The 70470-nt window shown below is 51.5% G+C and overlaps 3 protein-coding genes across 3 annotated transcripts; 2 read left to right on the top strand and 1 right to left on the bottom strand.

The window, feature by feature from the left end:
- The first annotated feature begins 13806 nt into the window (after nucleotides 1-13806).
- On the top strand, nucleotides 13807-14777 carry LOC120764634 (olfactory receptor 14A16-like). The gene has a single exon (XM_040088634.2). The coding sequence runs from the start codon at nucleotides 13807-13809 to the stop codon at nucleotides 14737-14739; it is 933 nt and encodes a 310-aa protein (XP_039944568.1). The 3' UTR covers nucleotides 14740-14777.
- Nucleotides 14778-42544: 27767 nt separating this feature from the next.
- Nucleotides 42545-44801, top strand: LOC120764633 (olfactory receptor 14J1-like). The gene is made up of 2 exons (XM_040088633.2): nucleotides 42545-42719; nucleotides 43846-44801. The coding sequence occupies exon 2, from the start codon at nucleotides 43869-43871 to the stop codon at nucleotides 44799-44801; it is 933 nt and encodes a 310-aa protein (XP_039944567.1). The 5' UTR covers nucleotides 42545-42719; nucleotides 43846-43868.
- An 18787-nt stretch (nucleotides 44802-63588) lies between these two features.
- LOC120764632 (olfactory receptor 14I1-like) lies at nucleotides 63589-66568 on the bottom strand. Its single transcript, XM_040088632.1, has 2 exons — nucleotides 66478-66568; nucleotides 63589-64544 (listed from the first exon to the last, which is right to left on the bottom strand). The coding sequence occupies exon 2, from the start codon at nucleotides 64519-64521 to the stop codon at nucleotides 63589-63591; it is 933 nt and encodes a 310-aa protein (XP_039944566.1). The 5' UTR covers nucleotides 64522-64544; nucleotides 66478-66568.
- Between the last annotated feature and the right edge of the window lie 3902 nt (nucleotides 66569-70470).

Below are 70470 nucleotides of genomic sequence, written 5' to 3'. Positions count from 1 at the left end.
GCCGTGAAGGGTCTGGATTTTCAGATCTATTCAGACTGCACTAGGAGGTGCTGGGGATCAATATCAACTGGGGATTGCTGATGTCAATCTATAAACAGGAAAAGAAACCTAAACAGAACAAAACAACTATTTCTTCATTGTTTTTAATATAGTATATTCACTTTGAATACACATCTGAAAACTACAGAAAACTTCTAATTAACCACAGAAGAATTGAAGACTTGAATGAATCCCGGGGGCTTTTCAAGTTTTGGTGTTTTCAACAAATGTTAATGAGCCTTTGTCAACAAATTTCTCAACTGCAGACCTAAGGAAGAGGCCTTTGGAAAAGTAAAATTTATAACAACTACCAGGTTGCTGATGACCTATCCTCATCATGTCAGGAATAACAGAAATGGGCACAGCTTTCTGGCTGCCCCAGCTTTGGGATGGGCCCTGGGCCTGGAGCAGGAACAGCTCCTGAGGGCCACAAGGCCAGGGCTGTTGTGCTGGCCTGGGCAGATGGGATGGCAGCAGGGGCTGCAGAGCTCTCAGGATGTCCTGGAGAGGAGAGCAGGGCACCCAGGGAGCCTCCTTTTCCCTTGGCCAGGCACCTTCCCCCATGGCTGGGGCTGAGCCCTCTCTGAGCTGCAGCTGCTGCTGTGCCCTTCCGAGGGGCTGAGGCCGTGGGGCCCCTGCCCAGAGCAGCCTGCCCTGAGCAGAGCTGTGGGGCCAGAGCCGGCTGGGCTGTGCTGGGGAGAGGCCCTTGGTGCTGCAGAGAGCTCAGGGCAGCTGGCAGAGCTTGGAGGGAGCTGGGCTGGGCTGAGAGAGCCTGGCACAGAAACCATCAGTGTCCATCTCAGCCTGTGTGAGCGTGCAGGGGCAGGACTCAGCCCAGGCCTTGTGAGGGCAGGGGCCAGCACCTGTGGAAGGCATTGAAAACAGGCAAGTGGCCCAGAGAGGAGACTGCTCTGTGCCCTTGGTGGCATGGACAGAGCAGGGAGGGGGCCCAGGACATTTGTCACTCCCCGCCTCTGTCCCCAGCCATTGCCAGCCCTGGCTGCTCAGCCCAGGTTTGCGGGGCAGTTTGGCTGTGCCCCAGCTCCATCCTCCTGCGGGGCTCAGGGCCTGTTCCCGGCCATGGCCAGCCCTGCCCGGCCTCTCTGCTGGCCCAGAGCCCGGCAGAGCCCGGGGCAGGGCTGTCTGTGCAGCCCCACAGGTGCCAGGGGCTGTGCAGGAGCTGGCAGAGGCTGCCCAGCAGAGAGGCCATGGGGCACAGAGCCCCAAGGCTGCTGTGGGCACCACGGCACAGGGGCCAGTTCCCACCCGCAATGCTCCTGTCCTGCCCTGGGCCTGCACAGGGGCTGTGGCACCATGGCTGGGCCAGCGCGGCACAAAGGGGCCACGCAGCCGCTGCCGGGGCTGACAGCAAGGCCAGGCACAGACAAGGAATTGCTGGGCATTGCCTGGGCTGGGCAGGGCTGACTGTGGGAAGGGCAGAGCTCAGCTGCCCTTGGGGGCTGTAGGAAAAGTCCAGAGCCCAAAGAACCTCCATGGCTGTGCTGGAGACTAAGGCTGGAGGAGGGAAAGGCAGGGCTGCTGCAGGATGGGGAGGGAGATTGAATTCCAGCAGACACTGATGTGAGGCCTAGAAAGGCTTGGAGGAAAGAGAAGCTTCACATGCCTGACAGAGGGGGATGTTGACAAATGTAAAACCATCTCCACCTGGTGAGCACACACAATGCTTGTTTTTCAAAACCCACTGGCCCATGGAACTGCACAATGCCCATTGTGTAAGAAGGAGAATTGGAAAATGACCAGCTCCAGTTGTGCCAACTTTTAGGAGTCCACCAGGCTGTCAGGTGTGACTCTAGCATCACCAACCACCAGGGACCACCAAAGAGGCCCCCTGGATGGAAGAACACCTCTGTGAAGGGGAGAGAAAATTTCTTAATGATTTCAGGGAAATTACTATCTATGTATGCTTATTCTGTTACAATCACTGAATATGTTTTTAAAATACAGTCTGTAAGCAGGAACTTTCCTGAACTCAGCATGCGCACCTTTGGGAGGAGCAATTCCTCCTTGTGTATCTGGCTGAATAAGGAATGCTGCTTCTTCCTGCTCCCTTGGCGTTAAGCAGTTTATATTTTTTTTCTTTTATATTTTGGTAGCAGCATCACCGTGGCCCTTTGGTTCCATGAGACCCTGTAGTGTCATAATGATCTCCTTGGCTCTGCAGTGTCACAGTCGGACTCCTGGTTACATGAGACCCCAAAGTGTCACAATGGATCCTTGTTTCCATAAGGTCTCACTGTGTCACCATATTCTCATCAGGTCAATCAGGCTCCACAGTGTCCCAATGGCTGACTTGGCTCTGCAGTTTTAAAATGGCCCTTGGTTCCAGGAGGCCCTGCAGTGCCACATTGGCCCTTGGTTATACAAGTCTGGCACCCAAGGGGACAGCGTGTGTCTTGATTTGAAAAGACAGGTATCTGCTAGGGAGAGGCAGGCCTCTTTAGGAATGGGGAATTCAAATCCTTCCCTCTGTGTTATTATAATTTGGAAGATTAAAAAAAAAACTTTTCAGTCAGAGCTATGGGGAAAGGAATAACAGTCCTTTACTAGTAACTATAACAGGACAGACAGACAAACAACAACAGCAATTATAATAATAGTAAAACAGAACCAAGAACCCCGAGGAGCAAACGGTGGAAACTCCGGTGCTGATGGCTGGAAATGGTGGGTTGTCCCCAGCACGCAGGGGTGTGTCCTGGCAGGCGAAGAGAGCAGTGCCGGAGAACCCGCAGCGGCTGGACGCAGGCTGACCCAAAATCCAGCAGGGCAGGCGAAAAGACTCTGAATTCCTGGGTACTCTAACAGATGATAGAAATTCTCAGGGCTGAATCCCTCTGTTAACTGTGGAATCCAATGCAGCCACCAGTTGCTCGAGCGTCCTCCTCCAGGAAAACCGAGAGCCGAAAAAAACCCCAAACCCCCTACCCTCAGCTCCTGGGAGCCTTTTCTTCCCCCTAAACTCAGTGATCACCTCCCTTTTTTCTGTGTCAAGCACCCTTTAACTATCAATATTTAGTCTCCTATCAACTTATGGGGGGAAAAATTCCACAGGAAAACTTAACCCCCAACAGCGTGGCACCCATAGGGACAGCCTGGCCTTGCTGGGAAGGCCCAGCAGCCACAGGACCACCTGACAGCCACATGGACATTCTGACACGTATAGAGACAGTCTGGCATCTGACAGGAGAACCTGACACCCATGGGGGTATTCTGACATCCCTGGGGTCAGCCCAACATCCCTGAGGACAGTCCGCCACCCACCCCTGCCTCCCATCCCTGGTGGGTCTGAGGTGCTGCCAGTGTTTGTGGCAGGGGACCCACAGCATGGGGACGAGGGTGGCAGTGGTGTCACCCCAGCAGTGTCCCCACAGAAGCTCCAGCACTTGTGTGACATCCCCAACATTGCCGATATCAGCACCGAGCAGGAGGTGAGCAAGGAGGGCAGCCCTGTGGAGAACCAGCTTTTTGCTGTCCCCAGGGTGGACAACCAGGTGCTGTTGGGGGGGTTTGGGGAGGCCCCAGGGACTCAGGGGGCTGTGGGGCTGCCGCCCCACCTGGTGCAGGAGAGGGAGTTCCCCAGGCTGTGGGAGGCTCGTTCTTTTGTGCCACTCCTCCATGGCCCCTCCCGGCTGAGGGCAGGTGCCCAGCGCTCCTTCTGCAGGGAGGTGGCCCCTGCCCGGCTCCTGGGGGACGTGGCAAACCAGTGCCACGGGCCCCTCGGGGGGTGCCAGGATCCCCTGAGCAGCCCCGAGCCAGCGGTGATGGGGGAAGGGAGGTGACAGAATCCTTCTGGGAGGGGCGGGTCCCCATCCCACACCCTGTGCACCTTGGGACCTGCGGGGCTTGGGGACACCGTGGTGAGGGGTGGGCAAAGGGGTGGGCACAGGGGGTCCTGGGGTGTCCCTGGGGGGACCACGGCCATCCCTGCCCTTGGCAGTGCCGTGTTGGCTGTGAGTGAGCTGGAGGCAGCCAGGGGTGCCCCAGGGCTGTCCCTGCTGTGCCGCAGCCCCCAGGCCTTGGACAGTTCCCTGCTGAGTGTCTGCATCCAGGTGAGACCCCCACAGCAATCCCGGGTTTTGGGGGTCTGGGACCGTGCAGGGCCCCATCCCTGGGAGGGAAATACAGCCCTGGCACCTGCAGGGATGGTGACACGGGAACGGGCACAGCCCTGGGGCTGCAGCAGGAACCCGTGGGACAGGAGGGGTTTGGGGGGCTCCCAGGGGTCCCCACCCCACTGAGCCCGGCGGTCGCTCCAAAGCCGCGCTCCGGCCGGGATTCCAAGCGGTGCCAAGTCCGCCGGGACGAGGACGGACACTTGTGTCTGCCAGGGGTGGCGCAGAGGTTCTGCAGCCTGTGGGAGCTGCTGGGCACCTCTGGCACTGGGGGCTACAGGCACAGGGCCCAAATGCTTCTGGCCCAATGCTGCCTGTTCCCCTTGCCCCAAAGGTGACACTGAGGAACATTCAAGAGAGGGGGCTGTGAGGTCACAGAGTGTCAGTGATGTAACCGGGGATCTGTGCAATGTCCCAGAGGGGGCTGCGTCATAGAGGCACCTCTGTGGCTGTGTGTGATAGAGGCAAAGAGCAGCTGTGAAGTCAGAAGGGGACTGTGAAACATCACAGAATGGGATTAGTGAGGCCATAGAGTGGGCTATGACATCACAGAGTGGGTTATGTGAGGTCATTGATCAGCTATGGCATAATAGAGAGGACTGTGTGCCATCAGAGAGTGGCTGTGTGACATTGGAGAGCAGGCTTTGACATCACAGGGCAGCTGTGTGACATCATACAGCAGTCTGTGACATCCCAGATAGGCTGTGTGAGGTCACTGTGTGGGTCACTCTGCCTGGCCCCCACTCACATTTCCCTCCCAGAGAAGTCTCCCCTTCTGCTCGTGCCCAGCAGGGTCCCCTGTCCCTCTGGGTCCCCCCTGCCCCCAGCACTGCAGCCTCCACCAAGGATGTTCCACAAATCAACCCCAGAGCCTGACACGGGGACAAGGGGCTGGGCTGTGTGACCAGGACATCAAGGATGTGCATGATCCAGGTCACTGTGGCCTGGGTTGGGTTCCTCAGGGCAGGAAAGATGTCTGACAGCTGCAGCAGGGTTAGGGAAGGGCTCCAAGGTGGGGCTGGAGACCTTTGGCTGTGAGCAGAGGCTGAGGGAGCTGGGCTTGTCCAGCCCGGAGCAGGGAAGGCTGAGGGGCTCCTCATGCCAGCCTGGCAGTGCCACCGAGGAGGTGATGGAGAGCACAGAGCCAGGCTCTTCACTGGGGGGCCTGGTGGGAGACAAAAGACAATGGGTGGAAGGGGAAAGAGGGGAGCTTCAGCCAGGACAGGAGGAGATGAAATTAGTCAGGCTGGTTTCAGCATTTCCTCAGCAACAAAAGCAGCCTGAACCCCTTCTCCATCCACCACTGACAGCTTTGCAAATCAGGAATTGTTCAGGCTGTTTTATCCCCACTTCATGCAGAGCATCCTGATTCAAAAACTGAACTGTGTTTCTATGTATCACAGAATCACCTTTGTCTAAAATTGGTTTTGTACAGAAATCCCTTGTGAATGGTGGACATGTCAGATATTGCTGGGATGTCCCACATTGCTGAGGGAAGAGTTTCAATGTTTCTTAAATTGTATCATGTTTACATTTTTCATTTTTTATGTTGTTGGGGGTTATGTTTTCCTGTGCAATTTTTCCGCCCTATAAGTTGCTAGGAGACTAAATATTGATAGTTGAAGGATGCTTGACACAGACAAAAGAGAGTTGATCACTTAGTTTAGGGGGAAGAAAAGGCTCCCAGGAGCTGGGGGTGGAGCGTTGTTTTTTCGGCTCTCGGTTTTCCAGGAGGAGGACGCTCGAGCAACTGACTGGTAGCTGCGTGGATTCCATGGTTAACGGAGGGGTTCGGTCCTGAGAATTCTATCATCTGTTGGAGTGCCCAGGAATTCGGAGTCTTTTCGCCTGCCCTGCTGGATTTTGGGTCAGCCTGGGTCCAGCCGCTGCGGGTTCTCCGGCACTGCTCTCTTCGCCTGCCAGGACACCCCACTGCCTGCTGGGGACAACCCGCCGTTTCCAGCCATCAGCACTGGAGTTTCCACCGTTTGCCCCTCGGGGTTCTTGGTTCTGTTTTACTATTATTATAATTGCTGTTGTAGTTTGTCTGTCTGTCCTGTTATATTTACTAGTAAAGGACTGTTATTCCTTTCCCCATAGCTCTGACTAAAAGGGTTTTTTAAATAATCTTCCAAATTATAGTAATTTGGATGGAAGGATTTGAATTCCCCATTCCTAGAGAGGCCTGCCTCTCCCTAGCAGATACCTGTTTTTTTTCAAACCAAGACATATGTTGACAATGAAGAGACATTTTCTGTGCCTCAGAGTCCCACCAGTTCCTGACCACCAAAGGACACAAACCTGATGAATTCTGGTTCCCACTTGCACCTCCCTCCATACCCAGAGCAGAGCTCCCTTGTCCCAGAAAGTCCCTGGCAATGCAGGGATGAAGGGAACAGCACAGGCTGTGGGGATCAGGAGCAGGGCACAGCCAGGGATTTGGGGTGGTTGTGAGCCCAGGGCAGGAGCCGGCCCTTGGCCTTGGTGAACCTCATCCAATTGTCCTGGGCCCATGGCTCCAGCCTGTCCAGATCCCTCTGCAGAGCTTCCTGCCCTCCAGCACAGCCACACTCCCACCCAGCCTGGGCTCACTGGGAACTGACTGAGGGTGCCCTCAATGCCCTCGTCCAGATCATCCATCAAGAGATTTAACTGTCCCTGGGCCCCAGTCCTGAGCCCTGGGGACACCCCTGGATGTGACTCCATTCCTCAGCTGCTCTGAGTCCCAGGGACTGGATGAGGGAAATGGTGGGGTGGGGGTAGGGACAAAGTGTGATTGATTGTCAGCCATGAAGGGTCTGGATTTTCAGATCTATTCAGACTGCACTAGGAGGTGCTGGGGATCAATATCAACTGGGGATCGCTGATATCAACCTATAAACAGGAAAAGAAACCTAAACAGAACAAAACAACTATTTCTTCATTGTTTTTAATATAGTATATTCACTTTGAATACACTTCTGAAAACTACAGAAAACTTCTAATTAACCACAGAAGAATTGAAGACTTGAATGAATCCCGGGGGCTTTTCAAGTTTTGGTGTTTTCAACAAATGTTAATGAGCCTTTGTCAACAAATTTCTCAACTGCAGACCTCAGGAAGAGGCCTTTGGAAAAGTAAAATTTATAACAACCACCAGGTTGCTGATGACCTATCCTCATCATGTCAGGAATAACAGAAATGGGCACAGCTTTCTGGCTGCCCCAGCTTTGGGATGGGCCCTGGGCCTGGAGCAGGAACAGCTCCTGAGGGCCACAAGGCCGGGGCTGTTGTGCTGGCCTGGGCAGATGGGATGGCAGCAGGGGCTGCAGAGCTCTCAGGATGTCCTGGAGAGGAGAGCAGGGCACCCAGGGAGCCTCCTTTTCCCTTGGCCAGGCACCTTCCCCCATGGCTGGGGCTGAGCCCTCTCTGAGCTGCAGCTGCTGCTGTGCCCTTCCGAGGGGCTGAGGCCGTGGGGCCCCTGCCCAGAGCAGCCTGCCCTGAGCAGAGCTGTGGGGCCAGAGCCGGCTGGGCTGTGCTGGGGAGAGGCCCTTGGTGCTGCAGAGAGCTCAGGGCAGCTGGCAGAGCTTGGAGGGAGCTGGGCTGGGCTGAGAGAGCCTGGCACAGAAACCATCAGTGTCCATCTCAGCCTGTGTGAGCGTGCAGGGGCCAAGAAAAGCACCCCAGGGTCCACAAGTTCTCTGTGTGGGAGCTGAGCTTGTGACCCCTGGAGCCCTCCCAAGTGCTGGGGCTGCACCTCCAGCTCCAGAGGAGATGGGACAGATGGGAGCAGAGACAAATCATTCCTGCTAGATTCTTTATTTGCTTATGCAGGTGACCTGGATCTGTATGTAGTGTTGTTTTGTGTCAGAGAACACTGTCAGAGTGATAAGAATATATTTCTTTTAATCCTAAAACAGTATTTCATGCATAATACAGAATGAGAAAAAAAAAGTCACATACGATCAGAAGAGCATCTGAGTTTTTCCGAGGATGAGAGACTCATTGATGTTCCAGCAGTCAAACCTATTCAAATCCTTTCCTCAGGGCTTCCTTGAGATGAGAGGTGACCACCAGAGGCCAAGGCCAGCCAGAGCTCTCTGTCCTGGCAGCTGTTTTTTCTGGGACAACCCTTGCATACAGGGAATTTTTCAGTGGGAGTGTCAAGTTTTGCTACAGGCACCAAGGAGGACAGATTATTCCTTTCCATAGGAAGGAAAGCACTAAGCCTCCCATAATGAGAGGCAGCCCTCAGGATTCCAAGATCAGCTGGACCTGTCAGGTGGCCCCTGGGAGCCCAAAGCAGCAAGATATGTTCCATCCCCCCTTGCTTCCATGAGGCCCAGCAGGGTCACAGTGGCCCTGTGGTTCTGTGGGGCCCTGCAGTGTCACCATGGTCTCCATGATTCCATGGGGCCTTGCAATGCCATAATGGGGTCTCCATGGATCCATGGTGCCCTGCAGGATCACAGTGGCCCTTTGGTTCCACCAGGCCCTGTGATTCAAGAGTGGCCTCTTGGTTCCACAAAGCCCTGCTGCTTCACACTGGCCCCTTGGGACCATGCGGCCCAACAATGCCACAATTTTCCCCTTGCTTCCATGAATTCCCACAGTATAACAATGGTCCCTCAGATCCATGAGGCCCTGAAGTGTCACCACAGTCTCCACAGGAAAGAAAGCACAGAGCCCCAGTGTTTCAGGGGCTGATAAATGGCAGCCAGGAGAGGCCAAGGCAAACCAGAGCTCTGTGTCCCGGCAGCTTTCATCTGGGAGCAATGGAATAAATACCTTGGATTCTATATCTCATATATATGGAATTTTGAGGGCAGAATCCCAATTTCAGCCATGAACACCTGCATGAGAAGGCCAGTTCCTTCCCATAGGAAGGAAAACACCGATCCCCAGTATTTCAAGGGCAGATTAGAGGCGACCAGCAGAGGCCAAGGCAAGCCAGGCTGATGGGTCGTGGCAGCTTTTGTCTGGGAGAAACCCTGGCTTACAGTGAATTTTGGAGAAGTACCAATTTTGGCCATGGGTGCCTGGGCAGGAGGGATGGTTCTTTTCCACAGAAAAGAAAACCTAGAGCCCCAGTGTTTCAGGGGTGCAGGAGAAGGGACCCCCAACATGCTAGGGTCAGCTGAGTCAGTCAGGCCAAGCTATCCAGACCTGTTCCCTGTTCCCTTGGATCCACAGGGCCCCACAGTGTCACAATGGTGGTGTCATATTGGATCCTTGGTTCCATCAGGCCCCACTGTGTGACACTGGCCCCGTGTTTCCATGGGGCCCCACAGTGTCACAGTGGTCCCTTTGTTCTTTTGGGCTCCTCAGGATCACTATGGCCCCTTGGCTGCATGAGGCCCAGCTGTGTCACACCAGCCCCTTGCTTCCATTGGGCCCTGTTGCAATACAATTGTTCCCCCTTGCTTCCATGAGGCCTTGCAGTGCCACAGGGGTCTCCTTGGTACCGCAGTATCACAAAGGACTCTTGCTTCCAGAGGGAGTCACAATGTCAGAAGGGTCTCCTTGATTCCACAAGGTCCTGCAGAGCCTCTTGGTTCAACGAGGCCTCAAAGTTTCATAATAGTCTCCAGGATTCAATGAGGCCCTGCAATGACACACAATGGACCTTTTGTTCCTTGGGGTCCCGCACTGTTCCATGAATCCTTAGTTCCATGGGGCACTGCAGTGTCACAATGATCTCCTCGGTTCAATGGTGCAACACAGTACCACAATTGTCCCCTGGTTCCATTAAGCCCCACAGTGTCACTATGGCCCTTTGGCTCATCCACAAGGCTCTGATGTGCCACAATGGCCCTTTGGTTTCCCAGGGCCTCAAGGTGTACAAATGGCCTCCAGGGTTTCATGAGGCTCTGCTGTGTCACAATGGAGCTTGGGTTCCATGATGCCCCATGGTGTCACAATGGTATCCTTGGTTCCACGGTGTCAGAATGGACCCTTCATCCCATGGACACCAACAGTGTTCACTGCAGCCCCCTTGATTCCATGAGGCCCTGCCATGCTATAATGGCCCCTTGGTTCCAGTGGGTCCCAAAGTGTCAGAAGAGTCTCCATTGTTCCATGAGGCCCCACAATGTCACTGTGGTCCCCTTGGCTCCACAGGGCCCCACAGTGTAACAATGGACTCCTGGTTCCATGAAATCTTTCTCTTTCACACTGTACTTTTGATTAGATGAGGTTTCTCAGTGTCACAAGGGCCCCTGGGCTCCATGAGGTTCCAGAGTGTCACAATGGTCTCCCTGGATCTGCAGTATCACAACAAACCATTGGGTCCATGTGGCCTGCTGTGTCAAAAAGAATTTTGCTTCCATGAGGTTCCAAGGTATCACAGTAGAATCTTCGATTCAGTGAGGACCTGCTGTAACCAAATTTACCAAATATCAGAATAAGGGTCCTGATGACTAATTTGCAAGTAAGAGGGTATCACTTATTCAGGCTTGAGGTCCACTGTGTGGTATCCATGGACATATGATTCTAAAAGAGTGTTACTTATATAGACTTGCTACATGTGTGTTACAATTTAGCCATTACCATAAAACCCGCACATAGTTCCAGATTCACTCCTTGTTTTTTCTTGCACTCTTGAAATACATGTCTTCTACTTGTCTTCCAACTGTCCATGCAGGGAAAGCAGGCCCTGCATGCCTTGTTCCCATGCTAAAACTTCACAAGCATGGTAAAAATCAAATTAACCCTCCTGGTTTCATGCCCAAGGCTTTGTGTGCCCAGGCAGAGGCAGGCAGGACACAGAGCTGTCAGCAAAGGAAGGGGCCAGCGAGGTGGGGCAGCCGGGGGATGACGACAGCCTGCAGGGACAGAGGCGCAGGGCATGGACACCGTAGGACAGCCTGGGCTGGAGAGGGCACAGGGATGGGCAGCAGCTGAAAGGCCCTGACACAGCCAACTCCTGCAGCACTTGGGCCATGGCTGCTGGCCCTGGGCCTGAGCCATGAGCAGGAGACAAGTGACCCTGGCAGGCCTGGGGCCTCATTGCCTCCTTGTCCCTGCTCAGCAGCCTGGCAGGGGCCGCCCCATGGTGCTGCCCTTGGCATTGCACATCCCCACATCCCAGTGTCCCGGGAAGAGCCCTGAGCACTGAGGGAGGGACAGGATCTGCCTTGGCAGGGGCTGGGGCTCAGGCCTTGGCCCTTTGCATTCCTGAAACACATCCAGGTTTGCTCAGCATCAGAGACACCTTTGCCTTGTTTGTCCCCACCTGTCATCACTGCCTGCAGTGTTCTGCTCTAACTGGAACCTGGGGACACTTTCTCAGTTGCGTCCCTCAGTGGAATCCATTAAAACTTCAAGAAACTTTGGAGTTTCAAACTCTGAGTTCTTGATAAGTTTTTTCAACACTCTCAAGGACTGACACAACTGTAAACAACACCAAAGCCCTGAGAGGATCATTAAAATCCTTGTGCTGTTGCTGTGCTGCTGAGCTGGGCTGGGCTCCTGGCACAGAGGCAGCTCCTGACAATGAAGAAGAGCTTCAAAAAGACATTTTTTCTGAGGAGCAGCTTCTCTTCCAGCCCAACTGGGCTGAGGGCACTGCCTCCAGGTACCTGATAGAATATAAGCAGAGGCTTAAATCAACATGGAAGGACAATTCTGAGATTATTAACAGAGAAATCTTCACACCTTTTGAAAATTCTGAGCTTCTTCATGGAGAAATCATCACCACTCCTGACACAGTAAGTCTCTGGCTGCAGGGATCTCCTCAAGCTGGCCCAGGACAGGACTGACATGACTGTAAGGATGGCTCTGCTGCCCTTTCTGCTTTGGGGGAGGATGTGCTCCAGAGCGGGGCTGCCCTGGGCACCGTCAGAGGGACAGGGCAGGACGGCTCCTGCTGCCAGGGACGGCTGCAGGGGCTGAAGCTGGGGCTGCAGCCAGGGGTGCCCAGGGCTGTCGTGCAGAGCAGCTCCTGCAGCCCTGAGGGCTCTTGGCCAGGCCAGGGGATCTGCCACCTGCCAGGGGCAGCTCTCAGCCTGCCTGGGAGCTCCCCATGGATGGTGGAGGGGAGCTGTGGGTGCCAGGAGTGACTCCTGCCAGGGCAGGAGCTGCTGCTGTGGAGAAGGTGCTGTGTGGGCCAGGGCTGCTCAGAGCTTCAGATCATGCCCAGGTCATTTCTGAGGGGACTTTTCATGAGCTCATTCAGGGCACGAGTTTCCCTCTTGAGTCTCTGTGTTCCTGAATCTGTGCTCCCAGTTCCCCCTGGCTCATCAGTTCCTGGTGGGAATGGAAACAGCTGTGCAGGGTAGAGAAGGGGCTGAGGTTCTTAAACCATCAGGATGAGGATTCCTGGGAACCTCAGCAAGTGCCTCCAGCTCCCCAGCCTCCAGATCCATCCAGCATCCCCTTTCCATGGTGCCCAGGCCTGGGGGAGCTGTTCTTTAATCCCTGCAGCCCCGAGCAGCTGCAGGGCAGAGCTGGCCCAGGGGCTGGGCTGGGCTCTGGCAGCACTGGCAGGGAAGGAGCCCGGGGCCACAGGAACAGCTCGGGCTGGGACAGCTCCAGCAGCAGAGGCGTGGGCAGGGAGGGAGGGAGGCAGTGCTGAGGGAAGCCCTGCTGCAGGGGAGATGTGGCACCTGCCGGCCCTGCCCTGCAGGGCACACACTGCCCTGAGCAGCACAGCTCTTGTGTCCCCTCGCAGCCAGCACAGCCCTCAGCCCGGGGGCTCGGGGCCCTCAGTCCCCTCCTGGGCCGGCAGAGCAGCCCCAGAGATGAAGGGCATCTCTCCTGCCATGTGCCCATTCCCTGCTGACCAGGGCCTGAGGGCCACTGTCCTGCACTGCTGCTGCCTGGCAGGGGCTGTGCAGGGCTGGGCAGGGAAAGGCTTTTCCTCAGGGCCCAGCTCTCTCTCTCCTTGCCTTGCCCAGGTGCTCCTGGCATTGCTGACGGGCTCTCTGGGAATGGCAGTTCCAGCTGCAGGCTCAGGCCCAGCCCTTGTTCTCCTCCTGTGCAGGCTGAGCACAGCAATGGGGTGTCCCAGCTCCCTCTGCCCTGGGAAGCTCTGGGCAGGGCAGGCTGGGAATGAGCCAACTCTCCCTGACTTTGGGAAAGGCAGGAGCCACTTTGTGTGCCAGGGATCCCTCTGCTCTCAGCAGTGTCTCCTGGCTTTCCAGGATAACAAAGGAGTGGAGCTCAGAAAGGTGCAAGTCCAGGGCAGCTGGGAACAGGAGAGAGGGACAGAGCAGCTCCCCTCAGTCTGCACTAAGGCTCAGACAATCCTCCTGCCTCACTGTACCCCCTGTTCTCCCCAGGTGCAGCAGAATCTCTTGTTCTGCCTCCTGCAATCCCCATCCCTTCACCCTGGCAGCTCCTGTGCCTTAGGAGGAGATTCTTTGTCCAAGTTCAAACACCAGGACTGGTCCCTGCCCTCACTGTTCCCCTGCACTGACTGGGTGTCAGGGCTGACTCCCAGGTGTCCTGCTGCTTGAGGTCTGGCTCCTCAGTGAGCATTGGCCAGCAGCAATCTCCAGCAACCAAGATAAAAGAAGTTCTGCTAGACGTAGACAAAGGGGTGGTATTTAGTGGCAGGGAATGGTCTGTGAGAAAGGGCTTTGATGCTTCTATGAGAAATCTCCTGTCAAACTTCACTGTCTTTCCTCCTACAGGTTGAAACAGCCAGACACTGCAAATGTCCAACAGCAGCTCCATCAGCCACTTCCTCCTGCTGCCATTGGCAGACACGCGGCAGCTGCAGCTCCTGCACTTCTGCCTCTTCCTGGGCATCTCCCTGGCTGCCCTCCTGGCCAACGGCCTCATCATCAGCGCCGTAGCCTGCGGCCACCTCCTGCACACGCCCATGTTCTTCTTCCTGCTCAACCTGGCCCTCACCGACCTGGGCTCCATCCTCACCACTGTCCCCAAAGCCATGCACAATTCCCTCTGGGACACCAAGAACATCTCTTATGAAGGATGTGCTGCACAGCTGTTTCTCTTTGTGTTTTTCATATCAGCTGAATATTCCCTCCTGACTGTCATGTGCTATGACCGCTATAGGTCCATCTGCAAACCCCTGCACTACGGGACCCTCCTGGGCAGCAGAGCTTGTGCCCACATGGCAGCAGCTGCCTGGGCCAGTGCCTTTCTCAATGCTCTGCTTCACACAGCCAATACATTTTCTCTGCCCTTGTGTCAAGGCAATGTCCTGGGCCAGTTCTTCTGTGAAATCCCACACATCCTCAAGCTCTCCTGCTCACACTCCAAACTCAGGGAACTTGGGCTCATTGTCCTAAGTGCTTCTCTATATTTCAGCTGTTTTGTGTTCATTGTTTTCTCCTATGTGCAGATCTTCAGGGCCGTGCTGAGGATCCCCTCTGAGCAGGGGCGGCACAAAGCCTTTTCCACCTGCTTCCCTCACCTGGCTGTGCTCTCCCTATTCCTCAGCACTGGCTTTGTTACCTACCTGAAGCCCCCCTCCATCTCCTCCCCATCTCTGGATCTGGCAGTGTCAGTTCTGTACTCGGTGGTGCCTCCAGCCCTGAACCCCCTCATCTACAGCCTGAGGAACCAGGAGCTCAAGGCTGCAGTGTGTACACTGATCACTGGACAATTTCAGAAGCATTGAACTGCTGGCCAGTTTCTGCAAATCCTTTGTAATAAAAGTCATCTTTGATGCTTCCTTTTGGTTTGGTTGTGGAAGTTTTTTCATGTGTTTTAGTTTTTCAACATCATCCACAAAAAAGACCATTGTTTGTGCCTTTTGTAATTTTGATTCTTTCCACCTTTACTGTGGGCCTATGTCACCCTGGTTTTTCTGAGTTTTTTTAAAGCCTTCTGACTGTTCATAAGATGGAGTCAGTTTCTTTAGTTTCTGCACAATATTAGGAGCAGTGTTTCACTTTTCTCATGCATGGGAACATTAACAAATGTCGCGGTGCTGTTCCTCGCGCTGATGAGCGCGGCCACGGGCTAGCTCAGTCTCGTGCACCGCGGCAACGTATGAGGTCGGGGTGGCAAGCCGGGCGAGCCACCTCCTCCCTGTGGGGTCTTGGTTCCCCTCTCAGCGACGGTCAGCAGATGGCAAATGCAGCCCACGGCAGCTAATCAAAAGGCGGAGTCCTCTGGGCTCAGTTAAACAGGATTTTATTCAGGGGGAGAGGCAGCACGGGGCTCAGCACTCTCTGACCCACCACCCAGAAGAGACCCCGAGGCCAGGCGTGCGGCAGGTTTTAAGGGTGGGTGGAAACAGGGGTGGCAACAACCAGTCAGCCAGTCACAGGAATCGGGGGGTTAACCGGGGGTGGGAACCATGCAACTGGGGACCAACCACAAAATGAGGGGAGGGGGTCTCCCGGGCCCCAGCCTATCACTCGGCAACCTTTCCCGGAGGATTCTAGAAGCCAGGGAAGGGTCTCTGAGTGGCAGGCAGGCGACCACGAAGGGGGTGGGGGGGATTGACAGCGACAGGTGCAGGGAAGGGTTGAATGACAGAAAACGTCGGGTTTTACAATAGACAAAACAACCGATGCAGAAGGGAAAACCAATGCAGAACACAGGGGTATACAGTGAACTAAACCATTATAAAAATAACTTTAAAATCTTACAAAAATAACTTAATAACTTAATAAAAACAATTCTCACACCACCACAAACAAACCTTTTGTTTTCATTCCCTGTCCTTTGTTTCCATATTTCTAGATTTAAAATAGTCTGGCCATTGGGGTGATGAGGTGGTAACCCCAGAAACCAAACCACAACCAGATCCACAAATGTATAAAAATGAAAGAAATAAACAAGCTGCTCTCTCTGCTCTGGTTTTGGGGGAGCAACTCTGCACTTCAGACTTCTTGTCTCTGTGTTACTACTTTGCATGCCACTACCACAATTAGTGACCCATCTGTGTGACAAAACAGTCTGGTGATGTTTTCCTTCCCCTCTTTTTCTGTTGTGTGCCTGCTATGCAGGACACTCTGGTGTTGGAGCTTTGGGGGATCCTCTTGGAGCGGAAACATGCTCAGGTCTCTTGGGAGGGGCTTCAGCATCTGTTCGTGTGGGGCAGAGAGTGTGGATTCTTTCCCACGCCAGATGACGTGCTCTGTTGGAAGGTGTGGATCCTCCTGAGAGAATGTCTGTTGGAGGCACTCAAAACAGAATATGATGACGAGGTTGCACGATTGTTGGTGCAGTGGAAATCATTTGAGGGGGCTGTGTTAAGGTGAACCCCCCCAAGCTTGCAGACCTCATGGGCTGCCTCCCACATTTTGAAGCAGGATGGGGGGCTGGAGGAGGGCAGGGTCGTTATATCAGACCCAGAAGTATTGTCTGAGCCGGAACTTCAGCTCCCTTGTGAGATGGACTCTCCCCCTCCCTCCCCAGTCGCTGCGCCAGAGGGTCTTTCTCTCTGGGGCTCCGGAGCTGCTCTCTGAGAGGAAGAGTGCATCCCAAGCTGGTCGGCACTGCTCGGGCAGCGGCGGGTGCCCGGTGAGCCCGGGGCCGGTCCCGCCTGTCCCTGAGCCGTGGAGCCACCGGAGTGGGGCGGGGCCGCCTCCCCTCCATGCCTTCAGGTGTTGGTGGAGGAGGGCGTCCCGGGGGCACGGGCCCCACTGTTGTTTGACCGGGATTCGGTCACTGTGTGGTGTCTGTGCTGCGGCACGTCCATCACCTATCCGATGGAGTCAGGTGAAGTGGAACAACCCACCCTCCCACCTGGGCCGGGCCCGGAGGGGGCTGCATTGGCCGCTTCTATCCCCGCACGACCTGCTGAGGGAGTGCGGGGTGTGGACGCCACCGGAGGCAAGCTCCCGGTCGGTTCTTCGTTGGACCCCACCCCCACGGGTGGGCTGACAGCTCCGCTCCACTCGGGGGTGGCTGTGTCTGCAGGCCTCTGCCCCTCCTATGGGACTCTTCTCGGGGAGGTCCCGGACCCTCCGCTCCCCACGCCAGCCCCGTGGGCTGCAGCTGGGGGCGGTGCTCGTGGGGCGGGGAGAGACTCCGGCGCTGCCAGCTCTGATGGGCTGCCGGCCTGCGGGGGCCAAGGTGCTGTCTCCATCTCCGCCTGAATGCAGCCCGAGTTTCCCAGCTGCACTGGGATGTGTGCCTGCTGCGGAGCCTTTGGACCGGTCTCCAGCGGCCGGTGCTGCGGCGCTGCCGGCGGGCTCCAGCCCCTCTGTGGATGCGGTGGGCCCAGCAGCAGCGGCTGGCCCGGCTCCATCTCCGCTTCCCGCTGCGAGCGCTACGGCAGCTGCAGGCACCGGGGTGTTTAAGTTCAGTGCGAACAGGGACACGGCCGGAATGCGGCCGGTCTTTGACAAGAGCAAAGGGCCCCACGCTGTTGGCTCTTCCTCCACAGCCTGGTGGACACTCCCTGCCGTCAGGTGACTATATGCCCGAGAGACCGTGGGCGATTCTGGGGGGAGGTGAAAGCTAAGGCTGAAGAACTCAGCGATGGTGCTGATGCTGGTGCTGGACCTGCGGTGTCTGGTGTTCAGCCGGTCCCCAGCCGAGTGCCTGCCTCTGACCCTGTGGGGCCCACAGGGCAGGATATGGCAAGTGCTGCTGCTTCATCTGATGGTCGTCAGGCCTTCCCTGTCCTTCAGAGTGTTACTCATAACACCTATCAACCCTTGGCTTGGCAGGCCTTGGCAGAGCTGTGTGATGCAGTCAGAAAGTATGGTCTGGGCTCAGCCGAGGTGATGCAAGTCCTCAGTTATTTTAATGCCAATCTTTTGACGCCCTTTGACATTTGGAGCTTGGCTAGGATCCTTTTTTCCACCGGTCAAATATGACTTCTTTGAGTATAAATGGACTCAGTTGGCAGTCAGAGCGGTGGAACGGAATGTGACACTGGGTCCAGGTGATCCTAGGCGTATGATTAATACCGATATGCTACTGGGAACAGGCAATTATACCAGGGCCGAAGGGCAGGCTGGTTTTGAGCCCTCGGTCCAGGAGCAGTGCCAGCAGACAGGCATGGCAGCCCTGGTTCAGACCATACAGCTGGCTACTCCACAGGAGTCCTTTGTAACAATCGTCCAGGGAGTTGATGAGCCCTTCCTGAGCTTTGCAGGATGGCTGACTGCTGCGGTTGAGAAGCAGGTGAGTGATCCTGAGGCAAGGAAGCTCATGCTTCAGTCCCTTGCTCGAAGCAACTGCAATGCTGTTTGCAAGGGGATAATTGAGGCGCTTCCTGGGGATCCGCCCATGTCGCAGATGGTTGAGGCCTGTGCGAGGATAACCCCTTCCAGCCAACAGATGGTTGCCGTAGCTACAGCTGTACAGCCAGCCGTGGCTACGGTTGTCCAACCGACGGTGGCTACAGCAGTCCAACCAGCCGTGCCTACAGCTGCGCAGCGGCTGTGGCTGCTGCTGTGCAGCCCCCCTAGATCGTTCCCCAGGGTGTGCAATGGCAGCAATGGGGTGCTCGGGCCAGGAAGAAACAGGGCAGAAAGGCACAGAAGCCTACGGCTGTCTTGTTTCATTGTGCACGATGTGGAAGGCCGAATCATGCTGTGGACATGTGTAAGGCAACGGTGCACGTGAATGGTTGTTCCTTGGTCGGTTCGGGAAACGCGACATGGAGTGTGAAGGCGAGAAGCGTGCCAACACAAATGTCTCTGCCTCAGCCCCAACCAATGGAGATCTGCTCAGCAGGCTTGCAGCCAGCACCCGCGGTTCAGCAGGTGTTGATGTCTGCACAGCTGAGTCTGTCGTGATTGATTCGGACAAAATACACAAGGTTCCCCTGGATGCCTTTGGTCCCTTGGGTGATGGCATGAGTGCTTTCCTGATGGGGAGGTCCAGTGCCACCATTCAGGGTATCATGGTGCACCTGGGACTGATTGATGCGGATTTTTCAGGGCAGATTCATGCAATGGTGTAGTTTTTCCCTACGAGACTAGACGACCGCCCATGGCAAAAGTAAAAGAGTCTGCTCTCTGGCTTCGGGTGGGATTTTACAGCTTTTATTCTCAAGTCCTGCCCTGCTTTGCTGGACTGTCCCCGTGATTTGCTGGTACCAGACAGACCTCGCCCCTCACCTGTCAGGGCTTTTTCCCCAGGGGGCAGGGCCCAGAGACAGGGCCCAGAGGCACCATCCAATAAGGGAGAAGCAGGAGGAGAACAGGGCTTGGTTACGTTTCAGTGTGGGGAATGGGTACTGGGAGGCAAGGACAGATCATAGAACAGATACATAGAAAAAACATTACAAATCCGATGAAATATAAACCAAATTAATGCATTACAACATTTCCCCTTTTCTTATTAAATTAAGAAGGAGGAAGGCTCGGTTCGTCGGAGATGCTCAGAGTTCAGACCTTGAGTACCTTTAAAGTTGCTAAAGAAAAATGACCTTTAGTGCAAACAAAACTGTCTAGAAAAACACTGTTAAGGAATAATGATAAATAGAATGAGACGGTTCAGTGCTTTCTCCTCCTCCAGGCAGCACTGGCCACTTGTGGGCCCTCTGCAGGTGGTTTTGCAGTTTTGGGGATGAAAGGTTTCACCCACTCAGCTGGCACCCACTTGAGATCTGGGGGAGTGGACACATAGGCGTACCCACGACCCCAGGTGACCTGATCATGAGGACTTTTTGTTTCTCTGGTCACTGGATCCTTTACTATCATATCCAGTGACTTTTGCTGAAAGGCAGAACTGGTTAAAGCAGGATTATTTAGTTTAACATTTACATTTTCTATTTTCTTTGAAAAATTCCCTTCAGACCTTTGAGACCTCCCGCCCCCATTGTCCCGAAAGTCCAAAAATTGCTTCTTTAAAGGGCATTGAGATACCCAATGTCCAGCCTGATCGCACAGGAGACACGTTGTTCCTCTCTTGGGCGGTGGCCGTGGCACAGGTACAGGAGGCACGGTGTCTGCAGCAGCAGCTTTTTGTGGCGGCTTGACTCTGGAACTGTGCTTTTGATGAGCTTTTATGAAGGGAATCTTCCTGGCACACACCTGGAGTATGTCATGTAAAGTTGGAGCTGGTTCTGTGGACAGGCTGAGGATGGCTGCCTTGCACTGCTCATTTGCATTGGTCAGTGCCATCTCCTCCAGGACCTGTTCCTGGGCTCCTTCATTCTTAACCTGTAACTCGATAGCTCGGGTTAATCGCTCCACAAATGTTACTAAAGGTTCTGATGGAAGCTGCTTTATTTTACTGCAAGGTTGGAAAGACTTATCGGGCTGGGTTGCTAATTGAATTGGCAGATTCTTATTACCAACAGCCATTTCAGGATTTTGCCAAAGCTCCGGAAGTAAATCTTTTTTGGAGGTCAAAGGGAACTGTAGTATTTCTTGCTAAATTTGCTTTTAAACAGTTGCAGAAGTATTCTCTTTCATATTTGAATTTGGCCTGAGCTTTGCATAGACTCTGAATCGCTTGTTGGGGGAAGGGGTCCCAGTTACTGTGGGCAGCACCCTCTCTTTTTGATTGTTGATATGTGAAAGGGGTGGCAGAAAAGTCAGGATCACTTCCTGCTTCCGGGTTCCCGGCTTCCCCCCCCTCCCCTCCCCTCCGGGGCGTGGGAGCTGGGACTGTGGAGAGGGAACCCGTGGGAACCAGGGGCAGGGAGGGGCTGGAGGCTTGAGTCACACGGGGAGGAGTCGGAGGGCGGAGGTTTGAGGGTAGGGGGCAGAGTCAGAGGAGAGGGCAGTGCTGGGGGTGGCATCAAAGAGAAGGAGGTGTCTGGGGAGAAGAAGGAATTGCGGGAAGGGGGGACAGACAAAGGGAGAGACTCCTTGTGGCTCGGGAGCACATGGCTTCGGCCATTTTGGACAAAGGAATCCCCTCCATCTTGTGACCCCCCCCACCTGGGGATCACTGGGATGGGAGGTTTGGGCACTCGGACTGCCTGCAAAGGTACAAGATGGGGAAAATTCACCAAGAACTGGCCTTTTTTCCTTTTTCTTTGGCTTTTGCAATACAAACTTAATTTTTAAGCTATAGAAAGCAAAATTTGCATCTTCTTTATTGTTAGAGGAGCCACATCCAACTATTTTTTTTTTTTTGTTATAGCCTCCCAGAATTCTGGGGAGCTTATTTGCTCTAATGATAAGTGTGGAAAGTGAGAAAACAACCACAGAGTTAATTTTTTCAGCTGTTTCTTTGAATAATGGGTCTTGCCATTATTCAAGGTATATAAAATGTAATAATAGACTCTTTTGTGGGGAACAGACAATTTTGCACCCATTTTTGGCTCAGATTTTGACTTTCTGTGTCCTCCCTATTGTGACTGAGAAACTGAAAAGAAAAAAACTTGCTGGAGAGAAAAAAAACCAAAAGGAGTTCCACCCCCGCCAAGGCTGCCGAAAAGCACTTTGAAGGTTTCCTCTGAAAGCAAAACCTTCCCCGATAGAGAAAAAACCCTTTTCCCTTTGGAATTCCACGTCTGAAAGGGATTTTCCCTTAGAAAACCAAAAGTAATACTCACCAAAATTTCAGTGTTTCTTTCCTTTCTTTCCCAATCACTCCTTTTACCTAGAGACCCCTCTTTGGTGCATAAAGAGCTTCCAGTCTCTGATCCCAGGGTCATCTTTCTACAAGCATGTGGCCATCCCTAGGCAGCTTGCCGGTCGTGGGCTTCTTTGCAGCACTCCGATGGGATTTTTGAGTCCAAGGGAGAAAACTGCAACCCTGGCCTGTAGAATCCTGTGTTTCGGAGATTCCACAGTGAACGCCAAGCCTGACGGGTCTGTCTCTGCATGGGTGGGCTACGTTTCGTGACTCATGTACCTGCGTGAGATTCCTCGGCCACATGCTCCCCGAGTGGTTCTTCCAGCATTTTGGGAACCTTTTGTGGCTTCAAGCCCCAGTTCGGGCGCCAGTTGTATCCTTCCCCATGCGACTAGATGGCCGCCAAAGGTAAAAGGAGAGTCTTGACTCTCTGACTTCGGGTTGGATATTTCTGCTTTTAGTCTTATGTCCTGCTCAGCTTTGACACCCTTCCCAATGGAAAGCCGATGCCAGAGAGTGCTGGCCCCTCCCTTGCCGTGGCTTTTTCCCCCAGGGGGCAGGGCCCATAGGCAAGACCCAGAGGCATCACCCAATCAGTGTTCAGTGGGAAGAAACAGGATTAGGTTACATCCAAATGACGGGGATGGGCACTGCTGGGCAGGGACAGATAGAAAAGAACATTACAAATATAAACATAATTAATGCCTTAAAACAAATAATATAGATGTCAACTGTTTATTGGATAATTGGGACTTAAATAGCCTTGAATAGACACCATTTTAGCTCACTTTCTCCACTTGTTAGAGAGAGCTCACATCTCCTGTGTTTGTAATAGATAAGGATAATAAATTTCAGAGTGAGACTTCAAAAAGAATGTCTTCTGAGTTTTATTCACCCTGATCTTGGAGCAGGAAAGAGCCAGGCAATCCCACAGGGAAAGCCAATGGCCACCCTTTACTTCCAACACTGTGGACACTGTGTGAGACACTAGCACAGTCATTTTCTGGCCCAAGGTGAACTTGCGTGCTTCTTGGATGTTCAGCAGCACAGCTGCGACAGCTCTAAGGCAACCTGGCTGTCCTTTGGCTGCTGCACCCAGCTGCTTAGAAAAGTAAGCAACTGCCCTTCGATATGGGCCCAGGTCCTGTGCCAGTATTCCCAGGGCAATCCCCTGTTTCTCATGGGAAAAGAGAAAGAATGGTTGACTCATGTCTGGAAGTTCCAGAGCTGGAGCTGACATGAGAGCTTCCTTTAGTTGTTCAGAGGCCAGTGTGGCTTCCTTTGTCCACTGGAGGTCTTTGTTTCAGTTTGCAGTGAGCACATACAGAGGTTTCACAAATAGCCTGTAATTGTAGATCCATAATTTGCACTACCCCATCATTCCCAAAAAGGTTCCCCGTTCCTTTATTATCTGGGGTTTCAGGGTTTGGCATATTACATCTGTGCACTCTTTTTCCAAAGTCTGTTGTCCAGCACTGACCTCATAAACCAGCTAAATCACCTTCTGCTTTACCACTTGAGCCTTTTTCTTTGATACTCAGTACCCCTGAAGCCCCAGGAAATTTAAAAGGCTTACTGTCCAGGCCACACACCCCTCTTCTGTTGGAGCAGCTATTAGGATGTCATCTACATACTGCAACAATTTCCCTTCTCCTGGTTGTGTTTCCCAGGATTCTAAGTCTTTTGCAAGTTGTTCTCTGAATAAGGTGGGCAAATTTTTGAACCTGTGCTGAAGCACTGTCCATGTGAGCTGAGTTTTCACATTCAAATGCAAAAAATTTCTGTCTGGCTTCATGGTGAGAGAAGCAAAAGAAGGCATCCTTTAAATCTAGAATGGTAAACCAAGTTAACTCTGATGTTAAACACCTTAAAAAGGTGTATGGCTTTGCCACTACAGGGTAAAGATCCTCAGTTATCTTGCTGACAGCTCGTAAATCCTGTATGACTCGATATGACCCATCAAGTTTTGGAGAGTAAAAATCAATGTGACATGCTTTTGGCAACCCCAGCTGTAAGGAGTTTTCAATTATCAGGTTAATTCTTTCCCTATTCTCTTTTCCCAGGGGATACTCTTTGATTCTAACTAGTTGTTTCCCATCCTTAAGTTTGAATTGTACTAGGGGTTCATTTTTTCCTCTCCCTGGTGTATTGGAAGCCCATACTCTAGGCCACCTATTTTTGATCATTTACATCCAAAGTAATTTCCACAATTTTAAATAAATGGTTGATTTTAATTTTTCTTATAAATCTCTCCCTAGGAGTGACTCTGGGGAATTAGGCACATATAAAAACTTACGGATGTTCCATTGTTTTCCATATTTATATTTTAATGGCTTTCAAAAATGTGCTATTTTAGACTGGCCAGTTGCCCCCTTGTCCTAGGGTGACTTTACGATGCTTGTGTCCCCAGTTGTCTGTTCTGTCTGAGTTGGATGTTGTGTTCTGTGACTTTAAGCCTGGTTCTGAGAATGAAGCGGGGAGAGGGAGAAGGGCCGAGTTTGTTTACAGAAACTGCACTCACTCCTCTGCATTCCAGCTCCTGGATTGTGATCATCTGAGGCACGGACAGACAGCGGGACAGGGATCTCCTGTGCTTTTAGTTAGTTTTAGCTCGCTTTAGAGGCAGAGAAGTTCCCTGGACTGTTTTTTTTCCTTTTTCTTGGAACTGTTTAAACCTGCTCTGGGCTGAAAAACCCAGAAGAGCACCAGGAGCTCAGCACCTTCGCCCCTCCGGGGCCCAGGACAGCATTTTCCAGAGTCAGAGGGACTGCTAAGAGATAGAGTAAGCAGATCTACAACCCATGGCAAGGACTTTCATCAATTTTGCCTCTCTCTTCAGAGTGGTGAGAGGTTTTATTGTTTCATATTATTCATTTTTTATGCTTGTGGGCACTTTGTTAAATAAATAGATTTTTCCTCTTTTCTCTAAGGAGATTTTTTCCCTGACCAACTGGGGCTGGGGCTGTTTGGGTTTGCTTCCCAGAGGGACCCTCTTTGGAGGTTTCCTCCCAAATTTGCCCTAAACCAGGACACCCCTTCACTATACCATTGTCATTCCCCACTAGCAGCAAAGCTTTATTTAAAACTGAATATGTTGGTCCTGTATCCACCATGAGTTTCACCTTCTCCGCCTCTTTTCCCAGCTTCATTTTTATAACCAGTGGATCTGCAGGGGTGGAATCCCCCTGGTTTCAGGTACTAAGTGTGACTTTCCACACACAAACTTTAAGATCTCGGGTTCCAAATCCACTTGCCTAAGGTGTTGTTCTTGCTCACACCCAAGTACATACACTCTGTTGCCTTGCAAAAAAATAATACCAATGCCTTGTACAAATCTTACACTATATTAACACCCACACGGGACGCCACGCTCTCAACGAGCTAATTGTCCTGAAATTTCCACAGAAACAAGTTATCCAGTTCCTCTCTCTTGGAAGATCCAGATCCTCTACTACAGGTTGCTCCCAATCCAAGGCTACCAGCCTTCCTGCAGAGGTCTTATATACCCCTTCTAATATAACATGTTCATTTATTTTGGTTTTTACCCAGCAACATGCTCGATTCACATATTCCCACAAGTCAAGTCCAAACCACTGAGGGAGAAGAGTTCCCTCCACTCATCTAGCCACGTTTAAAACACCCAATAAAACACACAGTAATCACCACACACTCAGGCACAGCACGCTCAGACACTGCACACTCTCCTGTGCTCCCACTCTGTATTCCCACGCTTTGCCTGTCTCTGGCCGTTCCGGTCACCCAGGGAAGGAAACACAGATCGGGGCTCTGCACTCACTCTGTGTCTGCTGGCACGTCTCATTCACACAATCAAATGTTCAAACTTAGCCATCACAGTCACACAAATACAGGAACAGAAACTCAATTGCAGTTATAGTTGGTTGTCACAAGAGAGGAGTATTTCCACAAAAATGAATACAGATATTACAAAGGACTGCAATTATAGGTAGTTGTCACAAGAGAGAAGTGTGTTCACACTAATGAACACAGCTATTGCAAAAACTCCAAAATTCCTTTCAAAAGGCACTACATCAAAACCACATATCCCACACAGCATATATCACTGGCTTTTCATCCCACATAAATCACCTTACATAAATCATCTTACAGAAAGCCTTTTTCCCACCACTCATTAACAAAACCTTAAAACAAACACAATTTTACAGGATATTTATGGTATAGTAACCAAGTAATAAATAATACTGGTAATATCTTGGTTTCTGCTCAGATTACACCTACATCTGCCAGGGGCCACCCAGTGGGGTCACCAGAAATTCCCTTTTTCCATATTTCCAAAATTACTATACCAGATGTCTCTGACAGATACTTAACCTTGTGCAAACATTTCCAGCTCATTGGTTTAGCTTCAGTGCCCTCCCTTAAAAGTCAATAAAATATACCTTCTCTGCCATGTGGAAGGTCCTTGTTTATTCCCTGCAGGAGCAGCCAGGGAGCAGATTCCCCTCTGGAAAAGATCCAGGGTGCACCTTGGGGGGTCCAGCCTCCCAAGTGCTTCTGCAGCCAGCTGAAGTCCCATCGAGGTCACCAAATGAAGAGTAGAATAAGGACTTTACAATTAGAAAATTCTAAAGCGGGTATGTTTAATTTCCAGCTGGGACACAGAGGGGGACATTTCCTCCAAACTGTGTGTGCTCCGGTGACTTTCTCTTATTTATCTTTTGAAGTATTATGCATTTGAAGTATATGCATTCAATTTCACAATACACCTATACATTACCTAGGTCTGCCTAACCTCACTTTGTATTAAAATTAGCCAGAAGATATTTCTGCAGCTGCGGAGTCCCCTCTGGTGGTCGTGGGCCAGGGTATTCTAATGAAGTAAAATAGTCTTCCTCCAAATGTCCTCTTCTTGACTCCTTCTGGGCAGGCACAGTAAGGATTTGGCTAGTTCCCAGGTAAGTTTGCCCTGGCCAAAACAGGAGCCTGATTCTTGCTGACTCCCAAGCCACAAAGTTCTTCTTTATCAATTTTTGACAAATGCCTAGGTGCAGCTTTGCTAAGTTTCAACGTTATACATCTTACCTATATGTTAGTAGCTACCTAGTAACTACCTAGCAGCCAAGCTTAATAGCTAATCTTCTCTGTGTTCTCAGTACAAACTGGTTTTTTACTTCTACAAAATCACCAAAAGCTGCCGCTAAAATCTTGAATTTTCATATCCCATATCAGGTGCACCCATCGCTGGAGCACCCCAGAGAGGGCACTACCATGGGGCTCACTCAGAATTTGCTGCTGGGCTGGGCTGGGCTGAGCTGGACTGGGGTGAGGGCAGGTAAGGTGGGCAGAGCTGGGAAGAAGCTGGGCAAGACTGGGAAGTTCCCAGGAGATAAAACCCACCCATGTCAGCTGAGCTGTGTGACTCTGCAGGGCCAGGACACATTCCAGCAGGTTTGTGGGGCTGTGCCAGTCCCCTGGCAGGGATCTCACACAGGCAGGTGCAGCGCTGAGGAGGTTGGTCTGTGGCCTTGGTGGCATGGCCAGTCTGAGAAGGTGCCCCAGGGCTTTGACCATCCCTCCAGCCTCTTCCAGCAGCCTCTTTCAGACCTGGAAACTCACTCTAGTTTGTTGGTCTATTTGTTCTATGGTTATCTTCTTCCTCCTGATGATTTCAGCCACCCTGTCCCAGGCTCCCTCCTCACCCAGCCCTTGGCAGACCCTAGGGCAGGGCTCTCTGTGAACCCTGCCATGGGATGTGGGTGTTGGAACTCGACACTGAGGTCTGGTGTGGACACTCTGGTGGGGAACATTTGCCCACCCAAAACACACCCTGTGCTGTCCTGTGTCTGATGAGGGGAATGTGGGGCCTGTGCTGGACAGGGGGCCTGTGCTGCCTCAGGGATAAATGACAGGGATGAGCCACAATACAATGACCAGGAAGTGAAAATGAGGACAAGCTGAAGGGGAAGAATACAGAAATCTGATGGGAACGTGTATCCATGTGTTTAGGAAAGCCAAAGCTCAGCTGGAGCTGATGGAGGCTGCAGGCAACATCCAAAGCAAAGTTAATTCAGTTGTTGTGTTTGCTGTAAATGGCTGCAAAAGGAACATGTCAACCTGCTGGTCAATGAGGTAATGGAGGGGCAAATCTAGGATCATGGAATGGCCTGGGTTGGAATCCTAAAGATCATCCAGCTCCAGTCTCCTGTCATGGGCAGGGACACCTTCCACTGGACCAGATTGCTCCATGCAACCTGGCCTTGAACACCTCCAGAGGTGGGGAGTCTGCAGCCTCTCTGGGTAACCTGTGCCAAGGACTCACCACCCTAACTGGGAAGAATTTCTTCTCAATATCCCATCTAAACCTGCCCTTCTTCCCCTCATGACCATTCCCCCTTGTCCTGTCACTCCAGGCCTTTGTCCAAAGTCCCTTTCCAGCTCGCTCAAAGCCCCTTTAGGTGCTGGCATGGGCTCTAATGTCTCCCTGGAGCCTTCTTGTGCCCAGGCTGAACAGCTGCAGCTCTCTCAGCCTGGCTCCAGAGCAGAGGTGCTCCAGCCCTGCAAATGTCCATTGTGACACTGCAGGGCTTCCTGTAACCAAGGGTGCATTGTCACACTGTGGGACCAAGGAGACCCTTGTGACACTGGGGTGTCCCATGGAAGCAAGGGTCCATTGTGACACTTTGAGGCCTCAAGGAACCAAGGGGCCATTTTGGCACGTCAGGGCCCCGTGAAAGCAGGGGGATCCTTGTGACACTGTGGGGTCTTGTATAACCAAGGGCCAGTGTGGCACTGCAGGGCCTCCTGGAACCAAGGGCCATTCTAAAACTGCAGAGCCAAGTAGGCCATTGGGACACTGTGGAGCCTGATTGACCTGATGAGAATATGGTGACACAGTGAGACCTTATGGAAACAAGGATCCATTGTGACACTTTGGGGTCTCATGTAACCAGGAGTCCGACTGTGACACTGCAGAGCCAAGGAGATCATTATGACACTACAGGGTCTCATGGAACCAAGGGGCCATTGTGACACGATGGGCCTCATGGAAGCAAGGGCAGCTGAGCTCTGCCCTTCCCACAGTCAGCCCTGCCCAGCCCAGGCAATGCCCAGCAATTCCTTGTCTGTGCCTGGCCTTGCTGTCAGCCCCGGCAGCGGCTGCGTGGCCCCTTTGTGCCGCGCTGGCCCAGCCATGGTGCCACAGCCCCTGTGCAGGCCCAGGGCAGGACAGGAGCATTGCGGGTGGGAACGGCCCCTGTGCCGTGGTGCCCACAGCAGCCTTGGGGCTCTGTGCCCCATGGCCTCCCTGCTGGGCAGCCTCTGCCAGCTCCTGCACAGCCCGTGGCACCTGTGGGGCTGCACAGACAGCCCTGCCCCGGGCTCTGCCGGGCTCTGGGCCAGCAGAGAGGCCGGGCAGGGCTGGCCATGGCCGGGAACAGGCCCTGAGCCCCGCAGGAGGATGGAGCTGGGCCACAGCCAAACTGCCCCGCAAACCTGGGCTGAGCAGCCAGGGCTGGCAATGGCTGGGGACAGAGGCTGGGGGTGACAAATGTCCTGGGCCCCCTCCCTGCTCTGTCCATGCCACCAAGGGCACAGAGCAGCCTCCTCTCTGGGGCACTTGCCTGTTTTCAATGCCTTCCACAGGCGCTGGCCCTGCCCCACAAGGCCTGGGCTGAGTCCTGCCCCTGCACGCTCACACAGGCTGAGATGGACACTGATGGTTTCTGTGCCAGGCTCTCTCAGCCCAGCCCAGCTCCCTCCAAGCTCTGCCAGCTGCCCTGAGCTCTCTGCAGCACCAAGGGCCTCTCCCCAGCACAGCCCAGCCGGCTCTGGCCCCACAGCTCTGCTCAGGGCAGGCTGCTCTGGGCAGGGGCCCCACGGCCTCAGCCCCTCGGAAGGGCACAGCAGCAGCTGCAGCTCAGAGAGGGCTCAGCCCCAGCCATGGGGGAAGGTGCCTGGCCAAGGGAAAAGGAGGCTCCCTGTGTACCCTGCTCTCCTCTCCAGGACATCCTGAGAGCTCTGCAGCCCCTGCTGCCATCTCATCTGCCCAGGCCAGCACAACAGCCCCAGTCTTGTGGTCACAGAATCACAGAATCACAGCATTTTTAGGTTGGAAGAGACCTTCAAGATCATCGAGTCCAACCCATCTCTAATACCTGGTCCTCAGGAGCTGTTCCTGCTCCAGGCCCAGAGCCCATCCCAAAGCTGGAGCAGCCAGAAAGCTGTGCCCATTTCTCTTCATTGCTGCTCGAATGAGGATGCATCTTCAGCTACTTAGAAGCTGCTGGTGAATTTTGCTTTTCCAGAGGCCTCATCTTGTGTGAGTTCTTCAGTTGAGAAATTCATTGAAAAAAACTCATTAACATTTTTTGAAAACACCCAAACACGACAAGCCCCTGGGAATAACTGGGGTTTTCAATTCTTCTGTGGTTAATTAGACGCATTTCAGAAGTGAATTCAAACTGAATATACTATATTTAAAACAATGAAGAAATAATTGTTTTGTCCTCTTTAGTTTTCTTTTCTTGTTTACAGATTGATATCAGCAATCTCCAGTTGATACTGATCCCCAGCACCTCCTAATGCATTCCAAATAGATCTGAAAATCCAGACCCTTCATGGCTGACAATCAATCACACTTTGTCCCTACCCCCACCCCACCTTTTCCCTCATCCAATCCCTGGGACTCAGAGCAGCTGAGGAATGTTTCTCTTCATTGCCAGCTTACAAAAGGTGAACATAATGCTATTTCATACCCATCACAGTTCTTCCCTCAGCTTTCTGTGCAATGTCCCAGCTGCATGTCCATCCGCCATACCCCATCCCCCATCCACAAGGGATTTCTGTGCAACACCAGTTTTAAAACAAAGATGATGCTTAGATAGATATGAACAATCAAGGTGTTGTATCAGGATGCTCTGCCTGGACTGGAGGTCAAAACAGCTCCAACAGTGCCCTATTTGCAAAGGTGCCAGTCATGGATGGAGAAGGGGATCAGGCTGCTTTTGGTGTTGAGGAAAAAAGAAACCAGCCTGATTCATTTTATCTCTTCCTCTCCTGGCTGAAGCTCCTCTCTTGCCCCTTCCACCCACTGTCTTTTGCCTCCCACCAGGCCCCTGGTGAAGAGCCTGGCTCTGTGCTCTCCATCACCTCCTCGGTGGCACTGCCAGGCTGGCATGAGGAGCCCCTCAGCCTTCCCTGCTCTGGGCTGGACAAGCCCAGCTCCCTCAGCCTCTGCTCACAGCCAAAGGGCTCCAGCCCCACCTTGGGGCCCTTCCCTAACCCTGCTGCAGCTGCCAGACATCTTTCCTGCCCTGGGGAACCCAACTCAGGCCAGAGTGACCTGGATAATGCACATCCTTGGTGTCCTGGTCACACAGCCCAGCCCCTTGTCCCCGTGTCAGGCTCTGAGGATTGATTTGCAGAAGATCCTCTTCTCCATCCACTACGGAAGGTCCTTGCCATGCTATAATGGCCCCTTGGTTCCAGTGGGTCCCAAAGTGTCAGAAGAGTCTCCATTGTTCCATGAGGCCCCACAATGTCACTGTGGTCCCCTTGGTTCCACAGGGCTCCACAGTGTAACAATGATTCTTGGTCCCATGAGGTTCCTCAGTCACAATGGGCTCCTTGGATCCTCAGTGTCACAATGGCCCCTTGGTTCCATGTGGCCACACTGTGTCACAGTGGCTCATGGTTCCATGGGGCCACACACATTAATAATGCACCCTTGGTTCCATGAGGTTCTGTACTATACCATGGTCACCTTGGTTCTGTGAGGCTCCGCAGTGTCACAATGGACCCATGGTTCCACGAGGCCTTGCTGTGTCAGAAATGGCTCCTTGGTTCCAAGAGGTTTCTCATTGTCACAGTGGTCTCCTTGGAACTGCAGTATCACAGGGGACCATTGCTTCAATGTGGCCCCAAAGTGCCAAATGAATTTTAGTTCCATGAGGTTCCACTGTGTCCAAATGGACCCTTTGTTCCATGAGTCTGCACAGTGTCACAGGAGACTCCTTGGTTCTGTGAGGGCCTGTCATCACCAAATATCCGAAATATCAGAATAAGACTAAACACTAATTTGCTATTTAGGAGGGTATGCTTGATTCAGGTCTCAGGTCTAGGGAGGGGTAACGCCTAACCTTACATGAACATGTAATTCTACCAGGGTGTTGCTTACATACAGTCACTCAATGTGTATTTATAGTTACACATTTCCATAAAACCCACTTCAACTTCCCAGATTCACTCCTTGTTTTTTTCTATCACTACACTCGAGCCAGATGTCTTCTTTTTGTCTTCCAACCATCCTCACATGAAAAGCAGCCTGTTCATGTGACTTGTTTCTCAGCTAAAACTTCACAGGCAGGGTAGAAATGGAATTACCCTTTTGGTATCAAGCCCAAAGCTTTGCAGAGGCAGGCAGGAAGAGTGTCCCAGGAAGAGCCCTGAGCACGGGACAGGATCATCTTTGCCAAGGGTTGGGGGCTCAGGCCTGGCAACACTTTCTCCATCAGGTTCCTCTGTGTGACCCATTAAAACTTCAAGAAACTTTGGAGTTTCCATTTAACTTGGAGTTCTTGATAAGTTTTTTGAACACACACTCAGTGACTGAGTTGAAAGTAAACAACACCAAATCCACAGGAGGATCATTAAACTTCTGGTGCTGTTGCTGTGCTGCTGAGCTGGGACAGGCTCCTGGCACAGAGGCTGCTCATGGCAACCAAGAAAAGTTTCTAAAAGACAATTATCCTGAGGAGAAATCCTCCTTCCTGGGGTATTTGAAATGTAGACTCAGAGAAAGTTTTCAGTGGCATAACAACCTTTTCTGTTCCTTTCTCATTAATTGTTAACCCTCTCTTCTTTGTTTGCTTTGCTTTTAACAGTATAGAACATCAGTCACTTATATGAAATACTAGCTTTTGCACTTATGCCTATTGATATCTATGCCGATGAAATATTAATTTTTGAATAGAATATGTTTCACCAGCAAATAAAGACATTGAACTGAATAATAGAACTAATCTGTCTCTAGCTCCCGCTGATGAAATATTAATTTTTGAATAGAATATGTTTCACCAGCAAATAAAGACATTGAACTGAATAATAGAACTAATCTGTCTCTAGCTCCCACTGCTGCTTTAGGAAATTTTCTTCTTCGGCTAAAACTTCACAGGCAGGGTAGAAATGGAATTACCCTTTTGGTATCAAGTCCCAAGCTTTGCTGAGGCAGGCAGGAGACAGAGCTGTCAGCAAAGGAAGGGGCCAGCGAGGTGGGGCAGCCGGGGGATGACGACAGCCTGCAGGGACAGAGGCGCAGAGCATGGACACCGTAGGACAGCCTGGGCTGGAGAGGGCACAGGGATGGGCAGCAGCTGAAAGGCCCTGACACAGCCAACTCCTGCAGCACTTGGGCCATGGCTGCTGGCCCTGGGCCTGAGCCATGAGCAGGACACAAGTGACCCTGGCAGGCCTGGGGCCTCATTGCCTCCTTGTCCCTGCTCAGCAGCCTGGCAGGGGCCGCCCCATGGTGCTGCCCTTGGCATTGCACATCCCCACATCCCAGTGTCCCGGGAAGAGCCCTGAGCACTGAGGGAGGGACAGGATCTGCCTTGGCAGGGGCTGGGGCTCAGGCCTTGGCCCTTTGCATTCCTGAAACACATCCAGGTTTGCTCAGCATCAGGGACACCTTTGCCTTGTTTGTCCCCACCTGTCATCACTGCCTGCAGTGTTCTGCTCTAACTGGAACTTGGAGAAACTTTCCTCAGTTGGAGGAATCAGTTGCTCTGTGGGACCCATTAAAACTTTAGGAAACTTCAATGTTTCAATTTAACTTTGATTTCTTGAGAAAATTTTTGAACATACTCTCAGGGACAAAGTTGAATGTAAACAACACCAAATCCATGAGAGGCTCATTAAAGGTCTTGTGCTGTGACTGTGCTGCTGAGCTGGGCTGGGCTCCTGGCAACCAAGAAAAGTTTCAAAAGTACATTTCTCCTGAGGAGAAATTCTCATTCAGATGGGACAACTGTTTTATTTGAAATGTAGACTCAGAGTGAAAGTTTACAGTGGCAGAACTACCTTTTCTGTTCCTTTCTCAGTAATTGTTAACTCTCTCTTCTTTGTTTGATTTGGTTTAGTTTTGTTCTTAACAGTATAGAACATCATTCTCTTACATGGGATGTTAGCTTTTGTTCTTATGCCTACTGATATCTATGCCTATGGAACCTTAACTTTTGATTACAATAAATATGTTTCGCCAGCAAATAAACAAATTGAACTGAATAATAAAACTAATCTCTCTAGCTCCCAAAGCTGCTTTAGTAAATTCCCTTGCTCCTTTTTCAGTTTTTGTTGCTTTTGTCTTCTGCAATTTCAGTTCTTCTGTTGGCTGAAGCAACATCTCTGCTTGCTGTTACTCTCCTTCTTGTATAGTTCTTTTCAACACTTTCCCTCGTACAGTTCCCAACTCATTTTCATGATGTTTCTTCTCTTTGAGTTGGGTCACCTCCATTTTTTTTGCGTTAGTTGCTCACTCCAAGCTTTTCTTACATTCCTTTTGTGCTGCTCCGACTCCACCTTCTCAAAGCTCTGCTGCCACTTCTAGCTACGCATTTCTGCCATGAACACTTGCACGTGCCGACCCAGGATCCCACAAACTGTGGCCATCCCTTGGGGCCTGTGTCTCATAAGTTATTCAGACTCTTGGGCTTTCAGTTCTGCCTACATTGCTTTCAAGCTCTCAGGTCCACCTGGCTGCAATTCATCTGGATTTTTAGGCTCTCAGGTCTCCCTATTTTGCTCTCAGACTCTCTTCACCTGCTCTGATCTTCAGGCTCTTGATCCACCTGGATCAGTTCAGCTGTGTTCCACCACTGTCTCACTGGTCTGTAGTCATCTGCCAGGATCACACTGGGGTCACCATTCATTGTTGCCCTGTCCTCATAGGGGGCACCAGTTGATGGTGGAGCCGTAACTGACACAGGTGTCAGTCTCTTATTATCTAAAACCTCTTATACCTTTCTCTCTGTGGCCTACCCACAGGCAGCTCCACGCAGCCTTCTGGCTCCTTCTCTCTTCCTCCTGCAGGACTGGCTAAATCTTTTCTGTCCCTTGAATGAGCACCAGACCCACACGGCCCTTCACATAACTGCTTGACCCTTCTTCTCCCAACACAGCCTGCAGACTCCATCTGACTCTTGCCCAGCTCACCCAATGTGTTATAACACTCACTCTCATTGGACATAGCTGGGATCTATTAAGGGCAAGGCTGTGATCTATTAAGGGCAAGGCTGTTCCCACTCTTGGGAATTAGTACAGCTGCAATTTATCAGGGGCGAGATTGCCTTCAGCACTATCTCTAGTCTCTTTACAATCTGTCCTCCCACACCAAGGAGAATCTGTGTACAGTACAGAACCTCATGGAACCAAGGGATCATTGTGGCACAGCAAGGCCTTGTGGAACCAAAGAGACCATGGTGACGCTACGGAACCCCATGGAACTACAGGTCCATTGTGACACAGCAGGGCTGCAGAACCAAGGAGTCCATTGTGACACTGCAGAACCTCATGGGATCACGGTGTCCATGTTACACCACTGAACCTCATGGAACAAATGGTCCATGGTGACACTGTGGAACCTAGGAGACTGTTGTTAGCAGTACGAATGCTCATGGAACCAAAAGTCCATTGTGACATTGTGGGACCTCATGGAACCATGGAGACCATTAGGACACTTCAGGACCCACTGGAACCAAGGAGCCATTGTGACACTGCAGGGCCTTGGATAACCAAGGGGTCATTGTACCACAGCAGGGCCTCATGGAATCGAGGGGATCATAGTGACACTGTGGGGCTCCATGAGACCACAAGGACATTCTGACTCTGGAGCCAAGGATACCATTGTAATACGACAGTTCCTCATGGAACCAAGGAGGCCATTGTGATCCGGCAGGGGATTCCGCTGAGCCTATGATGACACTTCAAGGCCTTGTGACTCCAAAGGGCCCCTGTGGAACTGCAGGGCCTCATGGAACCAGTGAGACCATTGTGACATTGCACAGCCTCATGGCAGCAAGGGGCCATTGTGACACTCTGGGGCCTTGTAGAACTGAGGGGCCACTGTGACACTGTGTGTCACCATGGAACCAAGGAGACCATTGTGACACTACAGAGCTCCATGGAACTAAGAACTCATGTAACAGTGAGGGGCCCAATGGAATCAAGGGGCCATTCCATACATCAGGGCTTCATGAATCCAAGGTGCCACTGTGATACTGTGGAACCAAAAGAGACCATTGTAACACTGCAGGGCCTCATGGAATTGTGGAAACCATTATGACACTCTGAGGCTTGTTTTACATGGCCTGGTTTCTGGTAGCAGGAGAGGCCACCGAGGTGGCTTCTGTAAGAAGCTACTGGAATCTTCCACCATGCAGAGTAGAGCAAATCTCTGATTGCTCTGAAGATGGACATGCTGCTGGCCCAATTAGAGAAGCTGGTCACACCTCTGTGATGGCATATTTAAGGAAGAAAATCAAAACAGCATATGTGCAGTTGTTTCCAGGGGTTGCTTAGGGACAGCCCAGCATGGCCTGCAGCGACTCGCAGCCGCCACCATTTTGGTGCAGCCCACAATGAGCCTTGCCTGCCTGGCCGCCCCTAGCTAGCCATGCCACGGGCAGGAGGGCAGGGACAGCAATGGCAGCTCCTCCATCTCGGTGCCCCACATGAAGAAAGGCATTAAATAGCAGCACCACCGTAGCATCCACATGGCCGGTAGTGAATACTGAAGAGTGATTTTCCAGCATGGAAATTAGACAAAATCAACCACTTGGCACTACAAGATGCTGCAAGCATCTTTGAATTAGTGGAACTTGTTGGCAATGGTACCTACTGGCAGCAATTCTTCTTTTAGATAGAGAAGAGGAGGAAGTGGAGACATGTAAGAGAAAACAACAAGGCAGCACCACGGTCAGTGGAAAAGGAGAGGAAGGAGGCGCTCTAAGAGTTGGAGCCAAAATTTCTCTGCAAACCGTGGTGAGGACCATTGTGAAACAAACTGTCCCCCTGTAATCCGTGAAGTCCGTGGGGTATGCAGAGATCCACTCACAGCCTGTGGGAAAAGTGCTCATGCTGGAGCAGGTAGGTGCCAGAGGAAGCTGTGATCCAGTGAGAGACCTGAACAGAAAGAGAGGGCCCTTGCTCCTAGAGATAAAGAAAGAGGACCTTTCCTGCCAAACTAGAGCAGCCTATCCTTAAAAGACTGCACCACATGAAGAAGTGTCCCACACCACAACAGCATTGGAAAGACTGGCCGTGGCAGGGACTCACGACATAGCAGGAGAAAAACTCCTCTCCCTGAGCAAACAAAAATATCTCCGGTGAAAAAAACTCATAAAAACCCCACTCCCTGTCTCCCTGCATTACTGGTGGCAAAGAGGAGGGGTCTGAGGGACAAAAATGATATTTTAAAGGCTTCTTTTACTTCTTATTATCCTCCTCTGACTCTGTTAATGATAAATTTACTTTATACCTTTAAATTCAAAACTATTTTGCCCTTAGAATGTTTTTCTCACAGTCCTCATCACAACTCATGAATCCAAACCATAACAGAGTCCTTGTGAATCAAGGGGCTCTGAAGGGTCTTGTGGAACCAAAGAGCCATTGTGACACTGCAGGGCCGAATGGAAGCAACGAGACCATTCTTGGAGTCCCCATGGAACCAAGGGGCCATTGTGTCACAGTGCAGTCCCAGGGAACCAAGGAAACCACTGTGACACTGCAAGGCCTCATGGAAGCAAAGGGCCCAATGTGGCACTGTGGACCCAGAGCAGAGCTCCCTTGTCCCAGAAAGTCCCTGGCAATGCAGGGATGAAGGGAACAGCACAGGCTGTGGGGATCAGGAGCAGGGCACAGCCAGGGATTTGGGGTGGTTGTGAGCCCAGGGCAGGAGCCGGCCCTTGGCCTTGGTGAACCTCATCCAATTGTCCTGGGCCCATGGCTCCAGCCTGTCCAGATCCCTCTGCAGAGCTTCCTGCCCTCCAGCACAGCCACACTCCCACCCAGCCTGGGCTCACTGGGAACTGACTGAGGGTGCCCTCAATGCCCTCGTCCAGATCATCCATCAAGAGATTTAACTGACCTGGTCCCAGTCCTGAGCCCTGGGGACACCCCTGGATGTGACTCCATTCCTCAGCTGCTCTGAGTCCCAGGGATTGGATGAGGGAAATGGTGGGGTGGGGGTAGGGACAAAGTGTGATTGATTGTCAGCCATGAAGGGTCTGGATTTTCAGATCTATTCAGACTGCACTAGGAGGTGCTGGGGATCAATATCAACTGGGGATCGCTGATATCAATCTATAAACAGGAAAAGAAACCTAAACAGAACAAAACAACTATTTCTTCATTGTTTTTAATATAGTATATTCACTTTGAATACACTTCTGAAAACTGCAGAAACTTCTAATTAACCACAGAAGAATTGAAGACTTGAATGAATCCCATGGGCTTTTCAAGTTTTGGTGTTTTCAACAAATGTTAATGAGCTTTTGTCAACAAATTTCTCAACTGAAGATCTCAGGAAGAGGCCTTTGGAAAAGTAAAATTCATTACAACCACCAGGTTGCTGATGACCTATCCTCATCATGTCAGGAATGAACAGAAATGGGCACAGCTTTCTGGCTGCCCCAGCTTTGGGATGGGCCCTGGGCCTGGAGCAGGAACAGCTCCTGAGGGCCACAAGGCCGGGGCTGTTGTGCTGGCCTGGGCAGATGGGATGGCAGCAGGGGCTGCAGAGCTCTCAGGATGTCCTGGAGAGGAGAGCAGGGCACCCAGGGAGCCTCCTTTTCCCTTGGCCAGGCACCTTCCCCCATGGCTGGGGCTGAGCCCTCTCGGAGCTGCAGCTGCTGCTGTGCCCTTCCGAGGGGCTGAGGCCGTGGGGCCCCTGCCCAGAGCAGCCTGCCCTGAGCAGAGCTGTGGGGCCAGAGCCGGCTGGGCTGTGCTGGGGAGAGGCCCTTGGTGCTGCAGAGAGCTCAGGGCAGCTGGCAGAGCTTGGAGGGAGCTGGGCTGGGCTGAGAGAGCCTGGCACAGAAACCATCAGTGTCCATCTCAGCCTGTGTGAGCGTGCAGGGGCCAAGAAAAGCACCACAGGGTCCACAAGTTCTCTGTGTGGGAGCTGAGCTTGTGACCCCTGGAGCCTCCAAGTGCTGGGGCTGCACCTCCAGCTCCAGAGGAGATGGGACAGATGGGAGCAGAGACAAATCATTCCTGCTAGATTCTTTATTTGCTTATGCAGGTGACCTGGATCTGTATGTAGTGTTGTTTTGTGTCAGAGAACACTGACAGAGTGATAAGAATATATTTCTTTTAATCCTAAAACAGTATTTCATGCATAATACAGAATGAGAAAAAAAAAGAACAAATGATCAGAAGAGCATCTGAGTTTTTCAGAGGATGAGAGACTCATTGATGTTCCAGTAGTCAAACCTGTTCAAATCCTTTCCTCAGGGCTTCCTTGAGATGACAGGTGACCACCAGAGGCCAAGGCCAGCCAGAGCTCTCTGTCCTGGCAGCTTTTTTTTCTGGGAAAACCCTTGCATAGAGCATAGAGGGAATTTTTCAGTGGGAGTGTCAAGTTTTGCTACAGGCACCAGGGAAGACAGATTATTCCTTTCCATAGGAAGGGAAGCACTAAGCCCACCATGATGAGAGGCAGCCCTCAGCATTCCAAGATCAGCTGGACCTGTCAGGTGGCCCCTGGGAGCCCAAAGCAGCAAGATAAGTTCCATCCCCCCTTGCTTCCATGAGGCCCAGCAGGGTCACAGTGGCCCTTTGGTTCTGTGGGGCCCTGCAGTGTCACCATGGTCTCCATGATTCCATGGGGCCTTGCAATGCCATAATGGGGTCTTCATGGATCCATGGTGCCCTGCAGGATCACAGTGGCCCTTTGGTTCCACCAGGCCCTGTAATGCAGCAATGGCCTCGTGGTTCCACAAAGCCCTGCTGCTTCACACTGGCCCCTTGGGACCATGCAGCCCAACAGTGCCACAATGATCCCCGTGTTTCCATGAATTCCCACAGTATAACAATGGTCCCTCAGATCCATGAGGCCCTGAAGTGTCACCACAGTCTCCACAGGAAAGAAAGCACAGAGCCCCAGTGTTTCAGGGGCTGATAAATGGCAGCCAGGAGAGGCCAAGGCAAACCAGAGCTCTGTGTCCCAGCAGCTTTCATCTGGGAGCAATGGAATAAATACCTTGGATTCTATATCTCGGATATATGGAATTTTGAGGGCAGAATCCCAATTTCAGCCATGAACACCTGCATGAGCAGGCCAGTTCCTTCCCATAGGAAGGAAAACACCGATCCCCAGTATTTCAAGGGCAGATTAGAGGTGACCAGCAGAGGCCAAGGCAAGCCAGGCTGATGGGTCGTGGCAGCTTTTGTCTGGGAGAAACCCTGGCTTACAGTGAATTTTGGAGAAGTACCAATTTTGGCCATGGGTGCCTGGGCAGGAGGGATGGTTCTTTTCCACAGAAAAGAAAACCTAGAGCCCCAGTGTTTCAGGGGTGCAGGAGAAGGGACCCCCAACATGCTAGGGTCAGCTGAGTCAGTCAGGCCAAGCTATCCAGATCTGTTCCCTGTTCCCTTGGATCCACAGGGCCCCACAGTGTCACAATGGTGGTGTTATATTGGATCCTTGGTTCCATCAGGACCCACTGTGTGACACTGGCCCCATGTTTCCATGGGGCCCCACAGTGTCACAGTGGTCCCTTTGTTCTTCTGGGCTCCTCAGGATCACAATGGCCCCTTGGCTGCATGAGGCCCAGCTGTGTCACACCGGCCCCTTGCTTCCATTGGGCCCTGGTGCAACACAATTGTTCCCTTTGCTTCCATGAGGCCTTGCAGGGCCACAGGGGTCTCCTTGGTACCGCAGTATCACAAAGGACTCTTGCTTCCAGAGGGAGTCACAATGTCAGAAGGGTCTCCTTGATTCCACAAGGTCCCGCAGAGCCTCTTGGTTCAACGAGGCCTCAAAGTTTCATAATAGTCTCCAGGATTCAATGAGGCCCTGCAATGACACACAATGGACCTTTTGTTCCTTGGGGTCCCGCACTGTTCCATGAATCCTTAGTTCCATGGAGCACTGCAGTGTCACAATGATCTCCTCGGTTCAATGGTGCAACACAGTACCAAAATTTTCCCCTGGTTCCATTAAGCCCCACAGTGTCACTATGGCCCTTTGGCTCATCCACAAGGCTCTGATGTGCCACAATGGCCCTTTGGTTTCACAGGGCCTCAATGTGTACAAATGGCCTCCAGGGTTTCATGAGGCTCTGCTGTGTCACAATGGACCTTGGGTTCCATGATGCCCCATGGTGTCACAATGGTATCCTTGGTTCCACGGTGTCAGAATGGACCCTTCATCCCATGGACACTCACAGTGTTCACTGCAGCCCCCTTGATTCCATGAGGCCCTGCCATGCTATAATGGCCCCTTGGTTCCAGTGGGTCCCAAAGTGTCAGAAGAGTCTCCATTGTTCCATGAGGCCCCACAATGTCACTGTGGTCCCCTTGGCTCCACAGGGCCCCACAGTGTAACAATGGGCTCCTGGTTCCATGAAATCTTTCTCTTTCACACTGTACTTTTGATTAGATGAGGTTTCTCAGTGTCACAAGGGCCCCTGGGCTCCATGAGGTTCCAGAGTGTCACAATGGTCTCCTTGGATCTGCAGTATCACAACGAACCATTGGGTCTATGTGGCCTGCTGTGTCAAAAAGAATTTTGCTTCCATGAGGTTCCAAGGTATCACAGTAGAATCTTCGATTCAGTGAGGCCCTGCTGTAACCAAATTTACCAAATATCAGAATAAGGGTCCTGATGACTAATTTGCAAGTAAGAGGGTATCACTTACTCAGCCTTGAGGACCACTGTGTGGTATCCATGGACATATGATTCTAAAAGAGTGTTACTTATATAGACTTGCTACATGTGTGTTACAATTTAGCCATTACCATAAAACCCGCACATAGTTCCAGATTCACTCCTTCTGTTTTCTTGCACTCTTGAAATACATGTCTTCTACTTGTCTTCCAACTGTCCATGCAGGGAAAGCAGGCCCTGCCTGCCTTGTTCCCATGCTAAAACTTCACAAGCATGGTAAAAGTCGAATTAACCCTCCTGGTTTCATGCCCAAGGCTTTGTGTGCCCAGGCAGAGGCAGGCAGGACACAGAGCTGTCAGCAAAGGAAGGGGCCAGCGAGGTGGGGCAGCCGGGGGATGACGACAGCCTGCAGGGACAGAGGCGCAGGGCATGGACACCGTAGGACAGCCTGGGCTGGAGAGGGCACAGGGATGGGCAGCAGCTGAAAGGCCCTGACACAGCCAACTCCTGCAGCACTTGGGCCATGGCTGCTGGCCCTGGGCCTGAGCCATGAGCAGGAGACAAGTGACCCTGGCAGGCCTGGGGCCTCATTGCCTCCTTGTCCCTGCTCAGCAGCCTGGCAGGGGCCGCCCCATGGTGCTGCCCTTGGCATTGCACATCCCCACATCCCAGTGTCCCGGGAAGAGCCCTGAGCACTGAGGGAGGGACAGGATCTGCCTTGGCAGGGGCTGGGGCTCAGGCCTTGGCCCTTTGCATTCCTGAAACACATCCAGGTTTGCTCAGCATCAGAGACACCTTTGCCTTGTTTGTCCTCACCTGTCATCACTGCCTGCAGTGTTCTGCTCTAACTGGAACCTGGGGACACTTTCTCAGTTGTGTCCCTCAGTGAGTCCCATTAAAACTTCAAGAAACTTTGGAGTTTCAAACTCTGAGTTCTTGATAAGTTTTTTCAACACTCTCAAGGACTGACACAACTGTAAACAATACCAAAGCCCTGAGAGGATCATTAAAATCCTTGTGCTGTTGCTGTGCTGCTGGGCTGGGCTGGGCTCCTGGCACAGAGGCAGCTCCTTACAATGAAGAAGAGCTTCAAAAAGACATTTTTTTCGGAGGAGCAGCTTCTCTTCCAGCCCATCAGGGCTGAGGGCACTGCCTGCGAGTACCTGACAGAATATAAGCAGACAGAGGCTTAAATCAACAGGAAGGACAATTCTGAGATTATTAACAGAGAAATCTTCACACCTTTTGAAAATTCTGAGCTTCTTCATGGAGAAATCATCACCACTTCTGACACAGTAAGTCTCTGGCTGCAGGGATCTCCTCAAGCTGACCCAGGACAGGACTGACATGACTGTAAGGATGGCTCTGCTGCCCTTTCTGCTTTGGGGGAGGATGTGCTCCAGAGCGGGGCTGCCCTGGGCACCGTCAGAGGGACAGGGCAGGACGGCTCCTGCTGCCAGGGACGGCTGCAGGGGCTGAAGCTGGGGCTGCAGCCAGGGGTGCCCAGGGCTGTCGTGCAGAGCAGCTCCTGCAGCCCTGAGGGCTCTTGGCCAGGCCAGGGGATCTGCCACCTGCCAGGGGCAGCTCTAAACCTGTCTGGGAGCTCCCATGGGCTCTGGGGAGAAGGTGGAGGTGGAAGGAGCAACCCCCACCAGGGCAGATTCCTCCTGCTGTGGAGATGGTGCTGCATGGCCAGGGCTGCTCTCAGCTTTCTCATAAAGGAAAGGGAAAGGGACTGTCAGCGTTGTGTCTGTGTCACTGAGACTCCTGCACTGTCACCCTGAGCATCAGCAGATCTGCCTCAGAGCTCCCTCAGAAAGTGCCTCCTCACCCTCCTCTGCCTACAGACAGCACCAGCAGCACCTTGGCTTGCAGCATCTCTGTTTGTCTGAGCTGCCCTTAAGGCCCTGCTGCCAGAGAGCTGCCCCTGGGCAGTGCGCTGTGCTGGGAGGGGTGTGCAGGGCAGAGCTGAGCCCCCAGGGCTGGGCTGGGCTCTGGAAGCACTGGCAGGGACAAGGCTTGGATAGGGAGAAACAGCTCCCAGGAGGCACAACTTAGGCGGAAGAGAGCCAGACCAACAGTGGATAACTTCTACTATTCAGCAACACCCAAAAAAACAAAACAAAGCAAAACAAAACAAAGCAAAACAAAACAAAACAAAACAAAACAAAACAAAAAGATGGAGACTAGTTTAGGGAAATTTATTTTTATATTTGAGCTTTTAAAAAGGCAATTCAAAAATCAAAAGCAATGCTGAAGCTGAGCCAGTGACTCAGCAGCAGAAACCCAAAGACCAAAACAGGAAAGCTTAATGAAATTTCCCCACCAAAAAAGAAGTAGTTTGGAGGGGATTCCAAGAAAAATAGCATAGGATAGATTCAAGGGAATTCTTCCCAGCTTGTCAATGTCCTGTTTCAACAGCCCATGATGTCCTGAGTGAAGAAATGTCCAACAGCAGCTCCATCAGCCACTTCCTCCTGCTGCCATTGGCAGACACGCGGCAGCTGCAGCTCCTGCACTTCTGCCTCTTCCTGGGCATCTCCCTGGCTGCCCTCCTGGCCAACGGCCTCATCATCAGCGCCGTAGCCTGCGGCCACCTCCTGCACACGCCCATGTTCTTCTTCCTGCTCAACCTGGCCCTCACCGACCTGGGCTCCATCCTCACCACTGTCCCCAAAGCCATGCACAATTCCCTCTGGGACACCAGGAACATCTCCCACTCAGCATGTGCTGCACAGCTATTTCTGTTTCTGTTTTTCATTTCAGCAGAGGTTTCCCTCCTGACTGTCATGTGCTACGACCGCTACGTGTCCATCTGCAAACCCCTGCACTACGGGACCCTCCTGGGCAGCAGAGCTTGTGCCCACATGGCAGCAGCTGCCTGGGCATGTGCCTTTCTCTATGCTCTGCTGCACACGGCCAATACATTTTCCCTGCCCCTGTGCCAGGGCAATGTCCTGGGTCAGTTCTTCTGTGAAGTGCCACAGATCCTCAAGCTCTCCTGCTCACACTCCAAACTCAGGGAACTTGGGATTACTGTGGTTGGTGCCTGTTTAGGTTTTAGTTGTTTTGTGTTCATTGTTTTCTCGTATGTGCAGATCTTCAGGGCTGTGCTGAGGATCCCCTCTGAGCAGGGACGGCACAAAGCATTTTCCACCTGCCTCCCTCACCTGGCTGTGGTATCCCTGTTTCTCAGCACTGGCATTTTTGCCTACCTGAAGCCCCCCTCCATCTCCTCCCCAGCCCTGGATCTAGCACTGTCAGTTCTGTACTCGGTGGTGCCTCCAGCCCTGAACCCCCTCATCTACAGCCTGAGGAACCAGGAGCTCAAGGCTGCAGTGTGGAGACTGATCACTGGACATTTTCAGAAACATTAAGTTGGTTGCCAATTTCAGAAAATATCTTGTAATAAACATGATCTTTAATAGCATTTGTTGGTTTGGTTGTTGGGTTTTTTTCTTAGTTTTAATTTTCAATGATGTTCACAATGCAAGGTCATTGTTCGTGTCCTTTCTTGTTTTGTTTCTCTCCACCTTTGCTGTGGCCCCTAAGTGTGTCAATGAGAAGCTGTGCTCTTGGTGGCTTTTAAACAAACAAAAAGATCTCCTAACAAAGTTTGCAAGGGAGACCCCATTTTATTCCCTTCTGTGGAGCTGCAGCAGCAATGTCTGTGTGCAGAGCTGGGGCAGATCAGTGCTGGCACAGCAGCTGTGCCCAGCAGCAGCAGCACTTGGTGTTGCCAGTGCTGCTCCCGTGGCCCTGCCCCGCTGCCCTCCTGGCCCTGGTGTTGCTGTAGGGCCTGAGTGCTCTCGGGGCCGGGCACAGTGCTGGGGGTGGCAGTGCCGGGGCTGCAGCAGGGACAGGCCATGGGCACTGCTGGGGCAGCGCTGACGCCTCAGGCCAGGGCCTGGGGGCTCCAGGCTCCTTGCCCAGGCTCTCTCCAGAACACGCCCAGGCCAATGCTCAGCAGAGAAAAGCCCCGTGAGCAGCCCCAGGGTGGCCGTGGGCAGGGTGGGGGCAAACAGCATGGCTGGGGCTCTGCAAGATCCCTGGGGGACATGGGAAGGAGCAGCAGAACAGGGGCTGATCCATCCCCATTGCGCTGGACACCACAGGGCAGTGTCCCAGAGCATCCTCATGCACCTGCCAACAACATCCCCCTCTGCAGCCCTGGCCTCTCCCCCAGCTCACAGAGGTGCCGCATCCTCACAGGCACAGACACGGCAGCACTGGCTCAGGAGCCCCTGTTTGCACTGCACAGAGCAGAGTGAGCACCCCCATGGTGTTGGTGTGGGGAGATGAACCTGAGTGAGCACAATTGCCATCAGCCCCTGGGGCCAGGAAGTCTGGTTTCTGAAAGTCAGAGATTATTTAAAAATTGAATAATTTTATGGTCACTGTACCCAAAACAGCACCTGACCACCACTGATCTCCCACCAGCCCTCCTCTGTTTGTGAACAGCAGGAGATAGAGCTTTCCTTGGCAGTGGCAAGAGAAGGAAACCTCCCCAAAGTGCAGCTTGGAAGGTTCAGCCTGGAGGTGAGCAAAAAGACAAGTCCCTGCCAGGGTAGAATTTTGGTGCTCGAGGTGTCCCAGCGGGAGCCTGGGCCATGCCCTGGCTCTGTGTGCCAGGAGCCGGCAGCGCTGGGTGCAGGGAGCCCAGGGAGGGCACAGAAATGCTGGGCTGAGAAATGCTGGGGGGGACAGCGAGATGGGCGTGTGCAGCCGGCCAGGGCACAGGAGCAGCACGCACAGGGGCACAGCCTGCAGGAGAGATGGCCAAGGGCTGGGCAGGGCTGGCAGGGCCACAGGCACCCAGGCCTTTGTCCCCTGGGCTCTGGCAGCGCCTCTGGAGGCCCCACAGAAGGAACTTTCCTTCCAGGGGCTGCACTTTGCTTCTGCCTCGCCCCTCCCTGAGGAGCCTGGCAGGGCTGGCAGCTTGATGACATTTGTCCTTGCTGCCCCTGCCATCCCCCTGCCCCACAAACAGCCCCGAGCCACCCGTGAGGGACAGGCCCTGCTGTGCCAGGCCTGGCCTCAGGGCTTGGCCTTTCTGCTTCCTCCAGCCAGCCCAGGCCTTGCTCAGCATTGCAGTTCCCTGCTCACAGCCTTTGGCTCCCTGCAATCCTGGCCTCAAGGATCTGCTCTCACCAGTGCCTGGGGAGCCTTTGGCACTCCCTGCCCTCACTGGGGCCCAGTGATGCTCCAAGGGACTTGGAGTTTTGCTTCTGCCTCCCTGAGCAGCTTCTTCAACCTTCTCTCAGTGCCTGAGGCTCCTGGACGCAGCCCCAAATCCACTGTGGGGCTCATAAAAATACAGAAAGCCCTCAGTAGCTCTTTGTCTTCCTTCAATTGTCCTCATGTCTCCAGGCTTATGCAGCTGATTGGAGGCAGTTTGGAATTCTCTTAAGGAAAATGATTTCAAAGTGCACCTCCTGATTTTTGGTTTTTTGGTGTTTTTTTCTTTCTTTCTTTTTTTTTTTTTTTTTCATTTTTGTAGAGGTGACTGAAACATTCCCCAAGTGATTTTGATGCTGAATGTGTCATTGGGAGGTGTAGGCATGTAGAAAAATGAGCCCCTTGCAGGCTGACCCTGTTTGGACACCCTGCTGCTCACCCAAACCTCACCATGTCTGACATTGCCAACCTGGGACTGACATCCCAAAACATTAAAAAAAAAAAAAGTATTTTTAAATGAAAACAAATTTGATAAATTAATAAATATAGAATTAGTTTTTTATATTTGTCATAACAATGTTCTATATTTTATTACCTCATGTTTATATTTATATAAATATATATATACATTTTAACAACCAAAAACAGTATTAAACCTTAGTTCAGAATAAAAGAATTCTCTTCATTAATTAATTGACCACAATTGACTAATGATTTATCCCTTTTCATGTTAATTAGTCCTATTGAGACAGAGAAAATAAAGCAAGGGTGCCTGGCAAGAGCACACGATATTAACAGAGAACTCTTCTTTAAAAGCACCAGTCTGTCACATATTAGTTTCAAGTCCCCCAGCAGATCAATCTTCTCTCTGGCCCCAGTGGACCTCTAAATTCCTCCTTTAGGGCTCGGGTCACCGTTATGCCCACCTGGTACTGATTATCTACGCATTCTTTGGGCCCCAAAACGGAAACATGATATAGGAGATGGCCAAAGGAACAACAGAGCATGCGCAAGGAGACAAGTTGAAAAGTTCAACTCAGAGGATGACTATGTGCTTCATCCCCAAAGACCCCCGACGACCACCAGAGTGATCAATAAGGAGCAGTGCGCAGCCTCAAATTGGCGTGGAACTAATTTTAATACGAAGCGGGGACAGGCGGGGTTAGGAAATGAATATGTATTAAGTGTATCATATAACCCGAGTTTGTAGAGATAAAAAGGGAGAAACAAAGCTCCCAGGTGTGCATGTCTTTGAGGAGTTATCCCCATGCACCTCAGCGCTGAATAAATTCATACCTACTCTCATAACCACTCCGTGAGTTATAGAGTCTTCTCTCCGCACATCATTTTGGCGAGCCAGGCAGGAGGATCTCTGTCCGGCTGTGGGAGCGGCCGAGGAGCGGATTCCCTGGCGCGCCCCCAGGACCTTCCCGGGAGGGACCCCGGACCTCGGCTCGCTCACCGCGGGGACAGACAATGACCTGCTGGCCTTGCGGATAAAGGTATGAATTAAATATCGGGGAAGGGGCAGCTGATAAGTCGTGCAGAGACGTCTGACGCGCAGCACAGTCCCGGTGGGCTTGCAAGCAGCCGGCCAGGGAGAAGCCGGACACAGAGGGGGAGGGATCGATCCCCGGCCGATAGCGCGGCCGATGAGAAGGGGTCTCACTGAGCTGATAGAGCAGCCCGCTAGTGACTCTGGGGGTGAGTCGAGTGAACCCTTGTTTTGCTGCTATTTTGTGTGAATGCTAAGTCCGGACACGTTGAGTCATTGAGTATGATCAGCGAGTGAGTGAGTGAGTGAGTGAGACGCACCAGAGGTGCGGAGCGATTGTGGAGCTCTATCCGCGTTTCCGACCTCGGGCGACTGAGGCGGCCGGAGAAAGGCGAAGCGACTGGAGTCAGTGTGGGGCAAACCCGAGTGTGAACGAGGGGCGTCATGTTTGAGTGTGAAGTGGTTAACATTTGTTCCAACCGTGGACAGACAAATTGATGGAGTCTCTCCTCAGCAGTGGTTTGGACTTAATCCTTGGGAATTGATTGATCCAGTGAATTATTGGCTAGGAAGAGGGAATAAACGGGTCTATCTAGGAAGAATATACAGAACTTCTGCAGGGAGATTGGTGGCCTTGGACTGGGAATAACCTGCAGTACAGACCCTAAGTACTCCAGGGGAGGTGAATGGGATAGCCTGTTCTTGTGGGAGACTTAGAGCTGTCAGAGAATCAGGACATTGGCATCTGGCGTGGGTATTATTGCAGTGTAGAGATTGTGAAAAACGTTGGTATTGTTACTCTAATAACCAGCAGGGCATATGCCCCCTGTGTAAACTGAAATATTATCTTAATCAGGTTGATGTTGAACCTAAAACTCTGAAGGTTGTATATACAAAATCACATTGTGTGCCTGCAAATTGGGCCTGTGTGTGGGAAGATAATTGGGAAGTGACTCCGAAATTGTGTGAGGAAAAGTTTGGGCGAAAACGGGACGGAACAAGGAGGAGGAGATAATGGGTATTGAACAAAGCAAAGAGATCCCCAAAGCGAGTCCGCTAGGTTGTATTATTGCACATTGGAAAAATATTGCTGGACGTGGGGGAACTGAGAACAAGAGAGATCTTATCAGATTTTGCAGAGATTGGTGGCCACTCTATAAATTGGATGATGGAGCGAGGTGGTACCTAGCGGAAGTTTGGATTATAACACGCTATTGCAACTCGTGCTATTTCTCAGGAGAGAAGGCAAGTGGACAGAGGCGTCATATGCCGATATGTTTTTCTCCCTTCGAAATCACCCCGAATGGCAGAGGGATTGTGGGATCAGGGCTCCATCTGACCCTCTGGTGTTAGCCCTGGAGAAAGAGAATAAGACTAAGAGAGGAGGGCTTAAACGGTGTTGTTCAGCATGTAGCATAGGGCAAAGATGTACAAAATCAGACAAGGTTTACCAAACTGTGGCCCAGGAACAAGAGCTGGTAGATGATTTGCTTAAGCCTCCCCACATAAGACAAGAAAGGGATGAGGAGGAGGATGTAGACTCAGAGGGTGCAGACACTTTCCCGATTGCACACCGGACTAGACAACAGACACACATATTACAGGCACCTCTGCGTGAGGCAGTGGGATCAGAGGGAGGAGTGGTATTAGTTAAAGTTCCCTTCTCCACAATTGATTTGGAAGCATGGGAAAAGGTCGCTAAAAACTATCGCAGTGATCCAGTTAACACAGCCAAACGTCTGCGATATATAATAAAACAACACAATCCAGATTGGAGCGATATGCAATTATTATTGGATGCACTGACTGAGACAGAAAAACAATTAATCATAAAAACGGCAGGGGATCTGGCAGAGGATTATTATAAAACCCAACTGCTGGATGTGAAAGATTATTTCCCACTCCAAAACCCACAGTGGGATCCAAACAGAACAGCAGAATTGAAAAAATTGGAAAGCTATCAGGAGTGGATTGCAAAGGGGATGGAAAGAGCCATTCCCAAAACAATAAATTGGTCAGCCTTACATGCAATCAAACAGGGGCCCTCTGAGTCGCCATCTGAATTCCTTGAGAAATTAAGAGATGCCATGCGTCGTCACACATCACTGGACCCTGGGTCTGAAGTAGGGATACAGCAGCTAGTTAATCTATTCCTAGGGCAGTCTACAGGTGATATAAGGCGTAAACTTCAAAAGCTTCAAGGAACAGATGGGAGGAACTTAGAGACTTTGTTAGATGAGGCGTGGAGAGTCTTTAGTAACCGGGAAGAAGGATATAAACAAGGAATGAGGAAGCTTGTAGCTGTTGTAAGTGAGAGAGAGAAGGGAAAATGTGGGCAGAGACCACCTAGGCAAGGCCCGTCCCGGCTGGGCAGAGACCAGTGTGCGATCTGTAAGAAATATGGTCACTGGAAAAATCAATGCCCAGAATAAAGGCGGGGTGGCTTTCAGGACAAGGGAAACCGAGAGAAAGGAAAGGTGACTGCATATGTGGAAGAAGACTGAAGAGGACTGGTAGATCTCACCCCAGAAGATCCACTGGTTATAAAATTGGAAGTGGGGGAAAAAGGGAAAGAAGTAGAATTCCTGGTTGACACAGGAGCAACATATTCAGCCTTAAATAAGACTTTGGCACCTGTGGGGAAGAATTATGTTACAGTGATAGGAGCAACTGGCCAACCTGAAAAAGCATATTTTTGTAAACCATTAAAGTATAAGCTTGGAAAGCAATGGGGCATTCATAAATTCCTCTATCTGCCCAGCTCCCCGAGACACCTTTTGGGGAGAGACTTGCTAGAACAATTACAAGTAGCCATTAAATTTAAAAATGGGGAGGTCACTCTGGAGGTAAATGATGAACAATATATAGAGGCATTAAGTTTAATGTTGACAACCGTTCAGACAGAGGGGGAAATTAGTGAAGAAATAATAAATCAAGTGTTTCCTGGAGTATGGGCCTCCAATGTACCAGGGAGAGCGAAAAATGCACTTCCTATATTAATCAAACTTAAGGAAGGGAAACAACCCGTTAGAATTAAACAGTACCCCCTGAAGAAGGAAGATAGGGAAGGAATTAGTCCCCGTAATTGAAAACTTTTTGCAATTAGGGCTGTTAAAGGAGTGCCAGTCTGAGTTCAACACTCCCATTTTGCCAGTCCGGAAACATGATGGATCATACCGGATAGTACAGGATTTAAGGGCTGTTAACAAAATAACTGAGGACCTCTATCCTGTGGTAGCAAATCCATACACTCTGTTAACATGCCTGACACCTGAGTTAACTTGGTTTACTGTTTTAGACTTGAAAGATGCCTTCTTTTGCCTCCCTATCCATGAGGACAGCCAGAAAATTTTTGCATTTGAATGGGAAAACCCCAAAAGCGGGCGCAAATCCCAGCTCACATGGTCAGTTCTACCTCAAGGTTTTAAGAACTCTCCCACTCTGTTTGGGGAGCAACTTGCCAAAGATCTGGAATCCTGGGAGGCTCCCCCGGAAGAGGGAAAGTTACTGCAGTACGTGGACGACATCCTCATAGCTACCCGGACGAAAGAGGCATGTGTAGCCTGGACAGTAAGTCTTCTAAATTTCCTGGGACTACAGGGGTACAGGGTATCAACGAAAAAGGCCCAGGTTGTGAAGCAAAAGGTAATCTACCTGGGTTATGAAATCAGTGCAGGACAGCGGACCCTAGGGCAAGATTGCAAAGAAGCGATATGCCAAACCCCGAGGCCTCAAACGGTAAAGGAACTGCGGACATTCTTCGGAATGACGGGATGGTGTAGGCTCTGGATACACAGCTATGGGTTGCTCGTGAAACCTCTGTATGCACTCATTACAAATGGGAACAGAAACCTCCAGTGGACAAAAGAGGCCACGCAAGCCTTTCATCAGCTGAAGAATGCTCTAATGTCAGCCCCGGCTCTTGGACTCCCGAATGTAAGTAAACCGTTTTTCCTGTTCTCCCATGAAAAGCAGGGAATCGCCCTGGGGATACTGGCCCAGGACCTGGGTCCATACCGGAGGGCAGTTGCTTACTTCTCCAAGCAACTAGACACAACAGCCAAGGGATGGCCAGGATGCCTCAGAGCTGTTGCAGCTGTGGTGCTGAATAATCAAGAGGCACGCAAATTCACTCTGGGCCAGAAAATGACTGTATTTGTGTCTCACATAGTGTCTGCAGTCTTGGAAGTAAAGGGCGGGCACTGGCTTTCCCCACAAAGGTTCCTGAAATATCAAGCCATCATGGTAGAACAAGACGACGTAGAGATACTTGTAACTAACATTATCAACCCAGCTTCTTTCCTTAGTGGGAATCAAGGGGAGCCAGTACACCACGACTGCCTGGAGACCATCGAAGCCTCCTACTCCAGCCGCCCGGATCTGAAGGACACCCCTTTGGATGATGCAGAAACCTGGTTCACTGATGGGAGCAGCTACGTCATCAGTGGAAAGCGACATGCTGGGTATGCAGTTACCACCTGCAGAGAGGTAATAGAATCTGGACCCTTGCCAACAGATACCTCTGCACAAAAGGCTGAGATAATCGCTCTAACCCGTGCTCTAGAGATCGCGAAAGGAAAGAAAGTAAACATTTATACAGACTCAAGATATGCATTTGGGGTTGTACACGCACATGGAGCCATTTGGAAAGAAAGGGGACTGTTAAACTCACAAGGGAAAAACATCAAGCATTCTCAGGAAATATTGCGGCTACTGGAAGCAGTCCAGCTACCTGAGCAGGTAGCAATTATGCACATCAAGGCACACCAGAAGGTGAGCTCTGAATTGGAGGAAGGAAACGAGCTGGCGGACAGAGAGGCAAAAGAAGCAGCAAAAGGTGAGATAACGATCGAGGGAGCCTTAATTCCTGACGGACAGGTCTCCCTGGAAGGTAAGCCAGTATATACCAGAAAAGATAGAAAATTAATTCAGGATCAAGGAGGAAAGTATAACCAAGAGGGATGGGCTATTACTGCAGGTGGGATAATAGTCATCCCTTCTCATTTGTTATGGTCTCTAGTAAGGGAGGAACATCAGAAAACACACTGGGGAATAGAAGCCCTGTATAACTATCTAATTGAAAAGATTACTGCCAGGAATTTATATTCTACTGTCATTCAGGTAACCCAGCAGTGTGATATTTGCCTCCAGACCAAACCCAAAAATACTCCCAAACCAAAACTAGGTCAAATTGGAAAAGGCCACGGGCCTGGACAACAGTGGCAAATTGACTTTTCAGAACTCCCAAGAAAAGGGGGGTATCGATACTTGCTGGTTTTAACAGATACCTTTTCAGGGTGGCCAGAGGCTTTTCCCACCAGAACTGCCAAAGCCCGGGAGGTAACCAAAGTATTACTACAAGAGGTAATACCACGCTTTGGAGTTCCAGACACAATGTCTTCAGATAGGGGGCCACACTTTATTTCAAAAATAGTACAACAAATCAGTCGTCACCTGGGCATAGACTGGGAGCTCCATACCCCTTATCGCCCCCAATCAAGTGGCCAAGTGGAAAAAATGAACCATTTAATAAAGCAGCAAATTGTTAGGCTGGGACAAGAAGCTAATTTACCCTGGCCACAATCTCTCCCACTGGCATTGCTGTGGATCCGAACCAAGCCTAGAGCTAAAGAAAAATTAAGTCCCTTTGAAATGCTTTACGGGAGACCATATGGCGTGCAAAAGGGATTGTCCACCCAGGTAGGGGAGGAGAGGCTGACTGCCTATATGATAGCCTTGAGCAAACAGCTCAAAGCAATGGAGAAGCACGTGGCTGGAACTCGGAGCAGAGGGCTGGATGGGCCAGTGCATGACATACAGCCTGGAGATTATGTGTATGTTAAGTCTCTTGCAGAAAAAACTTTGGAGCCACAGTGGGAAGGACCGTTCCAGGTGCTTCTCACCACCTTCACCGCAGTTAAAATCAAGGAACAGAGCGCCTGGATTCACCATTCTCGAGTGAAGAAGGCTCCAGAAACTCCTTGGAAAGTAACCCCGGGTGACAATGAACTGAAATTAAAACTTACTCGGGCATAATGAATACATTGTGGTTGAGAATATACCATAATTTAGCATACAGGAATCCAATCAGTAGAATTGTTTTGTTTGTTTTGCCTGTAGCTATAAGTGCAACCCAAGAATTGGAAAGTGTCTCTAACCAGAAAAATGCTGAATGGCCTTGGTCCCAGGCTTTCATTCAGTATACTGGATCCATGGGAAATCATTCTGATATAAAGGATTTAAACCTATCAACTGTGGTTATGCATGAAAACCAGATATATGAAAGGCGAGAATGGCAGAAACAAAAGCTGTGGACCCTTCAAGGGACTATAGGGGAGGTAGTCAGAGTAGGATGCCGAATGATTAACGGGACTAACTATGAAAAGGCAATTCAAATTAGTGTCTCGACTTCTCCTGCAGATTATCACCGGGAAATTTGTGATCGTCTAAGTAAATTGGATTGTTGGTATAATTTTACGTTAGTACAGACGGTGAATGTGATCTGCCTTTGGGGTCGTGGTAACAAAGGGCTCTCATTTAAATTTAAAATAACAACTACACCTATTGCAACAACCAAATCAACTGTAACCCAAGCTCAGACCACACCACCTAAAATTGAACACAAAATTTATGAAATTGGCCCATATGTAATAAGGAATACGGGGCAACAACAACTGTTATTTAATCCAGAGTGGTCTCTTAAGCGTATTGAAGTACTAATGCAAACAAACATTTCTGAGATTCAGCCAGCCTGTTCCTCTTTTCTAAGAACATCATCCGAGGGCTGGACAACATGGTTACAAAAGCAAGTGCACTTCAGAGGCAGAATGAGAAGAGATTTAACTGGAATATTAGGAACAGGATTGGGGGTCTTAAATGGAATCGATTCAGAAATATTAATGAACAAATTAGCCACTGCCACAAATGATTTGGTAAAACTAAGACAACCCCTGCAATCCTCTTTATTAGCACTAGGAACTAGCCAATGGGAAATTTCCAAAATACTACCAAAATGGAAAGAAGCTGAGGACCAGGACCATAAGCTAATAATAAACGCACTAAATATAGCCCAAAACAATGTGTCGTTAGCCCTCAGCTGCATACAGGCACAATTATGGATACAATCAATCGTTGCTCTAGTAGTAAGAGAGGGAAATGAAGGTACTTTTCCAATTGAAATTCGGAAAATTGTCTGGGACAATGCAAGCAACCTAGAAAGAAAACTTCAGTCTTGGTGGACTCTGGTAAATTTTACCTATGACCCTACCACCGAAATAGCTACTACTTTTGTACTGACTATACGCAATGCCACAATTTATAATATCCACCCTATTATTGCATTAGGATTAAATCATGAAAAAACAGTGCTCTACCCCTCAGAACATAGAGCATGGGCCCGGATAATGAATGAAAAGTGGCAAACTGTGAATTTGGAATCGTGTGTTACCCAGGAACAACAAGGGTTCATCTGTGACACTAACATGATCGATGCACAAGATATATGCCTAGACACTGAGCAAAACATTTGCCACTTTGAGATTCATCCAGATACTAGTCAAAAGACTATGCTTGTATATATTGGCCTAGGCTGTGTATGTTTACGAACTGCATGTGTTTCTGTAGAAATAGGTGATAACAATGTAACCTTGACTACTAGGAACTATTCCAATTTTTGTATTTGTAATTTTGTTAGGATTGTAGGGTGTGATTTTTCATATTTAGCACCGGTTACATCCCACCAGTTGATAAGATCCAATTACACAATGTACCATCAGTTATCACCAGCACCCATTGGAATGAACCTTACATTAGTAAGACAACTAATGAACCACCAAGACCTGACAGAAATCCTGAAAGAGATTCAAGAAAAGGGGCAAAAGACTCTGGTTACTGTCTATCATGATGTAAAAGAGATAAGCAAAGTATTAAAAAGGGTAAACCAAGACACAAATCACCACTGGTGGGATGCACTCTTTGGATGGTCGCCGACTGCAACTGGGATTTTGAACACACTTTGCCACCCCATCATTGTCATACTGACATTAGTAGGTATAAGCCTGGTGCTATCAATTGCAATGCTTGTTTGGAATTGGAGAATGTTAAAACGGATAGCGGCACTGACTTCCCTAGCAGCAGCCTATGGTAATGCAATGAGGGATACGTATCGAGATGGGCGGGCTGCGGAGGTGGATTGGGAAAGGAAAAAGCATCAGTATTGCTAAGTAAAAGAATTTACTGATTTTCTAGAAAAGGGGGGACTGAGACAGAGAAAATAAAGCAAGGGTGCCTGGCAAGAGCACACGATATTAACAGAGAACTCTTCTTTAAAAAGCACCAGTCTGTCACATATTAGTTTCAAGTCCCCCAGCAGATCAATCTTCTCTCTGGCCCCAGTGGACCTCTAAATTCCTCCTTTAGGGCTCGGGTCACTGTTATGCCCACCTGGTACTGATTATCTACGCATTCTTTGGGCCCCAAAATGGAAATATAGGAGATGGCCAAAGGAACAACAGAGCATGCGCAAGGAGACAAGTTGAAAAGTTCAACTCAGAGGATGACTACGTGCTTCATCCCCAAAGACCCCCGACAACCACCAGAGTGATCAATAAGGAGCAGTGCGCAGCCTCAAATAGGCGTGGAACTAATTTTAATACGAAGCGGGGACAGGCGGGGTTAGGAAATAAATATGTATTAGGCGTATCATATAACCCTAGTTTGTAGAGATAAAAAGGGAGAAACAAAGCTCCCAGGTGTGCATGTCTTTGAGGAGTTATCCCCATGCACCTCAGCACTGAATAAATTCATACCTACTCTCATAACCACTCTGTGAGTTATAGAGTCTTCTCTCCACACATCACAAGGAGATTCCTGTTGACAGTACAGAATCTCATTAATCCAAGGGGCCATTGTGGCACAGCAAGGCCTTGTGGACCCAAAGAGACCATGGTGACACTACAGAACCTCATGGATCATGGATCCTTGTGACACTGCAGAACCAAGGAGAATGTTGTTGGCAGAGTGTCTGAGCACAGCTGCTGCAGGGATCCATGTACAGGTATGACTATGGAATGGGATAGACCAGACCAGGATAGTCCCGTTGGGAATGATCTGCAGTTCAGAGCAGAATGATGGTCTGGTCCAAGTGCCCGACCCCTCCAGGGCTGACCAAAAGTGAAAGCAGTCATTAAGGGCACTGTCCAAATGTCTCTTAAACACTGACAGCCTTGGGGCATCAACCACCTCTCCAGGGAGCCTGTGCAGTGTTTGAGCACCCTCTCAGGAAAGAAACACTTTCTCCTGTGCAGTCTAAACCGTCCCTGGTACAGCTTTGACCCATTCTCCCATGTTCCATCCCAGGATATCAGGGAGAAGAGAAAGGGAAATGCAGGGCAGAGCCAGGGGGCAGCGAGATGGGAGTGTGCAGCCTGCAGGGACACAGCAGCAGCTGTGGGACAGCGCAGGACAAGCTGTGCTGGACATGGCCAAGGGCCCTGGCAGGGCTGGCAGTGCCCAGGAGAAGCCAAGTCTTGGTGCCCTGGGGCACTGCAGGGTCTGTGCCACCAAGGGCTGTGAGGAGACACCTTGTCCTGAGGCCCTGGGGCCTCCTGGCACAGCCCCAGCAAGGCTGGGCACTGTCAGCCCCTTGTCCTGCCCTCAGCATCCCCCCACATCCCAGTGGCCTCAGGGATCTGCTGGGACCAGTCCCTGGGGAGCCTTGGGCAGGAATGGCCCTGGGGGGCTCCTTAATGCTCCCAGGGACTGCAGGTTTTCCAAAGGACTTTGGGTTTTGCTTTGGCCTGGGAATCTCTGAGGGGTTTGTGCAATCATGACCTCCAATGATCTGCTGTAATTAGTCCCTTGAGTTGTTTTGTCAGTAACAACACTCAGTGGAGCTCATTAATGCCTCAAAGTACTCAAGAGTCATTAAAGTACTACTTTTTGACACTGAATCCCTGAGAGGTTTATGCAGTCATGGCCTCCAATTATCAAATATTTAATGAGTCCCTAGAGAGGCTTTGTATTGACACTCAGTGGGGCTCATTCATGCTCTGAGATACTCAAGGTTTTTAAGGTACTTTGGGTTTTCTTTTCCACATTGAGTCTCTGAGAGGTTTTTGGGCAATCATGGCCTCCAGTTCTCTCCTCCAAGGAGTCCATGAGGAGCCTGTGTTGGGGATGGACCTCAGTGGGACCCATGGATGCTGTGAGACACTTCGGGTTTTCCCTGTGACTTGGACTGCTGGAAAGGTTTGTGCAATCTCCTCTCAAGCCCTGAGGGCTCAGCACCAAATGCACCACGGGGCTCACTGGGATCAAGCAAGTCCTGACAAACCATGGCTGTGCCTTGATTTCCCTCTGGTCTGGCACAGTTCATTATGAATGTTTTCTACAACAGTTATGGAGGAAGATTTCAAAGAGCTTCTAAGAAATACACATTCCTGTTATAAAGGGTGTGTTTTATTACTGTTATCTCTAGAGAAGAGGTGATTGCAGCATTCTGTGATTGATATTGATCCAGGGTCTCTCCTCAGGGGATCTGCAAGGGGCTGTGGCCAATGGACACTGCACTGACCCCACTGCTGGGTTTGGGTGACACAGCAACCGTGAGCAGTTCAAGTTTCCTTGGAAACACTGGGGAGGACTGGGACACACTGGGAGACACTGGGAACGCTGTGGGAGACACTGGGACATACTGGGAGTGATACTGGGGAGGACTGGGACACACTGGGAGCACAGGGAATGCCGAGGGGGAATCTGGTCAGACTGGGATGGACTGTGGGGGTACACTGAGACATACTGGGACATACTGGGACTGATACTGGGGGATAGTGGGGCAAACTGGAGATACTGTGAGTGATACTGGGGCATACTGGGACAAACTAGGGAAGCTGGGAACACTGTGGGGAAGACTGGCGGTCACTTGGACATACTGTGGATATCACCAAGTGGAACTGGAAGGAAATGGGAATGAACTCAGGTGTACTGGGAGGGCCCAGAAGGGCACTGGGGGTATACTGGGCTGTACTGGGGATGAACTGGGCTTTAGTGGGCAGGACAGGGGGGGGACTGGGGTTGTCCTGGGCTGTACTGGGAATGAACTCGGCTCTGCTGGAAGGGACTGGAGGGTGGAATGGGCTGTTCCCGCCTTCACCTATTTGCGGAGGCTCCTGTCTATCACCACTCGCAGCCAATCACCGCTGGAGATCGGGGCTTCAGGGGCGGTGCCGGGTGTCGGCGCCATCTTTTCTTTTTGCCTCTAACTCCCGTCATGCCCCGAAGCCCGATAGAGCCCCATTGCAGCCGGGACTACATCGCCCGTCATGCCCCGCGCTCCACAGAATGCGGGTATCCACCCCCCCCGTGTCCCATAAGTGTCCCCCAGACCCTCCAGCATGCCTCAGTGTCCCCTCAGCGCCCATTCGGGATTCCCCAGAAGCGACTTCGCATCCTCTGAATTGATGCCGTTACAGCCACTCCTGGGAATTCATCTCCTATCATGCCCCGCGGGATCAGAGCCCCTCATAAAACAGTTCAGCTCCTAAAATTCTTGCCGTGCTCCGAGCCTTAAAGAGCCTGGTTAGAGAGGCTCCCAAGCTCCCCCCAAGAGCTCCCGCACCACATACGTTCCCTCCGAGGACCACAAGTCGCGGCTGGGACACAAAAGTGAACCCCATATGCCTTCCCGGACCCCAAAAATTTCCGTTAGCGCCACTTCCGGGACTACAGCTCCCAGCATGCTCCGTGAAGCCCGTAGACCGCAAGTCTATTCGTGACTTCATCTCCCGTCATGCCCTGCGCCGCACTGAGAGCCTAAGGAGCTGCACCTAAAACCCCCGTGATGCTCCGCGGTCCGATTGAACGGTGTTACGCCCGCGCCTACAACTCCCATCATCCCCCGCGCCGCAGAGAGCCCCGTCAGAGCCCCCCAAGTGCCCGCCCGGAGCCCGAAGGGCCCCCAGATTCCCCTCCCTGACCTCCAAGTGCCCCCCTGGATCCCCAAGTGCTCCCCCGGATCCCGAATTGTCCGACTGAATCCCTGAGTGCCCCTCCAAGTGCCTGCCCGGCTCCCTCAAGAGTCCTTCAGACCCTCAAGTTCTCTCCAAATTCCCTCCCCAGAAGCAAAACTGCCCCAAATGTGCCCCAGAAATGTCTCCATGGACCCCCAAGTGGCCTCTTTTACCCTGAGAAAATGCTAAAAAATATGAGAAAAGGACTAAAATTAGGACTCGTTAGCATAAATAGGGAGAAATCAATAGCAAATAGTGGTCAATTAATTAATGAAGGGAATTGTGTTACCAAGAAGAAATGACTAAAAACATTTTGGTTGCTTAAAATGTATAGATTTTTAAATATAAATATAAAAATTAGCTATGTAGAAACATAGAATTATATTATTATAAGTAAGAAAGATGCAATTATATTTTATTGTTTAATTGGATTTTAACTGTAAAGAAAAATGCCTCTCTTTTTTTTTGTTTTGTTTTGTTTTGTTTTGTTTTGTTTTGTTTTTTGTTATGTTTTGGGAATTTAGTCCCTGGTGGGTGATGTCAGACATGGTGAAGTTGGGAGTAAGGAGCAGGTTGTTGAAAGAGGGTCAGCTTGCAAGCGGCTCATTCTTCTCCAGACCCAAACCTCCTAAAGAGACATTCAGCATCAAGATCACTTGGAGAATGCTTTTGTCACCTCTTCTCAGAACTGAAAATTTAAAAAAAAAAAAAACCCACACGATTATAAAAATCAAAAATCATGAGATGCACTTTGAAATCTCCCTCCTTAACAGAACTCCAAACTGACTCCAATCAGCTGCACAAGCCCTGGAGACTTGAAGACAATTGAAGGAAGACAAAGAGCTACTGAGGGCTTTCTGTATTTTCATGAGCCCCACGGTGGATTTGGGGCTGAGTCCAGGAGCCTCAGGCACTGAGAGAAGGTTGAAGAAGCTGCTGAAGGAGGCAGAAGCAAAACTCCAAGTCCCTTGGAGCATCACTGGGCCCCAGTGAGGGCAGGGAGTGCCAAAGGCTCCCCAGGCACTGGTGAGAGCAGATCCTTGAGGCCAGGATTGCAGGGAGCCAAAGGCTGTGAGCAGGGAACTGCAATGCTGAGCAAGGCCTGGGCTGGCTGGAGGAAGCAGAAAGGCCAAGCCCTGAGGCCAGGCCTGGCACAGCAGGGCCTGTCCCTCACGGGTGGCTCGGGGCTGTTTGTGGGGCAGGGGGATGGCAGGGGCAGCAAGGACAAATGTCATCAAGCTGCCAGCCCTGCCAGGCTCCTCAGGGAGGGGCGAGGCAGAAGCAAAGTGCAGCCCCTGGAAGGAAAGTTCCTTCTGTGGGGCCTCCAGAGGCGCTGCCAGAGCCCAGGGGACAAAGGCCTGGGTGCCTGTGGCCCTGCCAGCCCTGCCCAGCCCTTGGCCATCTCTCCTGCAGGCTGTGCCCCTGTGCGTGCTGCTCCTGTGCCCTGGCCGGCTGCACACGCCCATCTCGCTGTCCCCCCCAGCATTTCTCAGCCCAGCATTTCTGTGCCCTCCCTGGGCTCCCTGCACCCAGCGCTGCCGGCTCCTGGCACACAGAGCCAGGGCATGGCCCAGGCTCACGCTGGGACACCTCGAGCACCAAAATTCTACCCTGGCAGGGACTTTTCTTTTTGCTCACCTCCGGGCTGAACCTTCCAAGCTGCACTTTGGGGAGGTTTCCTTCTCTTGCCCCTGCCAAGGAAAGCTCTATCTCCTGCTGTTCACAAACAGAGAATGGCTGGTGGGAGATGAATGGTCAGAGGCTGTTTGGGGCACAGTGACCATGAAATTATTGAGGTTTTAAATCTGTTAAAGAAGGAGAGCATCCACAAAATTCTATGCTGGACTTATGGAGAGCAGACTTTGGCCTGTTCAGGATGCAGATTTTTGGGGACCAAATCAGATACTGAATTTTAAGGGAAACAGCCCTTTAAACAAAAGTGGTCCAGGAAAGATGGACACACTCCAAGAAAGAAATCTTAAAGGCATGGGAGCAGCCTGTCCCTGTATGCCCAAAGGTAAGCCAGAGAGGAAATTGTCTGCCCTGGCTGGTCATGGAGAATTTGCAGGAACTCACTGGGAAAAAAAAAAAAAAAGTGTGCATCACCTTTAGACACAGGGGCAGGCAACTGAGGAAAGATTTTAAGATATCACTAGGTCATGCAGAAAGAAAATCAGAGAGGTGAAAGCTCAATTAGAGCTTAACTTGGCCAGTTCTGTGATAGATGACAGGAATGTTTTTATAAATATATTAAAAGGAAAGCCTCCATTCTTTACTGGGGGGATATGATTAGCAAAGGTGATGAAAAGGCTGAGGTACTAAACCCCTTCTTTGCCTAAGTTTTCAACAATCAGACAGGTTTTCCTCAGGACAAAGTGTTCTCCTGAGCTGGTAGATGGGCACAGGGAGCAGAACAACCCCCCTGTCATCCAGGAGGAAGCAGCTGGTGACCTGCTGAGCCACTCAGATGCTCACAGGTGTCTGTGGGACCAGATGAGATCCATCCAAGGGAGATGAGGCAGCTGGTGGATGAGCTCACCAAACTGCTCTCCATCATTTCTCATCAGTCCTGGCCCTGCAGGGAGGTCCCGGAGGACTGGAGGTGCCAATGTGAGCCCATTCCCAAGAAGGGCTGGAAGAAGGATCTGGGGAACTCCAGGCCTGTCAGCCTGACCTCGGTGCCCAGCAAGGTTGTGGAACAGATCACCTTGAGAGCCATCACACGGCACCCACAGGTTGGCTGAGGGATCAGACCCAGCCAGCGTGGATTTCAATGTCTGCACTGATTGTCTGGATGAGGGGTTTGAGTCCACCATCAGCAAATTTGCAGATGACACCAAGCTGGGTGTGAGTGTGGATCTGCTGGAGGGTAGGAGGGCTCTGCAGAGGGACCTGGACAGGCTGGATCCAGGACCCAAATCCAACAGTGGGAGCTTTAAAAAGACCAAGGGCTGGGCCCTGCACTTTGGCCACAACAACCCCTGCAGTGCTACAGGCTGGGGACAGAGTGGCTGGAGAGCGTCCAGGCAGAAAGGGACCTGGGGCACTGATGGACAGCAGGCTGGACATGAGCCAGCAGTGTGCCCAGGTGGCCAAGAAGGCCAATGGCACCTGGCCTGGATCAGGAATGGTGTGGCCAGCAGGAGCAGAGCTGCTGTGCCAGCACTGACCTGCCCCCAGCTGTGCACCAAAACATTGCTGCTGCAGCTCCAGACAATGGAACAAAAGGAGGATCTCAATGAAAACATTGCTGGGACACCCTTTAGTTCATTTAAAGCCACTGAGAGCAGAGCTCCTCATTGACTCACTCTGGAGCCACAGTGAAAACGGAGAAAAACAAAACAAGAAAGGACACAAACAACGCCCTTGCTTTGTGAACACCGTTGAAAACAAAAGCAAAGAAAAACCACCCAACAACATAACCAACAAGTGCTATCAAAGGTGACTTTTATTACATGTGACTTGCTGAAACTGACCATCAATTTAATGTTTCTGAAATTGCCCAGTGATCAGTGTCCACACTGCAGCCTTGAGCTCCTGGTTCCTCAGGCTATAGATGAGGGGGTTCAAGGCTGGAGGCACCACCGAGTACAGAACTGACAGTGCCAGATCCAGGGAGAGGGATGACATGGAGGGGGGCTTCAGGTTGGCAAAAATGGCAGTGCTGAGGAACAGGGAGAGCACAGCCAGGTGAGGGAGGCAGGTGGAAAAGGCTTTGTGCTGTCCCTGCTCAGAGGGGATCCTCAGCACAGCCCTGAAGATCTGCACATAGGAGAAAACAATGAACACAAAACAGCCAAATACCAAAGAGGCACTAAGAAATAAGAGCCCAAGTTCCCTGAAGTAGGATTTGGAGCAGGAGAGCTTGAGGATGTGTGGGATTTCACAGAAGAACTGGCCCAGGGCATTGCCTCTGCACAGGGGCAGAGAAAATGTATTGGCTGTGTGCAGCAGAGCATAGAGAAAACCACTGGCCCAGGCAGCTGCTGCCATGTGGGCACAAGCTCTGCTGCCCAGGAGGGTCCCGTAGTGCAGGGGTTTGCAGATGGACACGTAGCGGTCATAGCACATGATGGTGAGAAATGCAAATTCTGATGAAATGAAAAAGGCAAAGAAAAACACCTGTGCAGCACATCCTGTGTAGGAGATGGTCCTGGTGTCCCAGAGGGAATTGTGCATGGCTTTGGGGACAGTGGTGAGGATGGAGCCCAGGTCGGTGAGGGCCAGGTTGAGCAGGAAGAAGAACATGGGCGTGTGCAGGAGGTGGCCGCAGGCTACGGCGCTGATGATGAGGCCGTTGGCCAGGAGGGCAGCCAGGGAGATGCCCAGGAAGAGGCAGAAGTGCAGGAGCTGCAGCTGCCGTGTGTCTGCCAATGGCAGCAGGAGGAAGTGGCTGATGGAGCTGCTGTTGGACATTTGATGTGTCTGGAAATCCTAACCTGCAGATGGAAGAAAAAGACAGTGACATTTGAAAGGAGAATTCTCATAGAAGAGTCGAAGCCCTTTCCCACAGACCATTTCCTGCCACTAAACACCTCCCCGTTGTCTATGTCTAGGAGAACTTCCTTCACCTTGGTTGCTGTAGCCCTGATTGCTGCTGCCAAATGCTCAGTAAGGAGCCAGATGTCAACTGTCAGGAAACCTGGCAGTCAGACCTGAGCCCCAGTCAGTGCAGGGGAGCAGTGAGGGCAGGGGCCAGTCCTGGTGTTTGAACTTGGACAAAGAATCTGCCCCTAAGGTACGGGAGATGCCAGGGTGAAGGAATCAGGATTGCAGGAGGCTGAATGAGAGATTCTGCAACTCCTGGGGAGAACAGGGGGTACAGAGAGGCAGGAGGATTGTCTGAGCCTTAGCGCAGACTGAGGGGAGCTGCTCTGTCCCTCTCTCCTGTCCTCAGTTGCCCTGGACTTGCACATTTCTGAGCTCCACTCCCGTGTTACCCTGGAAAGCCAGGAGACACTGCTGAGAGCAGAGGGATCCCTGGCACACAAAGTGGCTCCTGCCTTTTCCAAAGTCAGGGAGAGTCGGCTCATTCCCAGCCTGCCCTGCCCAGAGCTCCCCAGGGCAGAGGGAGCTGGGACACCCCATTGCTGTGCTCAGCCTGCACAGGAGGAGCCCAAGGGCTGGGCCTGAGCCTGCAGCTGGAACTGCCATTCCCAGAGAGCCCGTCAGCAATGCCAGGAGCACCTGGGCAAGGCAAGGAGAGAGAGAGCCTGGCCCTGAGGAAAAGCCTTTCCCTGCCCAGCCCTGCCCAGCCCCTGCCAGGCAGCAGCAGTGCAGGACAGTGGCCCTCAGGCCCTGGTCAGCAGGGAATGGGCACATGGCAGGAGAGATGCCCTTCATCTCTGGGGCTGCTCTGCCGGCCCAGGAGGGGACTGAGGGCCCCGAGCCCCCGGGCTGAGGGCTGTGCTGGCTGCGAGGGGACACAAGAGCTGTGCTGCTCAGGGCAGTGTGTGCCCTGCAGGGCAGGGCCGGCAGGTGCCACATCTCCCCTGCAGCAGGGCTTCCCTCAGCACTGCCTCCCTCCCTCCCTGCCCACGCCTCTGCTGCTGGAGCTGTCCCAGCCCGAGCTGTTCCTGTGGCCCCGGGCTCCTTCCCTGCCAGTGCTGCCAGAGCCCAGCCCAGCCCCTGGGCCAGCTCTGCCCTGCAGCTGCTCGGGGCTGCAGGGATTAAAGAACAGCTCCCCCAGGCCTGGGCACCATGGAAAGGGGATGCTGGATGGATCTGGAGGCTGGGGAGCTGGAGGCACTTGCTGAGGTTCCCAGGAATTCTTAGACTGATGGTTTAAGAGCCTCAGTCCCTGGTCTGCCCTGCACAGCTGAGTTTCCATTCCCACCAAACTGAGCCAGGGAAAAGTGGGAGCACAGGTTCAGGAAAGAAGAGACTCATGTAGGAAATTCCTGTCCTGAATGAGCTCATGACAAGTCCCCTCAGAAATGACCTGGGCATGAGCTGGAGCTCTGAGCAGCCCTGGCCCACACAGCACCCTCTCCACAGCAACAGCTCCTGCCCTGGCAAGAGTCACTCCTTGCACCCACAGCTACCCTCCACCATCCATGGGCAGCTCCCAGGCAGGCTGAGAGCTGCCCCTGGCAGGTGGCAGATCCCCTGGCCTGGCCAAGAGCCCTCAGGCCTGCAGGAGCTGCTCTGCACGACAGCCCTGGGCACCCCTGGCTGCAGCCCCAGCTTCAGCCCCTGCAGCCGTCCCTGGCAGCAGGAGCCGTCCTGCCCTGTCCCTCTGACGGTGCCCAGGGCAGCCCCGCTCTGGAGCACATCCTCCCCCAAAGCAGAAAGGGCAGCAGAGCCATCCTTACAGTCATGTCAGTCCTGTCCTGGGTCAGCTTGAGGAGATCCTTGCAGTCAGAGACTTACTGTGTCAGGAGTGGTGATGATTTCTCCATGAAGAAGCTCAGAATTTTCAAAAGGTGTGAAGATTTCTCTGTGAATAGTCTCAGAATTGTCCTTGCATGTTCTTTGGGCTTCTGTCTGCTTCACAGCTCTCATGTACCTGAAGGCAGTGCCCTCAGCCCAGCTGGGCTGGGAGAGGAGCTGCTCCTCAGGAGAAATGCCTTTTTGAATCTCTTATTGATTGCATGAGCTGCCTCTGTGCCAGGAGCCCAGCCCAGCTCAGCAGCACAGACACAGCACAAGGATTTTAATGACCCTCTCAGGGCTTTGGTGTTGTTTACATCAGTCTCAGTTCCTGAGAGTGTCTTCAAAAAACTTTTCAAGAACTCAAAATGAGAATGAAACACTGAAGTTTCTTCAAGTTTTAATAGGTCCTATTGAGGGGCATGACAGTGAAAATGTCCACACTGTTCCAGTCAGAGCAGAACACTGCAGGCAGGTGATGACAAACAAGGCAAAGGTGTCTCTGATGCTGAGCAAACCTGCATGTGTTTCAGGAATGCAAAGGGCCAAGGCCTGAGCCCCAGCCCCTGCCAAGGCAGATCCTGTCCCTCCCTCAGTGCTCAGGGCTCTTCCCGGGACACTGGGATGTGGGGATGTGCAATGCCAAGGGCAGCACCATGGGGCGGCCCCTGCCAGGCTGCTGAGCAGGGACAAGGAGGCAATGAGGCCCCAGGCCTGCCAGGGTCACTTGTCTCCTGCTCATGGCTCAGGCCCAGGGCCAGCAGCCATGGCCCAAGTGCTGCAGGAGTTGGCTGTGTCAGGGCCTTTCAGCTGCTGCCCATCCCTGTGCCCTCTCCAGCCCAGGCTGTCCTACGGTGTCCATGCCCTGTGCCTCTGTCCCTGCAGGCTGTCGTCATCCCCCGGCTGCCCCACCTCGCTGGCCCCTTCCTTTGCTGACAGCTCTGTGTCCTGCCTGCCTCTGCCTGGGCACACAAAGCCTTGGGTTTGATACTCAAAGGGTTCATTCCATTTTTCCCCTGCCTGTGGATTTTAGCCCAGGAAAAAGGCATACAGAGCCTGCTTTCTCAGCAAGGATGGTTGAAAGACAAGAAGACATCTGGCTCAAGAGTGCAGTGATGGAAAAAACAAGGATAGAATCTGGGAATTTGGCATGGGTTTCATGGAAATGGCCACATTGAAATAGGCATCTTATGACTATATAAGTAACACACTGGTAACATTACATGTCCACGTAAGGTTAGGACTTATCCCTCACTCGACCTCCAGCTTGAATAAATAATACCCTCTTAAATAGCAAATTAGTGCTAAGGAGTCTTATTCTGGTATTTTGGAGATTTGGCGATGGCAGGGCCTGCACCAAACCAAGGAGTCTACTAGGACACTGGAAATTCATGGAACAAAGGGTCCATTTTGACATAGAGGAACCTCATGGTACCAAAATCCATGGAGACTATTCTGACTTTGGGACCCACCAGAACCATGGGGCCATTATAGCATGGCAGGGCCTCATGGAATCAAGGGGGCTGCAGTGAACGCTGTGGGTGTCCATGGGATGAAGGGTCCATTCTGACACCATAGAACCAAGGATATCATTGTGACACCATGGGGCATCATGGAACCCAAGCTCCATTGTGACACAGCAGGGCCTCATGAAACTCAGAAGGCCATTTGTGCACCTTGAAGCCTTGTTAAATCAAAGGGCCATTGTGGAAATTCTGAGTCTTATGGAGGAGCCAAGGAGATGTCCATAGTGACACTGTGGGGCTCAATGAAACCAATGGTCTGTTGAGACACTGCAAAGCCTTAAGGAATCATGGGGACTGCTGTGACACTAAAGGCTTCATGGAAGCAAGGGACCATTGTGACACTTTGGCCCCATGGAAACAAGGGGCCAGTGTGACACCTCTGGACCTCATGGAACCAGGGATCCAACATGACATTAGCATTGTGACACTACAGGGCCCCATGAAAAGAGGAGACAACTATGACACTGTGGGGCCCCATGAATCCAAGGGAACAGGTAACAGGTCTGGTTGGCTTGGCCTGACTGCTCCAACTGACCTTGGCATGTTGAGGGTCTCTTCTCATGTTCCCCTGAAACACTGGGGCTCTGGGCCTTCCTTCAAATGGAAAAGAACTGCCCTTCTCATTGAAGCATCCATGGCCAAAATGGGATTCCCTTCCAAATTATCAAATATTCAGGGATTGCTCCCAGACAAAAGCTGCCATTACCAGCAAGTCTGGCTGACCTTGTTTTCCTGAGAGCTGGGTCTCACCTGCCTTCAAACACTGAGGCTCTGCGCTTTCCTTCCTATGGAAAAGAACTGTTCCTCCGGCACAGGCATCCTTGGCCAAAATTGTTACTTCTCCTCCAAAATTATTATATGCAATAGTTTCTCCCAAACAAAAGCTGCCAGGAAAGACAGCTCTGGCTGGCCTTGGCTTCCTAAAAGCCCGCTCCCACCTTCCTTCCAAACACTGGGTCTCCGTGTATCTCTTTCTGTGGAAAAGAACTGGCCTTCTCTTCCAGGCAAAAAGGGCAGAAATTGGGATTCAACATTCAAAATTTCAAATATGCAGGGGTTGCTCCCAGAAACACCCTCCAGGACAGACAGGTCTGGCTGGCCTTGGCCCCTGGTGACTGCAGCTCATAAGTCCCTGAAACACTGAGGCTCTGTGGTTTCCTTCCTGTGGAGACCATTGTAATACTTTGAGGCCTTCTGAAATGAAGGGGCCATTGTGACATTGTGGGGGCTCCATGGAACCAAGGGGCCACGGTGACCCTGTGAGGTACAGTGGATCCAAGGACAATTGTTACACTGCAGTGATTCCTGAAACCAAGGGGATCATGGTGGCACTGTTGGGCCGCATGGTCCCAAGGGGCCAGTGTGAAGCAGCAGGGCTTTGTGGAACCAAGAGGCCATTGTTGCATTACAGGGCCTGGTGGAACCAAAGGGCCATTCTGATCCTGCAGGGCACCGTGGATCCATAGAGAGGCATTGCAAGGCCCCATGGAATCATGGAGACCATGGTGACACTGCAGGGCCCCACAGAACCAAAGGGCCATTGTGACCCTGCAGGGCCTCATGGAAGCAAGGGGCCATTGTGACACCTGAGAAGCAAAGGAGAACATTGTGACACTACAGGGCCTCATGGAACCAAGGGGAGATGGAATAGATCTGGCTGGTTTGGCCTCCCAGGGGCCACCTGACAGGTCCAGTGGATCTTGGAATGCTGAGGGATGCCTCTCATTACCTGGAGCACTGTGGCTTTCTGTATTCCTTCCTATGGAAAAGAATCATCTGTCTTTCCAGGTGCCTTATGGCCAAAATTTATATTCTTCCTGTAAAAATTCCCTATATGAAAGGGTTCTCCCAGAAAAAGGCTGCCAGACCTTGACCTCTGGTGGTCACCTCTCATCTCAGGGAAGCCCTGAGGCAAGGTTTCTAAAAGATTTGACTACTGGAATATCAACGAGTCTCCCATCCTCTGAAAAACTCTGATGGTCTTCTTACCATTCGTGGGGTTTTTTCTCATTCTGCATTACGCAAGAAATACTACTTTTGGCCAAAAAAAAAAAAAAATATTGTCCCCACTCTTCCAGTGTTATCTGAACCCAAAACACCTCTTCTACATATGGATCCAGGTCACCTGTATAAGCAAACACAAGAAAGAATCCAGCAGGAATGATTTGTTCCTGCTCCCATCTCCTCTGGAGCTGGAGGTGCAGCCCCAGCACTTGGACGGCTCCAGGAGGTCATAAGCTCAGCTCCCACACAGAAAACTTGCAGACACTGGGATGCTTTTCTTGGCCCCTGCAGGCTCACACAGGCTGAGATGGACACTGATGGTTTCTGTGCCAGGCTCTCTCAGCCCAGCCCAGCCCAGCTCCCTCCAAGCTCTGCCAGCTGCCCTGAGCTCTCTGCAGCACCAAGGGCCTCTCCCCAGCACAGCCCAGCCGGCTCTGGCCCCACAGCTCTGCTCAGGGCAGGC

The sequence above is a fragment of the Hirundo rustica genome, chromosome 33 (genome assembly GCF_015227805.2).
Source record: "Hirundo rustica isolate bHirRus1 chromosome 33, bHirRus1.pri.v3, whole genome shotgun sequence".
Taxonomy (NCBI): Eukaryota; Metazoa; Chordata; class Aves; order Passeriformes; family Hirundinidae; genus Hirundo; species Hirundo rustica.
The sequence above is the reverse complement of the archived record's forward strand: the minus strand, read 5'-3'. Positions and strand labels throughout refer to the sequence as shown.

What these genes read in the sequence shown, in the direction of transcription:
- LOC120764634 (XM_040088634.2), top strand. Translation starts at nt 13,807, where the DNA reads ATGTCCAACAGCAGCTCCATCAGCCACTTCCTCCTGCTGCCATTGGCA.
- LOC120764632 (XM_040088632.1), bottom strand. Translation starts at nt 64,521, where the DNA reads ATGTCCAACAGCAGCTCCATCAGCCACTTCCTCCTGCTGCCATTGGCA.
- LOC120764633 (XM_040088633.2), top strand. Translation starts at nt 43,869, where the DNA reads ATGTCCAACAGCAGCTCCATCAGCCACTTCCTCCTGCTGCCATTGGCA.